The sequence below is a fragment of the Diadema antillarum genome, unplaced genomic scaffold (genome assembly GCF_040938485.1).
Source record: "Diadema antillarum isolate AM-2024a unplaced genomic scaffold, OU_Dant_1.0 seq00000754_RagTag, whole genome shotgun sequence".
Taxonomy (NCBI): domain Eukaryota; kingdom Metazoa; phylum Echinodermata; class Echinoidea; order Diadematoida; family Diadematidae; genus Diadema; species Diadema antillarum.
Genome location: NW_027271647.1, coordinates 174,188 through 246,276, shown reverse-complemented (window position 1 = coordinate 246,276; position 72,089 = coordinate 174,188). Strand labels below are relative to the sequence as shown.

The following is a 72,089-nucleotide window of genomic DNA, read 5'->3' as shown; positions in this document are numbered from 1 at the left end:
GCCGGCGGGGGACTACAGTGTCTCGAGTATGACAGGTGAGGCGTGGCCACTCGCTGGCTCGGGCGGTACAGCGGCCTGCTGTACTAGTACCATAGAGATGTAGTGTGGTCGGCGCTGCGCTATAGGTAAGGTACACGTACGCGCACGCTCGCGTTGTGCAAATTATGCCCCGCGCCGGAAATGCCCTTGCTACCAAGTGCACTAAATCTTGACGAAAAAGCCACATCCGGGTACTTTGTACGTCATTGGCGATAGCGAGAATTGAATATGACATGTGTACAAAAGATCTATGCTGTGAATGGTGAAGGAACGCAAAGACTAGGCATGAAATCGTATGTTTTCTGTGAAGGGGAAACATGTACTTTAATAATTCCTCACGATTCTTATACACATTTTTCACCTTTGAAGGAATTGGTCATGGAATAGGACATGTGGAATGTGAGCTGTACATCAGTGTGAAATAATTGGAATGTTAAAAGTAAAAGGCAAAACGACTACACTACTATAATGACGCCAACTGTCACTGTGACATCGAAACACATCACCCTCGCGGCAAATCCATCAACTCGACACCCCCTGGTCAGCTGGTCAAAGTTGTCAGACATAAAGTGTGAACAAATGTACCTGCGACTCCTTACTTTTACAATTACTCTTAAAACATTTCATTACATGTATTTCCACGACATGATGTTTAGTGAAATATTATTTCTAAACGCATGCAGTAAGATCGTTTGAAAGTTTCCCACTAAAAATGGTTATCGTGCAATAGAGTGGATAATTGCGTACACGTGGACGCCCTCATTTCGCCATTTTAGGTGAGTATGGGAATGAGCGTACTACAGCTGCTCTGCTCGCCCTCCTTATGAAATAGTAGCTGCTGGGTGACAGATCGGCGATGTTATGTAAACGAAACCCTATCTTCCAAACTGAACGTCATTTCCTATCTCTGAGGCGTGGCTAATCACGTCCTTCAACGAGCAAACGTCACAAAATTCATCAACATATCTCTCGTGGGGAAGATTTGCGATCCAGCATCGCTCTAACGATATGATCCATTTCCTTGTATAAGAAATTATCATTTGATAGGTAATCGTGACTTTAATTGTTCATCGAATCAAACATGGAACAGGTTTTGGTGAATTTAGGTATGACATTATGTTTGAATAAAATGAAAATGCTGTGCGAGGTATATGGGTGTTTGGTGATTCACACAAAGCATTGTATTCGAGTTCTCAACAATAATCTCTCGACATCGATACTACCATAAATGAGCAATTTAATGTGCGATACCTACATATTACAAGCTCATAGATTCATCCGCGGTTCTACAATTTCACAATTTCATAAGCGAAACTAGTTCGCTCTTCCTGAGCGGTACATCAGAAGAGACAAATGCACTTTGTCGCAGGTAATTCTGCTTCACAGTATTACATGCATTTCTACCTTTGCGTTTCCATGAATAAGATTCATTGAACTCTTTGTGAACTTCGTACTTCTTTGCGAGATTGCAATAATGATGATGTATGATATGAGTAATGAACCGCTTCCTACAAGATGTGTACGTGATGGGCAACACAGACGTTCTTTAGAAGAGAATGAGATGGCACGTATGACATAGTGGGGATAGAAGTGAGAGAGAGGAAAGAAATTGGGAGGGACAAAAAGATAGGAAAAGAGAACAGGGGGCGGGAGCAGAAGAAGAAGAAGAAGAAGAAGAAGACGAAGAGAGAGGGGGACTCAGAGAAAGGCGGGGAGAATAAATGAGGGCAGAATCTTCACACCGATACGATCTCAAAGTCAGTGAACAATGTAAACAACATGAATGAATGGCATTCGCCAGTGACATTTGACACAGATGCCATTCAGCTTTATTTCGCATGACGTTCAAACCCTTACTTGAAAGAAAAGTAGCAAAATATACACCAACAAGAAAACGTACACTCGAAAGTGAGATTAATAATCATTATTTCGAAAATCAGGTATTTTGCAAAAACGAAAACTTCGTAAGATAGATTTATTTTTCCATAATCCGAAAACAAAATAAGACGCGTTAGTGCAGTAATGAAAAAAGCTTCGATATCCAACGGTGAATTAGACTCTTTATCCGAAAATGTAAATGAATGAATTGATAAAATATCGTTAATCTTAAATTGATACAAAAATGGTATAAGACTCGCTAATATAAAAGAAAGTTGAGTTACCTTTTGTTCCGAAATGGAAATGAGAAAAAAATCTGCTGTTTTAAATGTATTTAATTTTTTCGTATATCTATTTATTCATAGATCTGTTTTTGATTGTGCGACATTTTTGACCACTGACTGGGCTGATAAATTGTCACCCACAAGTCACCCACGGTCCAGGATTATGACGATGAAGAGGAGAAATAGGAACAGAGGGTAGTGATTGAGAAAGAGAAGGAGGAGGAGGAGGAGGAGGAGGAGGAAGAAGAAGAAGAAGAAGAAGAAGAAGAAGAAGAAGGGGGGTGCTTTGATGAAAACAAAATCAACACCCTTCTTGAGTCGAGAACCCAAGAAAGGCACAACCTCAAAATGTGATGTATAGCCCTGACAAACGAATCATCCCTCCCTGAAACTACATGCTCAACATCATTAAAGTCATACATGCATCTGTACATACTATTATACTATAATTTTGAATGAATGCTCAGCAATTTTCACCTGAAGTGCCTTTTCGGAGTAATGAACGCTACTTCATATTCGGGTTCACAAACTCTAGTATATTTCGGATTAAGGAACCTATTCAAATGTACAGAAAATGGAAGACTAGGTATAACAAACATTTGGAAAAACAAGGAGTATTGGCGGAAAAGGTTGCAATGTCCGATAGCAAAGGTATCATCGTTCATATTATATCCGTGAATTAAATTGTAACATCTTCTTAAAAATACAATGACAAGAGTCAGTCATCATTTTGTTATATTATGATGTAGGGCTTACCTTGTGTCTTGCATTTTTTTTAAGGCAACCTATGAGCTTGATAAACTTTGCATGATACAGTGTTTATGGGCATGATAAAGAATGCTGAATAAGAAAAGAAAACAAAGGCAACAACACACGTTACAAAACATATGAAACTCTTTTCCTTTCTATTGTAAAGTGTACAACTATATAGAACCTCAACGCAAAAGGAGGAAAAGAATGGGATTTTTCGGTTTTTTCACATTCATTTGTTATGAATAAACATTGAACATTGAAAATAAGTTTTGAATGGTCGCCATCTTTTCCTTCTCTCCTGATTTTAATTTTTATTTCTCTTTTATTTTTCTTGAGAATTCTTCAGTTGGATATCAGGACTACGCCATAAATGAGGATGCTACACCTTGTATATCATTACTAACATTGTAAGGCGACATTTCATTCACCACTGTATAGTGAGCCCAAGTACAGATTCTTACATAAATGCACGTGAAATAACCGTAGCGATATAAATTTCACCCTTATTTTGCGCATTACTATACATTTATTTTCCTAGACCTCTGTTAGATTTTCCTACCACACTCAGATTTGCAAACAAAAAGAGAAGATTTGCGTAAAATTACAAAAGTTATGTAACTATATCTTTGGAAAGCCTAAACAATTGATTCGTCGTCGTATTGTACTAGCAATGAGAACTACAGAAAAAAGGTTAGAGTTATTACATTTCGCATTGTATAATACCTAAATAGATCCTCGTCATTTGATTGGTTGTTTGATATTGTCCCATTTCACTACAACGTCATTATTCACGCAATAGTGGCTCCTTTTCTTGGATCCATGTAATGTGCTCTATTTGCACGCACGCCGAGAGCCCAGCACGCTACGTAGGTAAAACGCACACCAAAGGTAAAGGCCGTGTCACACCTTTCCGGGCAAGCCTTGCGTGCGACTTGCGAAGAACAATTTTTACTATCAGGAGGTCCCCGCAGATGACCCGCACATGATAGTACCTAGCACGTATCTCATCCGTAGTCGCCCGGACGTGCGCACGCAAATCTTTTTACCCGCAACCATGTTTAGGCCCTGTCACACCTTTCCGGGCAAGCTACGCGGGCTTGTTGCATGTGGGGATTTTCCAGCATACCGGACAATTTCCGAGGGCCGACAATAATTTAGGAGAGTCAGCGCATGTGTCTTACTTGCGGACGCGTTCTACTTTAGATCTGTACTTGCGGGCATTTTGTGTGACCTGCGTGCCAGGCGCATGGGGGCTGACAACTCGGTGAAGGAATTCCTCTGAAGGAATGGCAGAAGTCCCACAGAATGTCATTACCTTGGCCGCATCGCATATGGGGACTGCGAAGTACCTGCGTGGGAGTTGCTTGCGAGGTGCTGTCGCTAAGGGCCTCCTACTGGCGTTTTGCGTGGACCTCTGCGAGCAATCCCCGCGACTCACCCGCAAAAGTTTTGGTCATGCTCACAACTTGGCTGCGGGTAGATCGGACTTGCGTGCTAGGTACTGTCAGATGCGACCAACTGCGTAGAGCTCCGGGTAACAAATTTGTTTCCTTGCAAGTCAACCTGTAAAACTTCCCCAGATTCGGTACGACAAGGCTTTGAGAATGCTCAAAACTTGTTCCGAGTGAGTCGCTGGGGTTCACCCGCAAAGGTACACGAAGAACACCAGTAGGAGACCCTTACCGGCAGCACCTCGCATGGAACTCCAACGCAGTATTTCGCAGTATCCGTAAGTCTCTCGTAACAGAAAATGGATCGGTTTCAAAGCTCTCAAGCAGGTCATATACGGAATACACGCAAGTAGAAGGTAAGTAGCACGCGTCAAGCAGGTAAGACACAAGTGCGAAATTCGCAAACATTCTTTTCCGCCAGCAGAAAATTATCCTGTGTGCTGGAAAATCCCCATATGATATCGAAAAAAAGTATACATATTTCATAAAATTTGATGGGAAATTCTTAGACTCTCCTTTAAGAATTGTCCTACTATCAGTAATAATGGCCCATCACTCTTATAGATATACAGGTTTCAAGATAACAATTGCGTCAAGAAATGCTATGATAGCAACTTTCTATAAAATGCTGTCTTGAACACCAAACATACTATACCATCAACATGCTACTGACTCTGCCTAATAGTGTCATATGACCGTATCTTTTACAAGCTCAGGTCTTGAACAATTAGAGAGGTAAAACTCCATTCATTTTCTTGTTTCTCGTCAACGCTTTTGTCAGTCCTTCCCAGAAAAGCATTTGCTGGTATCTTTCTTCGCTCCATTGGAAGTAGGGTTTATTCTTGCTGAGAAACAGTCTTACCAGATAGGGCAACTGATTGTTTGGAATGTCCTCTCGAAAAACCATGACGACGTTTTCTAGTTGAACGTCGTTCATGTGCGCCACAGCCATTTGGAGCGTCATCAGGTAGTTGGAATCGTTGACGGAATCATTGCTGACGACCACAAGGTTCTTAAAGCTGTTCTCAATGACCCGATCAATGGTGTCAAAGCGCATACCTCCCAGGGGCAAATCATCGTCGCCGCACACGATTCTGTTTCGCTGGAAGTCTGGAAGATGCTCCTGGACAGCAAGCAGGAACTCTTCAAGTACCCAATCCTCGTCTTCATACGGGTAGATAATGTTTAGGTCGTATCGGTAATCCTGACGATCGCGTGCGTCCTGCAACTCGTAGTATCCAATGATTAGAAGCCTTAAAAGAAAACATTTGTAATTCAGCCACCAGCGGTTTCGCCAAGCCAGAACTGACCCAATAATGCATGATAAGGTCAGCACACTTACAGAAATATAAATGGTCAGGTTTGGTCCACAGACCATATCAGGGTTAAAATCTAAAATTGATTTCCCCACAAATTGTGAGATTGACTGCGGTGAGCAAACTGTAGTCTGGGGGTTTGTCAAAGTCAGATTGCCTTGACTTAGGAAACGTCTAAACCAAGATAGGTTGCAAGTGCAGGACAGGTGGTTCTGAGATATATCAAAACGCTTCATCGGAAGGAAAGTATTTTTTTCTACGCCAATGAAAGCATTTTGATAAAATGAGACCATGTACAATTGCCTGTTCTGTCTGAATAAGTTCTTATTAACGTTTCCACTCAATTTATTTGTACCTAAATGCAAGTAGCGTAAAGAAGTCAAATACTGGAAATGGTCAAAAGTAACAGAAGGATATTGTTCTTGTCGAGATACAGTTTCTCAAGAGACGATAAATTGGCGAATAATTGTTCGGGAAGTCTAGCAATTCCACATTTTGTAAGATATAATTCTCTCAGCTTGAAGAGGCCATCAAATGTTCTGGGATACAACGTGGTGAGCGGGTTACTCTCCAAATGAAGTACTTCAAGTTGAGACAGTGCTGTTAGTACAGGACCAGTATATATTACTAGCTTATCTCCAGTGAGGTCGGCATACTTCATGTTTAGTCTGCGAAGTGAAGTTAGCCCATCAAATGACGCACTTCCTATTCCAAAGTTGTTGTGGGATAAGTCAAGGAATGACAGCCGACGAAGGTTTTTGAAAGGTGCTCCTAACTCTTCTAGAAATCCCAGATTTTGTAAGTCCAATTTTTCTAGAGTGTCCAAGCCTGTAAATGTGCCGGAGGACATTGTACGAATTGGATTTGATTTGAGTACTAGGTATGTCAAGTTGGACAGAAAAGAAAATGGGCCGGATGTCAAAGAAAATATACGATTTCGGAACATATCTAATGTCACCAGCGACCTGATCCGAAAGAAAATCTTTGGAATCGCTATCATTTGATTCGACGATAAATTCAACAAGTTCAAATTTTGGAGATTGCCAGAGAGGTGAAATTCCAAGCGTGAAATGTTGTTGCGGGACAGTACCAGCTTCTGCAGATTTGGAACATGTTGTAGCACTGTTTCTGCGATAGATGTTAGGAAATTTCCAGTCAGGTCTAATATTTCCAGGGACCCTAGACCCTCAAAAGTGCGATTCTTTAAGCATATTATCCTGCATGATTGAAGACGTAATGACCTTAAAAGATCCAGACCTTGAAAAACACCCTCAGATAAAAATGATATTTGGTTCATAGAGAGATTCAAATTCCTAAGGGGAGGGATGTGTAACGAGGAATTTGTCTTATTAAACTGGAAGCCTTGTGTCCGAACAATCTTACAAAGTACAAGGCTGAGATATTCCAGCGAATCCATACCAAGAAATGAATTGAACGACACGTTTACTAGGTTATTTCGTCCAAGGTCCAGCCCTCTGACATGTTTCAAAAGCTGAAATGCACCATACGGAATATGTGTGATGTTGTTATTAGATAGTTTTAGCAGGATAATGTTTGCCATTGACAACGGTTCAAAATCATTCGCATTGATTCGCTTGATGTTATTCTTCGTGAGGTATAATTTGTAGATCTTTGAAAAGAGCTCTCCTTTAAAGCGAAATTGGTTCCCGGCATTGTCATCAAGGTTCACCTTCACCGAGGGGATGAGTTGGTTCAGAGCAGTAAGGGGAATCGCAGTGAAATCATTATGCCCAAAATCAAGGAAAAAGAGATTCTGATTCATTGAAAACATGTCTGCATCCAGGTTGATGAGATGATTGTAACCCAGGATCAGCTCTTCGAGGCGCCGAAGTGGATAAAAAGTTTCCTTCATTATATGCCTCAGCTGATTTCTCGACAGTTGTAGTTTCTTCACTGCAGGCACATCAACGAATGAATCATTTAAGAGGATTTCGAATTTGTTCAGAGTCAGATCGAGAATCGTTATGTCTGGCGGTAGATAAGATGGAACTTCCCGAAGGCCGCGATTGCCACACCTTGCCACAAACTGCTGACCTTCGTGCCAGAACGTGCAGGGATAACTGGATGGAAGCCTGATCAATTCTCTGGTAAATTTCTGGGATTCTTCTAGACGAGCAATCGCAGCGTTGCAAAGGAAAGGAAGAAGACTGACCACGACTACCAATAAACTTAAGGAAACCATGACGAATACCTGTCGACCAAGTCCTTTAGCGTGTCGTGACATCATTTCAGATTTTGGATTCGTGGCAAGTTAACAATGAATCATTGAAGTCTTCTATCACTCTTCCCTTCTCTGCTGTAGCTGAAATATACAAGAAATTGTTGTAGAGAAACAGAAGGATCTTATTAATGTTGGCCACAATAGTCCTCCTTATACAACATACAGATATTGCAAATGGAATCCTACTACTTCTAAAACAGGCTTGCAAGTGCCGACACGAAATCATTGGATTTCAGCAAAAACAACAACAAAAATCTCTTCAATTTATTCGTAATTTTGATACAATAGTCAGGAATGACCAGAACGTCAAGAGCAATTATCATAAAAATAGACAGCGATAGATCGAGGTGTGATATATTTTGGTAAGACACTTTTCTTTCTTCGTAGTAAAGCGAGATGATTAACTCGTATACGCCTCAATATGGGTATATCTTGTACCAAGATTCAAGAGTCATGTTCGTCCATTTTCAATGGTGTCATGTTAACGCAAAAGGTACCTTTATGTTAACAAAAGAAATATCTATAATGCTTTCTTATCAGATATATCATTGCATTCCACTCAGCATATACTTAAACATGTAGACCCTATATAAATTACACGTATTTTTTTTTGAAAAAAAAGACAGGCAAAAAGATTCAAGGTTGTAAAAATTGTAGATCTGAACATTCTTATATTCAGGTCTTTCTCTAATGAAACCGATCGTTTCTATATTTATGTTTTCTCATTGAAACAAATCCTCATATTGTTCAGAAATATACAAAATGGGTATTTTGATAAAAGAGAATATCATGTAAAATCGAGATTGGGGTATGTATTAAATAGACTAATAATATTATAAATTCAAATTTTCCTCGAATACTTTCAGCATTAACCCCTCCAGTACATTGCCAACATTATCACATTTTACCCGACTGGTATTGATTATTTTTCGGCTCTTATATAGGTTTTATTAGTGTTGAAATGAATGGTATTGAACTGAGTGACAGAGATTTGCCAAATGAAACAAGAGTGCCGTTTGTTGCTGCAAACTCTGTCTTGAAATGGATTTTCTTACACTTCACTGAGAACAACATGGAAAGTTAACAAAGATCCAAAGAGAAAATCCATCTTGAATCTTTATTGCTCAGTATCGAAAATCAGAAAACGGACAGAACTAGAACAATAACATTTTATGAAAAAATTGGAGACTTAAATTTTTTTTTTGAAAAAATGTTCAAAAAGTAAGACAATTTGGCAAATTTGGAAAGCTTCACTCAGTTCTGGTTTCTGCTTGCACAACACTTAAAGGACAAGTTCACCTTCATAAACATAAGGATTGAGAGAATGTAGCAATATTAGTAGAACACATCATTGAAAGTTTGAGGAAAATCAGACAATCCGTTCAAAAGTTATGAATTTTTGAAGTTTTTGTGCAGTACCCGCTGGATGAGAAGACTACTGCAGTGTATGAATAACTTAGATGTCACATGCGTACAACAATATAAGGAAAATATAAAGAGAATCTCACAAAATTCCATCTGTTGAAAAAAGTATACATTCCCCTGACTCGTTACCGACAAATGTTATGGGTAATATTATTCCCCCTGCCTTTAGAAAGAGGCAAGTCAAGTGCTCTTTTATTATGCGAAAAAAGTGAAAATATGTTGAATTTTCTTTTACATTTTCTTTATACTGTTGTACGCATATGACTCACAAGCTGTAGTAGTCTCCTCATCCAGCGGTTCCAAGACAAAAATTTTAAAAATTCATAATTTTTGCATCGATTGTCCAATTTTCCTCAAACTTTTACTGATGTGTTCTACTAACATTGTTGCATTTTCTCAATCCTTATGTTTATGAAGGTGAACTTGTCCTTTAAGCAACCACTCTGTATTTTCTCTGGAGTTATATTTTATTCACACCTTCTTTTTTCTGGGTATATTCAGTCATTGCAGTAATACTTTTTGCGTATCTCCCTATTAAAAGCCGAAAAGATCTGTCTGTGCCTAAATAGGTAAGAAACATAAAAATAAGTAATGATTTTGTGTACAAAATAAATGGAGAGCTACTCACAAAATCAACAAATGACTTCCCTGTTATTTTTCTGGTACCCGTACACCACTATGACGTGAATATCCCGGCACGGACCTGTTTCAAAAGCAACCCTGTGGTGAAGACATTTTTGTCTGTTTATCTATAGCGTATTTTTTTGTGTGCAAATTACATGATATTCCTACCTTCTGATGTCTCGCGGAATGAAGAATTTGGAAGGAGCAATTCCTCTTGCTGTTGGATTCTACAACACATGTGCTGTAACTACTGGACTCCGGTGACGGTGTTTTCACTTATATCAATCGTCCTTGTAAACCTAGGGCTATATAATGTCTAGTCCATTGTTAACTCTCTCAATACCAGCTCTTTCACCACGTCACTGTCATGGTTTACAATCACAATAACCATGTATCTAGTGGTGTCATTAGGGTTAACTTGCATGAGCTTCATTCTCTCTTTGGTCGCGGTTTTTGTCAACCGCGATCGTATCGAGAGTAATAACACTTGCTATTTTGAATTGTTGTAGAGTGTCATATAAAGCCAGGAAAATGTAAACTTGCAAGTTTTTATGTTCAGAGTATTGTTCAGAAATCTACAGTGAATTGTCGTAGAGTGTAATAAAAAGCCCCGCCTCCCAAAAAATAAATGTAAACTTGCAAGTTTTTATGTGCAGAGTATTGTTCTGAACTCTACAGTGAATGCATGCCTTTGTTCAGTGTCTGCTTTGTGTATCGGCGAATATGATTATGCGTTGAATCTTAAATTTCACGTCACTTACTTCCCTTTTGATATCACACTCTACTACTCTATCAATAGTTATGCGTGTAGGTGTATGTATGTATGTATGTATATAATTATGTCAGGGTAAGTATATTTTATTCCGCCAGGAAGGATGTAATGTTTTCATCGACGTTTGTTTGTTTGTTTGTTTGTCTTTGTGCAATATAACTAAAAAAAAGTTTTGGACGCATTTGGATGAAACTTCCATGAAAAGTTCATTAAGACACGAGAAAAAGATGGTTTAATTTGGTATCGATCCTGGATCTTTTAACGGATTTTCAATCTTTTGGGGGGTTCAAGCAGTGCGTATTATCATATTTGAGGTTTGCATACGCGCGTCAAACTGCTCGGGCGATGCGCAGCTCAGCTGGAAGCTGACGGCGTAAGCAAAAGGCTTCTATTTTGGGAAACTGGACGATTTTCAGCGTTTGTGCACGGGTGGAAAATTGCTGCTTGGCAAAGGTCTTCGCTCTTAAATTGTTTGTCTAGTTATATAATTATGTATGTAGGCCTGCTTTCACACACACGCACGCAGACTCACACACATTACATGTGCCTAATATTTGTCATGGCATTTAATATTATCTATACAGATTACGCGTGAACAACTGTTGTCTTGTATCCCACTCGATTTCACTTCTTATCTTATCAACCTTTCCATGTAAAATGACGCTAACTTCGGAAATTATTCGAGGTGAATGTGATGCACCCATCCCGAAAGTGATTCCCAGAAATACAAGCTTATTTCAGAAAAAACAACAACAATAAGAATCTTTCCCTATAGACTATTTAATATGTAAATATGTAATTCAACTGGTCAAAAAATTATGAAAACGAATTACACTTTCACGCCACAGACACTCAAAGGGACTGATACAATGTATAGAGACCAATGTGGTTTTAGTGAGAAACTTTATATCAGTCTATGCATGTTCCTTTCGACAGCAATTCTATACATTCACTACAGTGACAAAGCCTCAACGAACAGAGGCATAGCATTTAATACATACTAGGAAAGATGTGCACCACAAACAATCTGTCGGACATATCTGAACAGTTTGGCGGTATGGTGACATGAAATTTGCTCCGGTGACAATTGCGCCGGTCTTATTTTCTCCAAGGACTTGGTTAGGGTTGTGATAGGGTTTTAGGTTTATACAGTGGCGTATCTAGGGAAAACGGCGCCCGGGGCAAGCGCGAAAATTGCGCCCCTAATGTCTGAAAAAGACTAGTGTTCAACCCCAACCCGATCCCGGTAGGGACTTTAAGCAAAGTCCACATGATATGCTTTTCAAGCTGACAAAACATGGAATTCTTGTCATTTTTTGCTTATCAAATCTTACTATTCTTATCAAGATAGTGACGGCCTTATATATAACGATTTATCTATACCAAGAAACTGAGTACTTTAAAAATATTCAAAATCGGGGGGGGGGGGGGGCATTTCATGAAGCATTTTGTCCGACAACTTGTCGGACAAAATTTGCTCTCAGCCAATCAGAAGCAAGGATTTCAGTAGCTTTTAACAGTTTGTCAGACGAGATATCTGACAAATTGCTTCATGAAATGCCCCCATGAACATGTACGCGCGAGCGAGCCGAAATTTGTATATTTCCGCGTCATCATCACGGTTTGTTCATATCTCCTTTTTGTTTTGATAAATTTTGGCGAGCGAGCGCAGCGAGCGAGCCGAAAATTTTTGTATTTCAGCTTACAAAACATGGAACTCTTGTCATTTTTTGCTTATCAAATCTTACAATTCTAATCAAGATATAGTGACGGCCTTATAGATAACGATTTTTACCAACAAACTGAGGACTTGAAGAAATAATCTAAATCAGTACGAGCGATTGAGCCGAAATTTGTATATTTCCACGTCATCATTACGTTTTGTTCTCATCTTGTTTGATTTTTTTGGCGCCCCCTTCGTATTTTCGAAACCTTTGGCGCCTTCTTTTGATCCAATTGGCGATCGCTTCAGAACGAAAGAAATTGCAGCCGCTGCTCCGTGAAACATTTTGCCTGCTAAACATAAAATGACATGTGTGAACACAATAGACATTGTCATTTTGTCCGCGCCATCATCACATTTTGTTCTCACCTTCTTCTTAGCTATGTAAAATTTAGAGAGCGAGCGCAGCGAGCGAGCCGAAAATTGTTGTATTTCAGCTTACATAACATGGAATTCCTGTGTGAACACAATAAACATTGTCATTTTGTCCGAGTCATCATTATGTTTTGTTTTTATCTTTTTTTGGTTTAGTTTTCTGCCCCCCCCTCCCCACCATTCTTCCTCCCCCCCCCCTTCCGGTGAGTTGTTTCTTCTTCTTCTTCTTCTTCTTCTTTTTTCTTTTTTTTCCTTTTTTCTTCCTTTTTTCTTTTTTTTTCCTTTTTTTTTGCGCCCCCTTTGGAAGGAGCGGCGCCCGGGGCACGTGCCCCCCTTGCCCCCCCCCCCTAGATACGCCACTGGGTTTATAGTTTGGTGTGAGGATTAGGATTGGGATCAAAGTTTTTTTTTTATGTGAGTAGAATTAATGTTTGGCTTAGCGTGAAGTTGTTTTATGTGGGCAATCGTCGCGGGAGCAAATGCCATGGAACCTGGTGGCATACATGATTATACATACTGTAGAATCACAAGGAAACGTTAGTGCAGCAAAAATTCTATGTTGTACAGGATATTTCATAACGAGAGAAAAATATTTAACATTTTTTTGTTTTTCTTTGTTTTGTTTTTTCGAAATTGTACCGGCAGAAAGTGCATACATGATAACAATGAAATTAAAATTATTAATACGAGGTAAGTGTATTAATCTGTCTACATGTCGCCACATGTCACGTTTTGAAAAGAATGATGAAAGTTAAATCTACTTTCGCTCAATAATCAAATGTCACTAATCATATAGATAATACTTTCATATCGTGTTCGTTGTATATGTAGGCAACAGGACACAACCAGCACGGCGGGAGAAAGCAGCTATAGTGATGGGGATCTTTGAATAGTTCACCGTGCATTTCTCGCGTGGCTACAAAGCAGAAAAACATCCTGAATTATCGAGCTGCAGCCCTTTTTTTTGTGTGTGTGTCTGTGGATCTCGGGGAGATCTTTTTTTTTTTTTAACGGTAGGGAGCGCCACAGTCTCATAAACTAATAAATCATCATCCAATACTTATCATGGTAACTGAAGGCCATTTAGTTTACGTTTCCAGGTACTTACGATATCGTTTTAATGTTAAACTCTTTAATACAGAGTTATTAGAAATATCATGGAAAATAAATCATGATGATATACCCCTAAAAGCTTTGATTCAGAGTAAAAATCGCGTCAGGATTTTTAAGACAAGCTCGTTGGTGATATACTGAGGGACTGCTTGCTTGTTTGTAATTTTGTTTTGAAAAGGATCACTTCGTACATTTAAGACATCTAAGAACAAAAGACTGGGAAATTAACAGTTTAATATTGAGTGGGAGACGGTTACAACTGACATTAAGCAAACCAATATTTTTGAAGTTTCTTCATCTCATAACTGCAGGTCTAGTCAGTGATGATGATAAGTCTGATTAGTGATAATCATGACTACACAGATCACAATGTAACGGTAAAATGATGACATACTAGCAAAGTCATTATTCCTAAACATGGTGAGTTAATTTCTTAACACAGCGCGTATTATCTCTCCTTTTGAGTTTCAGATGAGGTTATTCATCGCACAAATGAGAACATGCATCAAAACTTGGCGGATAACCATCGCTCACAGGAAGGTCTGAATCCTATTATGAATCCATCCTATTATGCCAATTTTTTTTTTAGACATTACAACTCTTTAAGGGGATGTGGTACACTTGCGGTTGAGATGGGGTTTGAGGTTTCCAACATTTTTTGATGATGATTTTTTTCATTTTAGATAATGAGAAATATTTTATGAAAATATGAAAGAGCATACCATTCTATAAGAGGAATTCATTCAAAAATTTTCTGATGAAAATTTGTTTTGAAATGGATGAGATATCTAAAGCACAGCTTTCCTAATAAAAGGTAGGACTGCTTTGTTTTAATTAGTTTGTTAATATCTCCGATAAAACAGATTTTCAGCAAATAAACTTTGAATTCCTCACAACAGGTTAAAAGTTGAATTTTCACCTTAACCAATGCGATACCATCCCTTTAAAGCCATCGCTTATTAAACTCTGTAGAGCGAGAGCATTTTTACACATAATCATATTTCTAGGAAAGTATAGTCATTGTCCCCATACGTTCTAAAAACTTTCAATGTGATTCCAGTGTAAAACGTTTCAAGGGAGTCAATGAAAATACTCACAGTATATTTACATTCTTCTATCAAGACTATGTTACACATGTATAGTTTAACCCACTGGGTTTTTATTAAGGACTCCTGATCATTAGAATTGAAAATGTAGGATTAATTTTGGAAATTTAATAAGTATGTACCTTTGAAAATCTAAAACATTAACCAATGATTGCGGGACCCATAAAATGGTAAAGTTAATCACGCTTGTTGTGCCGACGAGAAGCAATATTTCATTGGCTCTGGCTGATTCTTCTATGTTCTTCTATATCGAATGTCATCATTAGGGCCGGCGCAGTGTTTTCAAAAGTGTGGGGGCCCACTTCCGGGTTTCATGAGCTAACAAGCAAACAAACAAACAAACAAACAAAAAAAGCCCTCAGCTCATCTCTCCCCGTCCCCGTCCACTTCCGGGTTTCTTCAGCTGACAAGCAAAAAAAAAAAAGTCCTCAGCTCATCTCTCCCCATCATCCACTTCCGGGTTTCTTCAGCTAACAAGCAAAAAAAGAAAAAAGAAAAAAAGGTCCTCAGCTCATTCTCTCCCCTCCCATTTTAGTGCCACTTACGTACTTCCGGTTTGAAAAAAGTTTGGGGCCCAAAGTGATGCCAACTTTCTATTCCTTTTTATGGTGCACAAAAAGTGTGGGGGCCCGAGCCCCCACGGAACCCACGGCTGCGCCGCCCCTGATCATTAGGACGTCTTTACAGTCAAGATGAACATCATTCTGATAAATTGTCAGGTTGCATGATCACATTCACTGTAAGGTCAAGCATACTGTAACATCAAGGAGACAATGATAACTAGGTTTCCTATAGTGGCATTTGATAGTATTTTTCTCTTGCTAATTATCGGTCAATCAGAGAGGCAAAAGGCCGTTCATTTTCTTGTTTCCCCTCAACGTTTTTGTCAGTCCTTCCCAGAAAAGCATTTGCTGGTATCTTTCTTCCGTCCATTGGAAGTAGGGTTTATTCTTGCTGAGAAACAGTCGTACCAGATAGGGCAGCTGGTTGTCTGGAATGTCCTCTCGAAAAACCATGACGACGTTTTCTAGTTGGACGTCGTTCATGTGCGCCAGAGCCAACTGGAGCGTCATCAAGTAGTTGGCATCGTTGACGGACTCCTTGCTGATGATCACAAGGTTCTTAAAGCTGTTCTCAATGACCCGATCGATGGCGTCATAGCGCGTCCCTCCCAGAGGCAAATCGTCGTCACCGCACACGATCCTGTTGCGAAGGAAGTCTGGAAGATGTTCCTGGACATCTACCAGAAACTCTCCAAGTACCCACGCTTCGTCTTCATCGGGGAAGATGATATTAAGGTCGTAACGGTAATCCTGATGTTCGCGCGCGTCCTCCAACTCATAGTATCCAATGATAAGAAGCCTTAAATGAAAGCACTTGTAATTCAGCCACGATCTCTTTCGCCAAGCCAGAACTGATCCAGTAATGAACAATAAGATCAGCGCACTTGCAAAAATGTACAGAGCTAGGTTTGGCCCACAAACCTCATCAGGGTCAAATTCTAATATTGCTTTCCCTACAAATTGTGGGATAGATTGCGGTGAGCAAACAGTTGTGTGGGGGTTTTCCAATGTCAGATTGCCACTTCTAAGGAAGCTTCTAAACCAGGAAAGGTTGCAAGTGCACAAAAGGTGATTCTGAGATATATCTAAATATTTCATTGGAAGAAACATGTTTTCATCTATGCCAGTAAAAACGTTTTTATTTAATGAGACCAAGTATAATTTTTTGTTTTGGCTAAATAAGTTTTTGTTAATGTTTCCACTTAACTTATTTGTACCCAAATGCAAATAACGCAATGAAGTTAAATGCTGAAAGTGATCAAGAGTGACAGAAAGGATATTGTTCTTATCAAGGAATAACCTCTCTAGAGACGATAAATTGGCGAATAACTGCTTCGGCAAACTAGAAATTTCACATTTTGTGAGATGTAATTCTCGCAAGTGGAAGAGGCCATCAAATGTATTGGGAAACAGATTGCCTAGTGGGTTTCTTTCTAAGAGAAGTATTTCAAGTTGAGACAATGTAGCAAGCACTGGAGCACTATTTACTACCAGCTTTTCTCCGACGATGTTGGCATAGCGCAACTCTAGTTTGCGTAGAGACGTCAGCCCGTCAAATGACCTGCTTCCTAACCCAAAGCTGTTATGGGATAAGTCGAGGTATGACAACCGATTAAGATATTTAAAGGGGACGGCTAATTCTTCGAGGAATTCCAGATTTTTTAAGTCCAAGATTTCTAGATTGTCCAAGCCGGTAAAACCGCTATAGGAGATCATGCGAATCGGGTTTAAATTGAGAATGAGATATGTCAAATTGGATAGACAAGAAAAGGGACCGGATGCCAGAGCAAATATACGATTGCCTGACATGTCTAATGTTTCCAGGGACTTAACCCGAAAAAAACTCGTTGGAATCTCTGTAATCTGATTTGCTGATAAATCTAGGAAGGTTAGATGTTGGAGTTTTGCTGAAAGATGAAAGTCTAAGCGTGAAATCTTGTTGTCAGACAATACCAGCTTCTGCAGATTTGGTACATATTGCAGCACTTGTTCCGCGATAGTCGTCAGAATATTTCTAGCCAGGTCTAGCATTTCCAGAGACCATAGACCCTCAAATGTGCGATTTTGCAGACTTCTTATCCTACATGACCGAAGGCGTAATGACCTTAACAGATCCAAACCTTGAAACACTGCTTCTGGTAAGGACGATATTTCGGTCATTGACAGATTCAAACTTTTCAGGGGTGGGACGTGTAAAGTGGAATTCGTCATGTTACATTGGAAGCCCAGGATTTGGACAACCTTACTATGCGCTAGGCTCAGATGTTCTAGAGAATCCATACCTAGAAATGAATTGAGTTTCAAGTGTACTAGCTTATTTCCATCAAGGTCCAGCCCTCTGACATGCTTCAAACGCCGAAATGCGCCATACGGAATACACGTGATGTTGTTTTTAGATAGTTTTAGTAGGGTAATGTTCGCCATTGCTAACGGTGTAAAATCACCTGAATTGATTCGTGTGATGTTATTCTGTGTGAAGTATAACTTGTTGATCCTTGTAAGAAGACATCCATTGAAGCGAAATTGGCTCCTACAGGTCCTATCAAAGTTCACGTTCGGCGACGAGAGAAGTTTGTTGAGTGATGTAAGGGGAATTGCCGGGAAATCATTATTCGCGAGATCAATGAAAAAGAGGTTATGATTCATTGAAAAGGTGTCTGCATCCAGGTCGATCAGATGATTGTAACCAAGGAATAGTTCTTCCAGGTATTGAAGTGGATAAAAGGCTCCCTTCGTGATATGCTTCAGCGGGTTTCTCGACAGTTGTAGTCTCCTAACTGCGGGCACATCAACGAATGACTTATTGGAGAGAATTTCAAATTTGTTCAGAGTGAGGTCTAGAAGCGTTATGTCGGGAGGTAGATAAGACGGAACTTCCTGAAGGCGGCGATTGCCACACCTGGCCACAAACTTTGGACCCTCGTGGAAGATCTTGCAGGGATAACTGGATAATTGACTTAAAGACTCTCCTATCAATTTGTGGGGTTCTTCTTGACGGGCAATCGCAGGGCTACAGAGCAAGGGGTGCAGACTGACCAGGACTCCCAACAAACTGAAGGAAATCATGACGAATGTTTGTCGACCGAGTCCTCTGCGGCTTTTTGATATCATTTTAAATTCTTTGATACGTGACAGCAAAGATGGTAATGAACCATTCAAGTCTTCTCTCATTCTTCCCTCCGTTGCTGTATATACCTGAAATATGCAAAACGGAAACTTAATGTGCAAAGTGATGTGCATCAGAAAAAACAGCACTCTGGCGTCGCTCATTATAGACCTCCTTATACAATATAGCAAACAAATTTGCAGTATGCCAATTAAAATCAATATGTAATTGAAAATCATTGTATTTGTTTAGAATTTCGATACCATAATCTGAAATGAACGGACCGTTAAATGAGAATGTCATAGCAGAATCTGTTGAATGACATTTTCCTTCGCTATTGTCAGCTGATATTTTGCTTTATAAATATACATAATTTAATTAAAGGGGAAATGCAGTCAATATATAGATCTGTCTGATAAAGGAGAGTAAAGTCTTACGAGTGGAGCGGTAAACATGAATTTGACTGAAGTCGGATGAAAAATAAGGAAGTTATGACATTTCAAAGTTTTGCAATTTTTTCCAAAATAGTTCTTGTACAGTGGATAGGAATATGCAAAACTTGCAAAAAATACCAGTGAGCTTACCATGTCATATAACCTCACAATTTTCCATTGATCGTGTACGAAAAAAAAAAATGAGAATTCAATGTTTCTTGAAGTCTGAACATGATGTTATTCCTGGTTGAATAAAATCAGAATAGTGATCAGTTGGATATATCAGGATTTAAGCCTAGGGCATGATGGCGTTTGAATGAAAAAAAAAAAAAAAAAATGACATTTTAAAATTTTATGTACAAACTATGTGCAAGATATGACTAAAATATTATGTGGAAATGTATGTCGCACTGAATTTTACAGACATTTCAAAAGATTGATTAGTGCTATTAGTTGAATGAAACACTTTCATAAACCTACTCGTGTAGATCTAAATCAGAGAATGTTTAGTCATACGTTTTCAGTAAAAAGTAATTATAGATGAATAATAATAGAAAAAAACAACAAATACAAATTAATGCGAGAGGAAAGAATTTGTATCAAAATTCAAAACAGCGTTTAGACTTTTATAACATCTAACTTCTTCAACCTTTACGTTTGTTGCTTAGTATCAAAACATCAAAAATGAGAGAAATAGAGCAGTAGACACACACACACACACACACACACACACATGAACAGGTATGAAAGTTAAAGAGTCCAAAGAATTAGCAACTTGTTGGAAAAAAAGTCGTGTGATCTAGGCGCTGAGCAGTACTCCATTCATGCCATTCGGTTTGTACAAAAATATACACCAGATTCAATTTTCCCCAAAGAATTACTTTCCTCAGACCGGTTCTTCGTATGATTAGAGTAATACGTAATTATATTTGCGTATTTTCCTCAGTGGATAATATCTGGCTGTAAACCATTATAGTATTTATCTATCCCGGCAAAAATCTGTGTCACAAGAAACCCATTGAGTAAGATATTTTTTCTCGGCATTTACTGTGGAATTAATTTACCAGCAACAAGAAATTCCTACCTTCTGGTCTCTCGCTGAATGCAGAATGTCGAAGGGGCCATTCTTTTTGCTGCTGGCTTCTAAGGTATGAGTGCTGTAAATGTTGGACTCTGGTGACATTGCTTTTAGTCATGTCGTTCATCTTTGTAAATCTATTCAGGATGGAATTAACGACAGCCCATTAACTCTGCCAGAACAAGCTCCTATCGACATGTCATTGATATGCTTTACTTTCACAATGGCTCGGGGGAAATTGAATCCTTCGTCATTGTTCGTGGGACTATAATCCCCAATTAGATCTGACAATCACTGTGGTTTAAATTATTGAAGGTAATATGTGGTACATACCATATTCGATTGCTGCAGTGTCATAAAAGCAAGAAAATGTAAGCTGAGACAAAAAGTCGCAAGTTTCTATGTGCATAGAAACACAACATTGAATACAGGTCTATGTGCAGTGTTTCCGCTATGTATAATGGATAATAAATGTGCTTATGCGTTCAATCAACTTTACATCAATTACCCCAGTCTTATCGATACACTCTATATTGTCCCATCTGTATATGTATATAGGCCCATGTATGCACGTTCACACACACACACACACACACACACACACACACACACACACACACACAAACACACAAACACGTACAGAAACACAGGCAAACACACGCATATATATATATATATTTCATTTTTTTTTCATTTCATTTCAATTTATTTTCATATTTCTCACATATATCACAATATAAAATAAATTGATACGAAATCTATACAGAACATAATTCAAAATAGAACTTCACCGGAATGTTCAAAAGTTTGTCTTGGTATACACAAGGTCTGTATACATGCGAGTTATAATATAATGCGAAAAAAATATGATGGGGCCTGCGTAAAAGCAAGCTTGTATAGAGCCGCAGGTCCCGTGGTAAAATCAGATTAGGGGAAGCATAAGTACAGATATTTTTAGACCATACTATAATTGGGGGATCCGATTAAAACGAACAAGATCAAATCAAATGTTGCTATATAAAATACAGAATAAAACACTGAAAGGTCACATGTTGCAACTATAACCTACTACAAGTAAGGACATTGAGAGAACAACGACTGAGATTGTAAGGATTTAAGTGGGTGTGGAGGTATAGATGATGACGTAACAATTGGCATAAATACATAAATGGAAGGTGGGCTAAAAGAATTTTGTCGTGAATATAAAATATACACACAAGGACAATGGAGCTCAGGTGTCAAATTCCAGCGGGGTCCTAAACCATGCAGGCCGTGTGACCATGGTAACAGACAGCTGCCACGCGCAAGAATTCCAACAATCGAGTGTAACAATAAAAACTTAGAGAGCGCAACAGGCAGACTGATCGAAGAATAATAATGTACATGGTTAGGATCCCGTCGGACTACTACTAGAAGATAAATGAGATAGACAAGGGAGGAAATACTGAGCAACAAGTACTATACAATATGCATGCCGTAGCTGCTCACAAGATATTGTTTTAATTTTCGTTTGAATGAGGTTAAAGTGGTGCAGCTTGTTAGTTCCGTAGGGAGTTCATTCCAGTACTTAGGTCCAGTGAACATGATAGTTTTTTTCGCAAAAATATATGTGTATATATATAATATATATGTATGATACATGTATAAATTATACGTACATATATATATATATATATATATATATATATATACATACATGTAACTCGATTGCATGCTCATGTGGTAATTTTCAATAGTAAGGACATCTTGTATAATTTCAGACTGCTAGTGAATTTGGCTGTGAAGACTGCCCAGATAACGCACTTGATCTTCTATTCTATTCTTCTGTTATTTTTTTTTCATGTTAAGTGACACTTCCTTGTTTGGAAATGTCGTCATTTGATGTCATGCACTCCTTAAGAAAATCGATTGGTAGAAATATACTCGTTAACTAAGAAACAAACAACAACAATACATAATAACCAATATTAGCGGATACTGCGCCAGGTATACATTATTTATTGTAACTGCATTATCTAAATGATCAAAAGCAAAAAAAAAAAAAAAAAAAAAACCAAAACAAACAAACAAACAAACATCCGCGATAGTATGCAGGAAATTCCCGCCCAGGTCCAATATTTGTCGGGACTGTGAACCTTCAAATACACGATTTTGTAAACTTCTTATTCTACATGATCTAAGATGTAGTGACGATAAAATTCTCAATCTATTAAACACTCCTGATGATAGAGACAGTATTCTGTTCCCTGACAGATATAGGTTTACTATTCAAAGGGAGGAACTTGGAGAGTGGTGTTGAATCGGAAACCGCGGATCCGAACAATCTTGCTGCTTTGAAGGTTCAGATGGTCCAGTGAATCCATGCCAAGAAATGAATCTAATGTCAAGTTTTCTATGTTGTTTCTGTCCAGTTCCAGTCCCACTACATGCTTCAAACGCTGAAACGCGCCATACGGAATATAAATATGTTATGTTGTTTTTATACATTTTAAGCCGGTAGATGTTTGCCGTTGTTAACGGTGTAAAGTATACGCTAATTCTTTTGATGTTATTCCCCGCGAGGTAAAATTTATAGATCCTGGTAAGAAGACGTTCTGTGAAGCGAAATTGGTTCCCTGAATTTTCGTTGAAGCTCACCTTTGAAGTGGAGGGAAGCTGGTTCAGTAATGTAAGGGGGATTGAGGTGAGATTGTTATGTGAAAAATCAACAAAAAAGAGGTTCGGATTCATTGAAAACATGTCTGCATCCAGGTTGATGAGGTTGTTGTAACCGAACATTATCTGTTCGAGGCTCCAAAGTGGATAAAAAGCTTCCTTCATGATATGCTTCAGCCGGTTTCTCAACAGTTGTAATTTCGTTACTGCATGTAAATCAAGGAATGACGTATTGGTAAGGGTTTTCTAGTTTGTTCAGAATCAAATCGAGGATCGTTATGTCTGGAGGTAAATAAGGCGGAACTTCCCGAAGGCCGCGTTTGCCACACCAACTTGCCACAAACTGCTGACCTTCGTGCCAGAACGTGCATTGATCATAAGATGAATGACTGACGGATTCTCTGGTCAACGCGCGGGATCCTCGACTAGCAAGCGCAGGGCTACAGCAACTGGCGCAGATGAGAAGACTGGCGAGGAGTCCCGCTAGAAAGAAGGAAGTTATGGCGAAGGCTCATTGGCCGAGTCCCTTTTCGCGTCGTGACACCTTTGCAGATCTTGTAGTACGCATTACTCGCAGACAACGAATTATTGACGTCTTTACGGAATCCCCCTTCGCTGGTCTGTTTAAAAGAACAAAGAAAACAATTACGTGGGGAGTAAGAGGAAACCACAGCAGCATACTTCAGTCCTCCCTAAAATAGATAAACACTGAACAGTATGGTTATAAACATTATGCTAAATGAAAATGAACAGCTTTCGGTATAATAATCCGTTGCAACGTATCTATTATTGCTAACATTTCATTTCTAACGTCAAAGAAAGCTGCAAGAGACGGAAAATCACACTCTCGGGTCAGATAATTTGTTGGCGTTAATCATTCATGTATTATACTTTATTAGGAATACCATGTTTTGGTCAATACTCGGCAAGAAGTTTATGGTGATTGGTAATATGTAAACAACAAATATAGATTGTTGCAAAAGATAACTGTCACCCCCCCCCCCCCCCCCCTTCGACACAGAAAACAGAAAATTCCATACTGGTCCTGTTTGAGTCGTGTGACTATTCCTAAAAAAAAGTGAAAGTACATTTGAAGTAAACTTGAGCACCACGTAGACTTGCACTACATCTGCCGACTGTATCTATATTCACTATTTAGAACTGTTAAACTTTTCAAATGTTATCTAAAACTATGATATTAGTAGTTACTACGTGAAACGTATGAGGTGGTAACTTTTCTGTCTCTCGGAAACTCCCAGTAAGGTAATTTCCAATCTCTTTGTGGGGAAAGTATTTCAGATAGTATAAAATCATTGTGTCATTTATTAGATTGTTTCCTTTAAAAACACACAAATCGTAAAACGCTTCGACTTTGAAAGAGTGCTTTGAGGGTTGCATGAGTTTTATACTTTTTTTTTGAGTACGACACAAGCATAAGGAAAAACGATATTATACTCCTTAATATCATAACTGGTGAGAAAAGAATTAATTTTCTGGAGAGTATCATTAATAGTGAAATGGTCATCGACACAGACTTGCAAAAATAATATAATTTACTTAATTTTCTGTGTAATCTTCTTTATATTGTAAAGAAGATTAGACATAGAATTAAGTAATATGTGGTTGAGTGGGACATGATTTACCGTGTTCCCACAACACTTTCCTAATAATTCTCTGATGCTTTTTTTTTTGATTTGTTAAGACATTCTGAATCCCAAGTCGGCAAACAATAAAAGTGGAAGCAAAGAAGATATTAAAGTCATATAATGATAATAGTAAAATCTACTCAGTAATTACCACTGGAGTTCATGAATTTCTTGCGTCGAGTTGCTTTAATTGCAACTGATTGACAAATTGCCCTACATGGACGTAAATAAGCACCGAATTACTGTGTTTAATTGTAGCCACGAGAAAGATCATGGGCATATACTCGGGCACGGTTATAAACCAATGACCTTCTGATCACTGGGCAGATGTCTTATTACATCGATGTAGATGATTTGTCCATCAGTACTGAAGTTTTTATACTCCTTTCCTAGATGTCATAAAAGCAATTATATTTTCGAGCATGAACCTGTATGGAATACGACATCGGATGAGAATGAGAAGGGCCTTAAGTTGTCTCGAACACTGGGTTTAGTGGCAACTCAACGCCCTTCTCATTCTCAACCGACGATTAGTTTCTTTGAGCGCGACATTATGTTTATGTTTATTTCCTCACCTCTATAAGTTAAGGAATTCTTACCTTCTGGTGTATCGCTGAATGTAGAATCTTTTTATAAAGGCGGCTACCTTTGCTGCTGCATTAAAAGCTCACAAGTGCTGCAAGCAATGACATCAGGTAAAGAAGATCTCTTCACTTTTTTTTTGTGCAATCACCTTTACAGGCCTGGTTTGGTAAAATATGGACTGCTACAACGTCAGGTTTTTTTTTTACTTTCCCGGGACCAGGTCTTTCAACGTGCCAGTGATATAATGTATTATAAAATGGGCTTTAGAATCTCTGCAATCTGATTGGTCAATAGTCATGCATTGATTTTTGCTGATCCACACTGAGCCATGCGTCCGGTAAAATCCGAACGCATGGCTCAAATTTTGTATAGTGTTGTAGGTGTACCGGACGCATGATGGGGAAAATAGTTGTATTTCATGAATTTACGGGCCCATTTTATAACACAAATGATGCACAGGCCTATTTCGTGGATCAGTGAGAATTGGATGCTCTCGTTTAACTTTGGAACAGTCTATAACCCACTCGCTGTACTCGTTGGTTTAAACAGTTCCAAAGTTTAACTCGCACATCCAATTCTCACCGATCCACTCTGTCCTCCGCATCATTAAATGATGTCTGCATGTGTTATACACTTAGTAGTATACAAATTTTGTATACTACTAAGTATCACACATGCAGACAATGGTGACGTAATAGTGAGAGTAATGTACCGGACGTCATTTTCTTATTGTTAGCCAACGATTGATTACCATTGGTTCTTTCAAGCAGGATCGCATCGAAAGTAATTACAGTAATGAGTTTTAATTGCTGTATTCTCATAAAGATATGAAAGTGTATGCCGAAAAAAAAAATCATGCGAGTTTTTATGCGCATGCTATTGTTTGAAACACAAACACGGAATTAATCACATGCCGATACCGAACAGTGTCCTTTGGTTATTGATCAAAGGTTTTGTTTACCATTTTTTCCTTCACCCCTCATCCCCGTCAGTACACTGTACTTTCTCATCCTTTTCCATATATATATATATATATATATATATATATATATATATGTATATGTATATATAATGTACGGATATATATACATACATAAATGTACATAAACACACACACACACACACACACATATATATACATATATATACGGAAATATATGCATATATAAGTATATACACATATACACATATACACAATATGACTGTGCATCAGAAAGCAAACCAAAAGTTGCACACTCTAATTTTACATCAGACTCAAATATGTGACACGGGTCAACCTAGTCAATTTTGAGTTTGTCACATTTTCTTAAAGAGCAATCCTACGTTTTCCTAAAAGAAGTTGAGATCGGTAAAACGAAGGTGAATTTTTTCTCTCACCCTTTTTTCTAGAACAGTCATGTTGAATATTATGATTAGGTATATCTCAGAGTCCCCACTTTTCTTTTCCTAAAAGCCCTGTACGCTTCACTTGAAATTCTAATAACTTTGGAAAGAATAATACTACTGCTTTGAACGTTGGAAGGATTCATGGATAAAATGTATTTATAGGCTACTCAATTCAGTTAATCTGATAATCCCTTCGTTGCTGTGACGATTGAGTTTTTACATCCTCTTCTTTTTTGTGCCATTCATAGCACAGAGCATGGCTTGTTAAGACTAAGCGCATATCCATAGACCCTATACCTCGGAACTTTTTTTGTTTTCTCAGTAGACGCTTTTCCAGGATGTGCGCTTTCTTCCAATATTTACAAAGGTTAGGGGAGCCATTCGAATTGAGTTGCACGTAATCATAAAGCTTAGTGCCTGCTCTCTTAGAATGTACCTTGAACTAAAAATCCATGTCTGTTGTTGATTTTGTGATGCAGGACCATCACACACAGACACAGACACCACACACACACATATATATATATATATATATATATATATATATATATATATACATATATATATATATATATACATATATATATAATATAGTATTGATAGTTATAATATATATACATATATATTTATATTCATATTTATATTCATATATATATATATATATATATATATATATATATAAACATATGTATGATTTAAAAAAAACCCAACCTCAAAAAGTATGAAATCTGATGACCTTCATCATTCACTGCTCTATCATCGGAGTTACGATTACCGCATGCTCGGTAACCACAGAAAATATTGTTATTCTTTTCATAAAATGATACCTTCCGTGTCATGATTATGGCTTACATGAAGGTGCAGTGCTTTGAAATAAGGGGTACGGTTAAAATTTGAAATGTCCAAAATGACCCATGTTTTGGTAATTAACTCATTTTTGTTTTTCAATTTTTGATGAGTGAGTTTTCCCCAATGTCTTTTTGGTTGTCATACATTCTAACATCAAAATAAACAGGAATTCAAACAAACGTGTGCACAAGGAAACAAACAAACAAGCTAACAAACATGTACGGGCATTAAAAAAAAGGACTCAAACCATTTAATATTGAAGAACCTTCACCGCATTAATAACACAAAGTCATTAACAAATGATGTGGCATGGGCTTGATTTGCACAGATTTTCATCTTTATCGTCAGAGGGATTTTTTATTTCATCAATGTTCATTGATTTAAATGACATGATCAGTGCTCCGTATTGAGTGCACGAACCAAGTGCCAAGTGTCTATTAAAGGTCCTGTTTACCTTTGGGAACAGTGATAAAAAAAGAATGTTCAAGATATCATTTTTGATGCATTTGTGTAGGTCAGTTGTATCACAAGACATCCTAACATATAAAATTTGAGATAGAATTAAAGATAAAAGGAGATATCACTACTTTTCTCATTAAACCATAACTGTAGACGGGTTAGTCTTGAAACATTTTTATCATAACTATTGTTCACATTTTATACATTTGACAACGCCTAACATCGATTATACTGATTCAATATTTTGCATTGGTTGTTTCTACCCCTAGCTCACATTTTAGAAATATTTTGAAGCACTAATGATGGGTTTTTGTTTCATCTGCAAATGGTGAATTACGCCTTTAAAATTGGCATTCATGGCAGACCATCTGACAACAAAACACAAAGACTCCATACAAAAGAACGTGTTCTTTATCCACTCTTTATGACAACAGGTAGGAAGTCATCTTAAATGAAATAAGATAATCTGATGGTACCAAGCATGCTTTAATTATTTCTAAGAGATGAAAGAGATAATCGATCAAACTTGGATTCCAAACTTTTTTTTGGAGGAAACTATTTAAGTTATCTTACTCATATGATGCTCACTGTGACGTTTAAATGTTCCTTTCATGCAATTCTTGCAGTTCATATACCATGCGCATTTCGGAACCTGACAAACCTGTATATTATTATGAAATCTGTGTAATCTTCAAAGCATCACCAAAAAATTTAGATATCATTTTAAACACTGATAGCAATGGAAACACTGAATGATACTACCACCACGCCATATCTGTCAACTTAGTACCCTGTCACTAATTAAGATTAATCAAACTTTAAATCTCTCCATAATCATTCAAGTATCAAATGGACTGGCAACCAATTGGCCAGTCAGAGAGGTAAAACGCCATTCATTTTCTTGTTTCTCGTTAACGTTTTTGCTAGTCCTTCCCAGAAGAGCATTTGCTGGTATCTTTCTTCCGTCCATTGGAAGTAGGGTTTATTCTTGCTGAGGAAGAGTTTTACCAGGTATGGCAGCTGGTTGTCTGGAATATCCTCTCGAAAAACCATAACAACATTTTCTATCTGGACGGCGTTCATGTGCGAAACGGCCATTTGAAGCGTCATCAAGAAGTTTGCATCGTTGATGGACGCGTTGCTGACAATCACCAGGTTCTTAAAGCTGTTCTCAATGACCCGATCGATGGCGTCAAGGCGCGTACTGCCCAAGGGCAAATCATCGTCGCCGCACACGATTCTGTTGCGAAGGAAGTCGGGAAGATGCTCTTGGACAGCTACCAGAAACTCTGCAAGTACCCAATCCTCGTCTTCATCGGGGAAGATGATATTCAGGTCGTATCGGTAATCCTGGCGCTCGCGTACGTCCTCCAACTCGTAGTATCCAACGACAAGAAGCCTCAAGTGAAAGCATTTGTAATTCAGCCACCATCGGTTTCGCCAGGCTAGAGCTGAGCCAATGATGCACGATAAGACCAACACACTTACAGAAATATAAGCAGTTAGGTTTGACCCACAGACCTTATTTGGAAGAAATTCTAAGATTGATTTCCCCACAAATTGCGAGATGGACTGGGGAGAGCAAAGAGTAGTCTCGGGGTTCGCCAATGTTAGATTGCCTTGACTAAGGAAACTTCTAAACCAAGAAAGGTTGCAAGTGCAGGAAAGATGGTTCTTAGATATATCAAAATATTTCATCGGAAGGAAAGTGTTGTCTTCTATGCCAGTGAAAGCATTTTGATATAAAGAAACCATGTACAGCTTCGTGTTTTGCTTGAAGATGTCCTGATTTAGATTTCCACTTAATTTATTTGTACCCAAATGTAAGTAGCGTAGAGATGTTAGATATTTGAAGTGGTCAAACGTAACGGAAAGGATATTGTTCTTATCAAGGTATAACTTCTCCAGAGACGATAAGTTGGCAAATACTTCAGTGGGAAGGCTCGCAATTCCACATTTTGTGAGATGTAACTCTCTCAGCTGGATTAGGCCATTGAATGTATTGGAAAATACACTACCGAGCGGGTTCCTTTCTAAGAGAAGTACCTCAAGATAAGACAATGCAGCGAGTACAGAACCAGTGTTTATTACTAATTTTTCTCGGGTAAGAGCGTCAGAGCTCAAATCTAGTTTGCGAAGTGAGGTCATTCCGTCAAAAGACGCGCTTCCAATTCCAAAGCTGTTATAGGATAAATCAAGGAATGACAACCTTGGAAGATATTTGAAGGGAGCTGTTAATTCTGTTAGGAACCCTAGATTTTTCAAGTCTAAGCTTTCTAGATTGTTCAAGCCTACAAAACCGCTTGAAAACATAGTGCGGATCGGATTTGACTTAAGTATGAGTTTTGTCAAGTTGGAAAGAGAGTAGAATGGACCGGACTCTAAAGAAAATATGCGATTTTTTGACATGTCTAATGTCATCAATGACTTAACCCTGAAAAAATTCTTTGGAATCTCTATAATTTGATTCGCTGATAAATTTAGCAAGGTCAGATGTTGGAGCTTCGCAGAAAACTTGAAGTCCAGCTGAGAAATCTTATTGTTGAACAATACCAACTTACGCAGATTTGGAACATGTTGCAGCACCGGTTCCGGGATAGAAGTCAGCAAATTTATACCAAGATCTAACATTTCCAGAGACCGTAGACCCTCAAATGTGCGATTCTGTAAGCTTCTTATCCTACATGATCGCAGGCGTAACACATGTAACACATCTAAACCTTGAAACACTCCTTCTGACAGGGACGATATTCTGTTCATTGAGAGATTCAAGCTTACTAAAGAGGGAATGTGTAGAGTGGCATTCGTCGTGTTCATTTGGAAGCCTTGAATTCGAACAATCTTGCTAAGTACTATGTTCAGACATTCAAGAGAATCCATACCCCGAAATGAATTGAACGACAAGTTCATAAGATTATTTTGGTCAATGTCCAGCCGTCTTACATGCTTTAAATGTTGAAAAGCGCCAGGTGGAATATATGTGACGTTGTTTTTAGATAGCTTTAGCAGGGAGATATTTGCTCTTGATAAAGGTGTAAAGTCATTTGCCTCGATCCTTGTGATGTTATTACTCATATGGTAGAATCTGTTGATACTTGAAAGAAGATTTCCTGTGAAGCGAAATTTGCCCTTACAATTTCCACCGAAGTTCACGTTTGGGACAGAACGTAGCTGGTTTAGTGGTGAGAGGGAAATCGCAGAGAAATCATTATGTGAGATATCCAGAAAATGCAGATTCGAATTCCTTGAAAATGAGTTTGCATTCAGTCCTCTGAGAAAATTGTACCCCAGAAAAAGCTCTTCTAGGCGCCGGAGTGGATAAAAAGCTTCCTTCATAATAAACTTCAGCTGGTTTTTCAACAATTTCAGTGTCTTCACAGCCCGTACATCAACGAACGAATCATTTGACAGGAATTTGATTTTGTTCAGGGTCAAGTCGAGGATCGTTATTTCTGCCGGTAGGTAAGACGGGACTTTTTGAAGGTTGCGATTGGCGCACGAAGCTACAAACTCCTGACGTTTGTGCCAAAAGTGACAAGCTGCTCGTGATGAATGCCTTGAGGATTCTTCGGTCAATGAACGGGATTCATGACGCGCAAACGCTGGGTTGCAGAAGCAAGGGAGAAGACTGAGAAGGAACGCTGCTAGAAACATGGTAGTGATAACAAAATCTTGTCGCCTTAGTCCTTTGTTGCGTCGTAGTTTTCTTCCAGATTTCTTAAACCGTGGCAACAAATTTTCGATATTGTCTTAGTCTTCGTTTATGCACTTTCTCTCCTTTTGCCGTACCTATATAGAACAAAGCGCAAAATTGACGAAGAGACGGATAGGAAAAATGCTTTCAGAGTTGTTCATTGTAGGTTTCCTTTTGATATACTGATGGTTTAAGTATGAAATTAGTTTTCTCAATACTTAATCGAATTCAACTGATGCCAGAATAAATTCTTGCTTTAATCTGTACTTCTGCTAACATATTATATAATCATATTACACCTTGGAAAATCAAAATATTTCGGATCAGGTTCAATAAGAGGACTTCGTTTTTTTTTTCGCCATGACGCAAGGTGATTAATCTATTGCACATAATCAACATAATGAATATACACGTTACTTTTTTTTAAATATAGATGATATGATCTTTGAGAAAAATTATCAAAAAGGAGTTGAAAGTAACAAAAAGTACCGTGACAAACTGTAAAACGTTTTTAACTATCTCCCAGCATTGTACAACCGAAAAGCCCTCCACAAAATTTAAATGACAAGGTGATCGCTGTTTGCATACATCGCGAAGACTTGAATATTATTATCTAACAGAGTCGAATGCATATTGATTCGTGAAGGACCCCTTACTCATGACGCACCATAGGCCCACAACATAATGTTGGAAAAATATCGCATTTATAGAACAGCATAAACGACACAATCCAATTAATTTTTCTATAAAGTACTGCATATTTCTCTTTCAGAATGCCACATACAATTTTACCGAAAAGGTGAAGTTCATTTACACAGTTAAGCTACAAATCAAAAAAGAAACCCTACCTTCTGGTGTATCGCTGAATATAAAATATTTGAGGAGGCTGTCCCCTTTGCTACTGGACTCTTTGATACACGTACTGCAAACCTGAAATTTGGTGACACTCTTATAACACCAATCTATTAACTATCCAACGGCCAGATCCGTCAACTTTACTTGGACATTGTGTACTATCACACTGACATTAGCAACGCACTAGAGTGAAGCATAGCGGCAAATGGGCTCATTTGGGATACAGGACGTCACTTTCGTTTCCTCATTGGCACTCTCAAGGAGGGTTGTATCGAGAGCAAAAACTGAAATCAATTTGAATGGCTTTATCGTCACAAAAAACAACAGAATATACACTGAGATATAACCTCGTAAATTTCTATGTGCACAATACTGTTCGAAATACGGTATTGATTACACGTCTAGGTATTTAATGTGTTTGTTGAGCGACGATGCATTGAATATATATATATATATATATATATATATATATATATATATATATAATATATATATATATTTGCATATGTTCTCTCTCATCATCAAACTTTACTGTATGATTTATTTCTTTGAATTGCACACGCACACACATATTGCATACATACATTTACATAATGATAAATTTAAAATTCATTTTATTCATATGATGCTTTCAGTGAAGTCTAAATGTTTACTGATTTATTAATGTGCAGTCCATGTAAGAACATTTCAAAACTTGTCTGGAAACGGCTTAATAAATGTGAAATGAACATCGTTGTAATGTCTGTGTAATCTTCAAAGCATGCAATTAAAAAGTGTGCCTTTATAACAATACTACTCATGGAATCACCGAACAATCTCACCACGCAGCACCACGTCGTATCTGTTAACTTGACACTCTGCCCGAAACCTGTAAGAATTGCGAAAAAAATATATTTCCAAACCATTTGAATTATTCTAATATTCTAACCATGTCAGAGTAAAACATTGAAAGTACATGTAGTAAGACAGTGTGTCGGTTTCTTTTTCCTTTTTTTTTTTTTTTTTTACAGGAGCGATTACATTAGCACCAACCAGAGGTACAAATTAGAAGAGGGGATGATTTCAAACTATTGAAGTTTCTTTGGAAACTTTCATGGCGATGACATCTTCGACTTTGACCTCAAATTTGTCATTCTTGGATGCCTATATTCTACACCAGTGCTGTATATATACGGAACTGGTCTACAGTGTGCAAACACCCTATCGTAACTATTAATTCTATTTACAAAACTAATGTAATAAGGAATATGATTCAAATAGATATTGACAGCTCTTTATTACTCCTTGTCAACTGTGTGCCCTTATCCAACCTATTTTTGCCAACGCTGTATCTTACTCATCAGCAGGTAGAAAAAGTCATATTGATTATAGTCCCTCTTTTATACCGAGTATGCCAATATACATACATGATAATTATATACATCGAAATATAGATAGGGTCCCCAGGAAGAACAGTACCTGGCTACCCCGTTGAAATAGCACTGATTGAATAATGGAAATAAAAATACATACACACATATACATACATACATACATACATACATAATGTGTACATAATAACTGTCTCAAAACTGTATCCACGAGTTTGCATAAATCACTTGTTTCCTTTTTAATTGAAAGTCAATTATTGAAAATTGGATTTACTTGTTTTGCAACTGAGTTGTCATGCATTATTCATCACCTGTTTCAAACCTGCACTTGTAAAGATAGTGTCAATTGTCCAAAAATGGGTAACTAAATAGGTAACTGAATAGGTAATTACATAAGTCAATGCATTAAGGTGGCTAGGGTTAGGGTTAGGGTTAGGGTTAGGGTTAGGGTTAGGGTTAGGGTTAGGGTTAGGGTTAGGGTTAGGGTTAACTGTTATCAAAATAAACGAAGGTATCCAACATTTCGTTGGCGTCAAACTAGGAAATTCTCGGTCATCTGCCGTAAGAAAATAATAATCATGGTAATGCTGAAAATAGTTCTGAAAGTATAAATCATGTCTACACTGATCACAACAGTATACTAATGATACAATGTTGATAAACTAATATTATCACTCTACATATGGATCGCAATATCACGTATTTACAAAGCGGCTTAACGACAATTAAATGACTCTCGTGTGTCTAGTGTCGAATGGTATTCAATTTATTTTCTAAATAGTGACAAAGAAAAAAGTAATAAACTTTGAATTTTCTTTGAGTTTATAAAAGTCCATGAATCTCAACACAACCACTACGAGTTTGTTGATCAAATCTTGGTGGATAACCATAACTCCCCTACAGGTTTGAATGATCTCCTGTTCCCATCATGTTGTGTTCGATATAGGTTGACACAGTGCAACTCTTTAAAGTTATGAATTAGTTAAGTTTAGATTGTAAGTGCATTTTTAAACATTTACAGATCTTGAGTTGAGAACCAGAAGACTGTCCTCGCGTTCTGAGATTTTGGGGTATTAAAATAAAACAAACTATCAATTTTCATGAAATAAAAAGTTTGTTTAATCAAAGTGGGTAAATTTATAAACATTGTTCCAAATATAGTGTAAAATAGCGCCCTTGTGGTTTTAATTTTTCACATTTTACTGAAAGTGAAAATGATTTAAGATTTACAACATAATCTACAGGAGATTGAGTTTTCTGATTCTCAACCGACCATAGGTTTTAGAAGTTATTCAGTGTTGCGATGTGGTCTTTAACACTCTGCTAGAACAAATGGGTCAAGTTTTACACCCATCTGCCCGTGGTTCCGTGAAAGGCTCTTGTTCAGCTTTAGCATGAACGGAAATGTTGAGTTTTATTCAGGCACATTTAATTAGTATTCAACCCCGTATCACAATAATTACAGCAAGAAGTCACCATATATATATATATATATATATATATATATATATATATATCGATTTTCAGTTAAGGGCAGATTTAAAAGACTAAACCCTAAGTTTAGAGCAAAATATAACTCAATATAAATTGCCTTTTCTAGCCATCTGAAAATTGAAATAAAAGTACACCCTCTGGAAAAAAAATTGACTGGCAAAAATATTAGTACTCTGTGTCCCAGTAACATCAAACGCAAGTCTCCAAGCTCTCGAAGCTAAAAGAACTTGACTTCGCACCCAAATATCAAACTCAACTCAATCAAACGGGAAGTAGCGTTTGGCCCGTAATTGTGAAAAAAAATACTGTCGACATTGTAGCAAAATAAAGTATAGCATATCAAGGTTTCACCATTATGCTAAGGAAGAATCTAGTGCATATGGATAAGCAACCATGCAGTACGCCGACGACTTGATGATGAAAGTGCCTCAGGGCACAGCCGCTGCAGTCAGGGGAATCGAATCAGGGACCTCATGATTGATAATACCTGGTCTTATCTACTGAACCACAAGAGCTCCTCATAAACTTGTGCGATATGATAAGTTAGGTAGGATTATGAAGTGTATCAAATGCCGAGACGCAATGTGTCTTTTGATATTGTAGATACTTCTTGTATTCTCTAATTCACCACTTTTAAAGAGTTCTATTCATGGCTCTACTAAATTTCCAGACTGATGTGAGATCAGATTGTAAGATTAAGCATAGGGGAAGACGGGGTAAGTTTAGAATAGGAATATTCTATAGTTGAGCCACCGCCCCTAGGCCAATTATAAATGAGTCAGACGTTGAACTGGTGCCATCTATTGATGGCCTCTATCATAACCCTTCACCCAGCCATTTTACTTTCTAGATTGAAACACAAGCCTGTGGGTCAGAGGGGAAAACGTGATTTTCAGCAATAAAAGTAAAAACGTGTAAACCATGTATAAAGTGCCCTCTTTTTCCTTATGCATCATAGAGATAATGTGGACATAAGAAGACAATTGGTAGTCCTTGTCCTTGTCTTTTTTCTTACCAAAGCTTTTACACAATTGATATAAATGATTTGTGTATTCATGCAAGATTTCTCATAAAAGTCAAACAGGGGAAAGGTCAGCCATGGCTGAATTTGCCCCATTGGGTCTGACCAAACTTGCCACATACATTATGAAGCAATTCACATGCCTTTGTGGTTAAAAGACCTATTTAAGAAAAGCAATTCTGAAATTAAGTTTAAATGAAGTTTAAGTTCCCCATAATTATGTTTGGCACACACAGCAGCTAGTAATATCAAGCTTACAAGGAGATATGCCTTTTCGTTTTCATTTTAATCCTGATGAAAAGCTTTGATATTTCAAGTTAAACCAAAGGGCCCCAATGCACTGGCATTCCCACCTTTTGATACTTTTCCCCCTTTTACCCTTCATTTTTTTTTACTTCTCGTGGATTCATTTCATCGAAGTTTTAATATTTCATAATTGATTTTTGTCTTTCAGAAGCACATGAAAAATGCGTAACTACAAGCAAAAGACAAAGCGAGGACATATTCCTCGTGATGTAATGGAGAGAGCAGCAAATGCTTTTGCTTGCGGACAGAGTGTGCGGAGTGCTGCCAATGAATTTGGTGTCAGTGATATCAGTAACTCTATTTGAAAAGAAATATATTGTGGCTTGAAAAGAAAGAAAGTTGAATTGAGGGGACTATGCTGCCTATACTATAGAGTTTAAGATCTCAGTGACCTGTAGGGTACTTAGTATAACTAAAACAGATTACTGTCGTTATAATAAACAAATCTCTCTCGTTTTGAAAAACATTGCGTAACAAAATCTGATATAACAAAATAATTTTCTTGGTCCAAACACTCATTCTTTTTGGGATTTTTCTGTCTTTTCTGCTTTTTTTCTGGATTATCAATTTGATACAACGAATGTAACTTTGTCATGCCTGAGGAGTTTTTCACAACAAGAGTCCATTGTATAACCGTTGTATAACAATATGAATATCAATCTGAATTTGTTCAGATATCATTCTTTTATGGTTACACACAATGATTATTTTGTCAAATTCATAGTTAAATGTTTTGCTTCAAACAAGACAATGGCTTGTAATAGGGCAATATGTCGAAATAATTTCTGGTATATTTTTTGCTTTACTGTTACCTAAAACCTTGCCAGCTTTATTGATAACCATGAACACATATTCCACAAGGATCTTATCTTTCATACGGCTGTAGCTGGAAAAGGACACAGGTTTTGCTGAGGTTTTTGATACCCCGGTTATTAAAGTGGCCCACAATTTGTTTAATAGGACCTGAAACTCTTACAAGTACGTGGATTTGATGACTTTTCTTCTATTTTACAAAGTTTATATATATATATATATATATATATATAGTGATGATGCTGATATTCCTACCGTACGCCTCTGTCATCTTAAATGAAATTATAGTTGAGACAATGTAGATAACAGAAGATGTCGCATGAAACCGGCAGAGTTGTGAAGCTTTCGACCGTGGTCTTCCTCAGCTTTAATATCTGTTTGTGAAACAAATTATATGTTTTTGAATATAACAAATCTGGAGTCATAAACACAATATATCAAATATAAATTGAGCATGAGTTAATAGTTACATGGCATACTTTGTGTGCGGTGGTGCATGTCAGGCAGGAGTGGGGTAGTATAAAGAATTAGGTTCAGTGTTACAAGTGTGTCAGTCGTGTCAGTGCAGATAAAGGATTGTTAACAATTAATTTCCCCCAACATCACATGATCACTCACATCCCGCCACAAGACAGCCGCAAGACATCCAGGCAACTCAAACGTCTGCTTAGCAGGTAATTATTTTATTTAGTTTATCTACGATATATGTTTGATAATTTTTATTGTATGATATGTTTGTATGCTACATATACTCACTATATACTCATTTACAGTTATACATTGTTGAATGTGTTGCAAAGTGCCAAAAAATATTGCCAAGTATGCCATGTAACTATTAACTCATGCTCAATTTATATTTGATATATTGTGTTTATGACTCCAGATTTGTTATACTCAAAAACATATAATTCGTTTCACAAACAGATATTAAAGCTGAGGAAGACCACGGTCGAAAGCTTCACAACTCTGCCGGTTTCATGCGACATCTTCTGTTATCAACATTGTCTCAACTATATATATATATATATATATATATATATATATATATATATATATATATAAAATATATATATATATATATATATATATATATATATATATATATATTGCTTTGAGAGGATGGCCGCAGTGACTTTGTTGTGCTCATAACTGACAATAAGTACGTGTATTAGCCTACTTACATGTAAAAATGTTTTGTTTGGTGTTGTTAAACTTTAAAACATTAAAAACTTGGAAGTAAAATAACGGGTTTGTACTTGAGTGATCTTTACCTGGGTCAGTGATCAACTTACCCCGTGTGACACAACTTACCCCAGAGGGTGGATCAACTTCCCCCTTAAATGGGGCAAGTTGAGGCATTTGACCTCTATTTTTTCAAAGGTCATACTGAATTTTTGAGTGAGAGTTAGTGAGAAATAACTATCTAAAAATGTGTACTAGTAAATAAGTAATTTAACAAGAAGCAAAATACTTTTTATTGCAAAATTATCAATACTTTCAGTCAAAACGTGCTAAAAGGAAAAAATGGCTCAACTTACCCCACATTTCCCTACTATAACATCAACAACTACTGATTCATCAGTATCGACACGTCATTTATTGATGGTTTTTTTTTTGATAACTCAGGCATTGGTACATCAGAGAGGTAAAAGGCCATTCATTTTCTTGTTTCTCGCTAATGTTTTTGCAAGTCCTTCCCAGAAGAGCATTTGCTGGTATCTTTCTTCCATCCATTGGAAGTAGGGCTTATTCTTACTAAGGAACAGTCGTACCAGATAGGGAAGCTGGTTGTCCGGAATGTCCTCGCGAAAGACCATGACGACGTTTTCTAGTTGGACGTCGTTCATGTGCGCCACGGCCATTTGGAGCGTCATTAGGTAGTTGGCATCGTTGACAGATGCATTGCTAACGATTACAAGGTTCTTGAAGCTATTCTCAATAACACTATTGATGGCGTCATAGCGCGTACCCCCCAGGGGCAAATCGTCGTCGCCGCACATGATCCTGTCGCGAAGGAAGTCTGGAAGATGCTCCTGGACAGCATCCAGAAACTCCTCAAGTACCCAGTCGTCATCTTCATCCGGGTAGATAATATTGAGGTCGTAACGGTAATCCTGGTGCTCGCGTGCGTCCTCCAACTCGTAGTATCCAATGATAAGAAGCCTCAAATGAAAACACTTGTAGTTCAGCCACCATCGGTTTCTCCAAGCCAAAACTGAGCCAGTAATGAAAAATATGATCAGCACACTTGCAGAAATGTAAACGGTCAGGTTTGGTCCACAGACGTCGTCAGGGTAAAATTCTAAAACTGATTTTCCCACAAATTTTGAGATAGACTGAGCTGAGCAAACAGTGGTCCGGGGATTTTCCAATGTCAGACTACCTTGACTAAGGAAACCTCTAAACCAAGCGAGGTTGCAAGTGCACGAAAGTTGATTCTGAGATATGTCAAAATATTTCATCGGAAGGAAGGTGTCATCTTCTACGCCATTGAAAGCGTTTTGATATAAAGAGACCATGAACAATTTCTCATTTTGCCTGAAGAGGTCCTTTGGAAGGATTCCACTGAGTTTATTTGTACTCAAATGCAAGAAACGCAGAGATTTTAAATACCGGAAGTGATCAAAAGTAACAGAAACGATATTGTTCTTATCAAGATATAACTTTTCTAGAGATGACAAATTGGCGAACAATTGCGTGGGAAGGCTTGTAATTCCACATTTTGTAAGATGTAGTTGCCTCAAACGGAAGAGACCGTCGAATGTATTTGGAAACAGAGTGCCGAGCGGGTTTCTTTTTAAGAAAAGTATCTCAAGGTAAGATAGTGAAGCCAGTACTGGACCAGTATTTATAACCAGTTTGTCTCGGGTCATGGCAGCAGAGCTCAAATCGAGTTTGCGAAGTGAGTTCAGTCCGTCAAATGATGTGCTTCCTATTGCAAAGTTGTTATAGGATAAATCAAGGAATGACAACCGTTGAAGATATTTGAAGGGGACTGCTAATTGTTCTAGGAGTCCTAGACTTCTTAGATATAAGCTTTCTAAATTTTCCAAGCCGGTGAAACCGCTATACAACATTGTGCGAATAGGATTTGACCTTAGGATGAGACATTTCAAGTTGGACAGAAATGAAAATTCACCGGAATTCAAAGAAAATATACGATTTTTGGATAGGTCTAATTTTGTCAGAGATGCAACTCGAAAGAAACTTTTAGGAATCTCCTCAATTCTATTCGCTGATAAATTCAACAAAGTCAGAACTTGGAGTTTCGCAGAAAGCTGAAAATCCAAGTACATGAAGTTATTTTCGGACAATACCAGGTTATGTAGATTTGGAACATGTTGCAGCACTGGTTCTGCGATAGTTGTCAAGAAATTCTGGCTTAGGTCCAGTGTTTGCAGCGATCCAAGGCCCTCAAATGAACGATTTTGTAAACTTCTTATCCTACATGATCTAAGGCTTAATGACAGTAATCCATTCAATCCATTAAACAATCCTTGTGAAAGAAACGATACTCTGTTCCCAGAGATAGATAGGTTTAAGAGAGGAGGAATTTGGAGAGTGCTGTTGATTTGGAAGCCGCGGATGCGGACAATCGTGCCGCAAAGTACATGCAGATATTCCAGTGAATCCATCCCAAGAAATGAATTGAACGTGAGATTTTTTATATTATTACTGTCAAGTTCCAGCCCCCTTACATTCTTCAAACGCCGAAATGCGCCGTACGGAACATGAGTGATGTTGTTTTTAGACATTTTAAGTAGGGAAATATTTGCCTTTGTAAGCGGCGTAAAGTCATTGACATTAATTCTTGTGATGTTATTCCTCGTTAGGTAAAATTTGTTGATCGTTGTAAGAAGACGTCCCGTGAAGCGAAATTGATTCCTGCAATTTGCATTAAAGCTCAAGTTTGGCTTAGAGCGGAGCTGGTTTAGTGCGCTGAGGGGAATTGTAGAGAAATTGTTATGGGAAAAATCAATAAAATGAATATTCGGATTCATCGAAAATATGTATGCATCCATGTGGATGAGATGATTGTAACCTAGGATTAGTTCTTCTAGGCGCCGAAGGGGATAAAAAGCTTCCTTCGCGATATGTTTTAGCTCGTTTCTTAAGAGTTTCAATGTTGTTACTGCAGTCACATCAACGAATGACTTATTGGAGAGGATTTCAAATTTGTTTAGAGTCAGATCAAGAATTGTTATGTCCGGCGGTAGATAAGATGGAACTTCCCGAAGGCCGCGATTACCGCACCTTGCCACTAACTTCTGGCCTTCGGACCGAACCGTGCAGGGATGCCTGGATGAATGCAAGGGATCCCTGACTCGCCGGGTTACAGAGGCAGGGGAGAAGAATTGCGATGAATCCCGCAAGAAATATGAAAACCATGACGACGACTTGTTGACCGAGGCCTGTGGCGTGTCGTTATGTTGTTGCGGATCGTGTAATACGAGACAACGAATCGTTGACGCCTTTTTTTTCGTAACGTTATTTTCGCTACTCCGCCTGAAACAACGCAATAAAGAATAAAAGATGACATTGGAAAGAAGAGAAAACAACATCTTTTCCGCAAACTTTAACCCTCCAGAATCATGATAGATTAAGGTACATTAGTGCACAGAAAAATGTTACTACTAGAATAACAAGATGGTTGTATGTCATACTGAATTCAAAATATTTCGGTACAAAAACATGGAAAATGTAAATGCTTTGCTCATATTATGTGGTATTCATTATGCGCATATTTAGTGATTATGTTGGAACGGTGAAAAATAAGCTTGAACTTGCAGTTGAACTTTGACTCTCTCCAAAAAGCGTGGAAAAACATGGAATTTATAATTACAAAAACTTCTTCTCAGTTTTTCGATCATGATGAAATTTCGGTAATTTTTCAACTTTATATTAACCTTAGTGATCACAGAAAAAACTTAAAGCGAGGTGGAATCGATTGCTTCGTACAGCTGATTTCTATGTTGACAGGCACTTTCAATGAACATGTGGTTGAAAAAAAAGAGGATGTATTATTCAGTATCTATGAAACTAAGATGACGGAATAAATGTCCTATTTTGATAAAGAACATTGTCTTGAATGTGTATCTGTCACACTATTTTTTACCTATGATTTTAGAATGTAAATTCTATAGTATACAATGTTGAGGTTGGCTTGAAATATGAGAAAAATTTACAAAGCAATTTGACACAAGTTGCACAGGAAATAAGTTCTGTCAATCATGACACTACAGTACGGAATATTTAGATACTTGTATTATGCGTGGCTGTATTTTTATTCCTTTTTTACGTGAAATCCTGACAGCAGAGTGACCTAGTAAAAATTGTTAGAAACACACACACACACACACACACACACACACACACACACACACACTAATGTATAAAAATTGACATTCAAAAAGATCGACAAATGGACCCCTATATTCATCATATGAATATACTTGTTTGGAACAAATTTAGCGGGCCGGGGGAGGGGGGATCCTCACAACCAGACTGGTAAAATGCCAATTCGTCTTGTGTAGAACAAATATTTGCTTTTCCAAATTCAACAAATTCTTCCGTTGAGATGTTTTCATTGCAACTGATTGACAAATTGCCCTACATCGACGTAAATAAGCACTGACTTGATCAGTGTTTTAGTAGTAGCCATGATAAAATATCATGGGCGTACATACTCAAGCAGGATTCGAACCTACGACCTCCTGATCACCGGACAGGCGTCATCTCCACTAGACCACCGAGCTCTCGCTCGACGGAAGAATTTGTTGACTTTGAATAACAAAGCAGTACCCGCTGCATGCTATAAGGATTAGAACCAACACTTGCTGTCGGGCGAAAGCTCGGTGGTCTAGTGGAGATGACGCCTGTCCGGTGATCAGGAGGTCGTAGGTTCGAATCCTGCTCGAGTATGTACGCCCATGATATTTTATCATGGCTACTACTAAAACACTGATCAAGTCAGTGCTTATTTACGTCGATGTAGGGCAATTTGTCAATCAGTTGCAATGAAAACATCTCGACGGAAGAATTTGTTGAATTTGAATAACAAAGCAGTACCCGCTGCATGCTATAAGGATTAGAACCAACACTTGCTGTCGGGCGAAAGCTCGGTGGTCTAGTGGAGATGACGCCTGTCCGGTGATCAGGAGGTCGTAGGTTCGAATCCTGCTCGAGTATGTACGCCCATGATATTTTATCATGGCTACTACTAAAACACTGATCAAGTCAGTGCTTATTTACGTCGATGTAGCAAATAGTTGCAAATATTTGCTTTGCTTCCATATCATAGTTGAAGCACATGCTTGCATCTTCAAACACTTCTAACAAAACTGTTCTTCATTGACAAGCTATCAAGTTGAACTCTTGTAATAAATTAAATGGTTGACTTCAGATACAGTCACATAACCCATCAGTTCAAGCGAGTGGGTATACAGCTCGTATGCTTTCTCTATTAGAATCACTGAAAATGATCATAGAGCAATTCCGCGTCATGTTAAAAGTTTTTTTTTTTCAATTTTTGGTGTCGGAACCGCTGGATGAGGAGACTTCTAGAGGTTATGACGGATGAGTGGACAACAATATGAAGAAAATACATAGTATGAAGAGAATTCCACAAAAATTAATTTTTCATGAAAATTACACATTCCGTCAACTTGATACTGACATACGTTAAGTGTAGCAATAATCTCCCTGCTCTCTGAAAGCGATTAGTCAAGTGCTCTTTCATTATGCTAGAAAAGTGATTTTAGTGGAATTTTCTTTATTATTTTCTTTATATTGTTGTCCACTCATACGTTTTATGTAAAAACCTCTAGTAGTCTCCTCATCCAGCGGTTCCAACACCAAGCTTTAAGAATTCATAACTTTTGCATCGATAATGTCCGATTTTCCTCAAACTTTAACTGATGCTGTTCTTTTAATGTTGCCACTTTCACTCTATCCACATTGCTCTTTCGGGTTTGTGTTCCCTTTAAGGTTGTGTAACAAATAGACAAATGTCAAATCAAGAAACAGGTAATGGCCAAAGCATATCCACAGTTAATGAATTGTAACTTTACACATGTTTCAAAGAAACTCTTTTCATCTATATCATCCATGTACTGGAATTAGGTGTCATGACCTTGACAGCTCCCATTTGCCCAATCACGAATCTTAAGTCTTCAATCTTCACGAAACATTCGGCCAATAACGACGTTTAGTGTTGAAAGCATTTCAGTTTAAATAAAGTAAATGTATCATAAAAAGGATCACAAAGGATTTTTCAAATGCCGAAAATGTTACAACTGTGGACAAAAAATTAAAATCTTTTTTTCAAGAGTTTTATGATGGAGTACACATATATTCACATGGTAAGCAATAAGGAAATAATTAATCTAAAATATTGTATATAAGGTGGAAAAATATTTTTCTGGGGTGTATGTAGATTAAGTACTGTAGATTATGTAGATTTTTTGAAAATCTAGTTCTAAAGATTTATGAAATTTATGAATATGCAGGCATTATGTACGTAAATCTTACGTACACACACACACACACACGCACATGAAATAAAAAAAATAACATCAATTGAGCTGATACATTCCTGATACAAAGGCCACCTGAAGCAATAATCATACCCCAAACATGGAAAAAAGTGTTTAAATTATACCATGAGAAAAGTGCAATCTAGGTAATAACTTGGGTATTTCTATACTGTGTCTCTATAGGAAATCTACCCACAAATATTTATTTCCCATCATGATACTATGCCAAAACTGTTTTTTTTTTCTCCGAGAGACGTACATCCTGTCTTAAATTTATCAAATGGGGAGGACGACTTAACATTTACTACATTTTTGACAAGTCTCAAAGGGCAATTACCTTCTGGTTTCACGCTGAGTATTGAAGCTTTGAAGAGGTTGTTCCCATGATACCGGATTCCAAGATATAGGAGCTGATTTCAGTGAAATATGATATTCCTTTCACTTTTATCATACACCTCTGTAAACCTGGCTCGATGAAGCATGGTCAGCTATAACGCTAGTCTCTTCATAGCTCCCCAATGATCAGTTCTTTCGACATGCCGTTAATATTATGTCCCATCGCACCGACGATACGGTATGGTAATGTTAGAGTGAGCAAGGAGCATATAATCAACTCCTTTGTTGTACTGGACGTCAATTTCCTCTAGATGCTGTTGAAATTCATTATTTTTCACAACCAGGGCCGGAGCACATCGAAAGCGATAGCACAAATAATTTTCAATTGATGCAATGTCATAAAGACGATGGTGTGGACATTTAGAAAACAACTCACGAGTATCATATGCAGAATAATGTTTGAAATGCTATATCAACAACATACCCGTATGCACATTATGTCCGTTGTGTATCGGAAAGATGTGATTATGGGTTGAATCAGTTTAGTTGCAATTACATGTACTTCCCTTTCGTCTTTACACTGTACTTCATGTATATATATATATATATATATATATATATATATATATATATACAGCTTGTCCTACTCACCATATCGTTTGTGAATTTGAAGAGTTTATGAAATCATTTCCTTTAATTTCTATGCAAGCACATTACGAAACTTGTTATGAAAATACGGTCATGTTCACAGAGTAGTCGAAGAAAAACAGTGAAATGTATGTTATTGTAAACATTTGTGTAAACTTCAAAGCACGGATCAACTTTTGCATTCACACACACACACGCACACACACACACACACACACAAATCTGATGTCAACACTGAACAGTATACCAACACAACGTCACATCTGTCAATCTACCACTTTACTAGCCAATTATCATCACTGGAAAACAATGAACATTACAGCCCTTTTGCAATTACTTAAAACTCTCAAGTTTGTTTGTTTGCTTGTTTTATTTCCGTCATGAACATACATACAGATATAAAAGACAACATAAGGTACAAGGAAAATGATACATCATGCATAAAATGAAACATACATACAGGTATAGCAAATGAATAGTGTGACACATCATCGATATACAAAAAGAATAGAATGTAGGATCATAGAAAGATAACGGCTGGATAGCCCATAATCAGCCACACTTTTCAATAATTCCCAAGTGTAAGATAAAGCATACAATCTTTATATTTTCTGATTATATTAGTGAGTGTGTATTTCATATGACATCATCTATTACCATACGTACCTTATTTTTGCTGGGAAACGAATACAAAGACGAGTCAGCAACTCATAATGATGTATAAACTTTTAATCAGTTCATTTCATACACTTCAAGTGTAATAGGCATATCTAATAACTTAATAGGGAATGGTTATAGAGTAAAGAGGTGGACTGTACAGTATCGCAATTTTGTATGAAATATTCAAAGAACAGCAAGACTTTTTTATCTCATTCTAACAATGACAGTGATAGCAACATCATATACGTCAACTTGACGTAAACACGAAAGTCATTATCACCAAATGAAAATGAACATTCATTTTTGTTTTCTAACATTGATTTACTAAAAAAAATATATAAAAATCATGCTAGTGAAACATTCGAAATGCACGTAAAAGATGTTTTGACATTTTTTTGAATGATTTCGAACATCCTCATTTGGGCATTTAAAGTGGAATCATGTAACAGGTTTCGTTAAAAAGCAACGGAGCAAGATAAGAAACATATAGATTGGTATAGGACCACTATCGGAACATTTTTATCACAGTTGGGTATGGGAATCTATAACTGGATTTTTTTTTGTATTTTTGTTTTTATTGAAAACTATAACATATGCCATGAAACAAAGTACATACCATACCTGTGAAAGTATGATGCTCGATGGAGCATAAATGAACACACAACCAAGACAACATAATACAATACAATACAATACAATACAATACAATACAATACAACACAACACAACGAAAATATCTCCCTGCATATACAGTGGAGTCCCGCCATAACAAGAGCCATGGAAATAAATATTATTACGTTCTATAAAATAATAATTACATGTATTGAAATTACACAATAACAGGGAGAAGCATTCGCAATAATTTGAGATAACGGCCCGGTGCCACTTTTGAAAGAAAAAAGAATCAAATACAGATTTGTCGACTATTAAAAGGTAAGCTCCCCACCAATTCTCTCTAAAGGGCTTTTTACACTTGTGTTTCTTAACCCCGGACTTTCTCTGACCCAGGACTATCGTTAGTCCCGTACCAATTTTTTCAGCTTTTTACACTCGCCAATTAGTCCCGTACTATCTCTTGTCCGGGGCTAAGGAGAAAACTGACCTTTTTACACTCGTATTTCTTAGCCCCGGACTTTCCAAATCACATGAATATTCATAATTACGCTGTGTACTGTACACGTACACGCACGCACCGGCAGCACTTGATTACCTCGTTTCTGATTGGTCAGTGAGGGTCGGACTTCGTCTCCGTCGCTTAGCCCAGGATTATTTTTTCGTTCTGTTTACACTCACTTGCTTGGCACCGCAATTGCGGTGCTAGCACCGCAATTGTGGTGCTAACCCCTGCTATTTTGCAGGGCCAGATAGTACCGTACTATCGGTGGGGCTAGCCCACTTTGGCAAAAACGAGTGTAAACAGAAAGTGGGCTAAGGATAGTCCCGTACAAACGGTGGGGCTAAGGTCCCCCCCCCCCCCTTAGCCCCACCGTTGGTCCGGGGCTAAGCAAACATTTACAAGTGTAAAAAGCCCTTTACATAATAACAAGGGCAAATGCCCCATCCTTCACTCCAAAAGCACTAAAACGACTCTGCCTAGGTGGAGCTCCACTGCATATTACCCATGTCTGCACAAAATTAGAATTAAAATAACTTTCCTTTACTGATTAATCACTGTGGTACATGTACGTAGGGGAAGAGGAATCAAACAATTATATAAATGAAAGTGTCCATTTTTTAGATTGAGAGCCCAATTTACCCCTTTTCTCAGCTATGTTTTCTCAGCTATTTATTTTCATTCTTTTTTGTTTCATTCGAACAAAAGACATAAAGGATAGAACATCTAAATCTACCTGCTAAAATTTGCAGCGAATTATATAATATTTCATACATAAGAATAATCTATAACTTGAAAATTGTTTAACGTTTTCAGCTTATTGGTGGTATCACTAGCAACGACACATGCGCATTGGAAGAGGTGGTTATGTTATCATCTTACAACTCTCCTATTGATATGTACACAACATGGCTTTAAAATTGGGTCTGTTTGTTTTGTTTTGTTTTTTCACTGTCGATGATGCAGCATACGAAACACCTCTGTCCCCTAAAAATCACCACATTATTTCAGAACAGTTTTCATATTCTTATGGATTTCGCTTGAAGTAACTTCATTTTGTTTAAATCTAGTTTCATTTTGTTCATAGCTCAATAGGAACCATTTGAAGTAATACCCTCTTCCACTATTCCTATATAAATGGCCCTAAAAACGTAGACCTCTCTGAGCCCTTCTTGGAAACAAAGATCATACATATCCAAACGTTTCATTAAGCCATCTTTTCTGAATGAACGCACCGAAATTAACGGGCCTTAATCGCATGATGGAGGCATTTGGGGTCTCCTTAATAATTGCTAACTTATAATGCCCTATCCTCAATCGCATTAATTGACGAAGAGGCCAATCTACCTTTCCTCTGGTATGCTTGCTTAAAAAAAAAAACGGAAAAGAAAATTAGAGATTAACATTTTTAATATATGTTTATGTGTGAATATTTTCACTTTATTTGTTGGTACATTCGGTGCTCTTTGCATTTCCACCCTATGAAATATGAGGCATGTATCTTCAAGATGAGACTGCAAATGATTGTGCTTTCTTACATTAGTGGCTTTTATTAATTCTCATACATTCTTAAGTTTGCTCTGTTCCCCTCATTACCATTTAAGCTTTTGCTTAAAACACCATGGACTGTCAGATTGTACAATTAGGTAGTATGAATTATTCTCTTATGACACATTTTCTTACTTCTTTTGCATCTCCGTCATTCCGTCATTTTGTTAAAATTTGAGATTTCACGTATTTACACAGTGCGTACTAGAAAAAAGATGATTATCATGCGCCTATTTACGTTATGTGTGCCGTTATTTTGAAATCAACGATTTCTATTTTCCTTTCCTTTCCTTTAAGTTTTGGATGAGACTATTCATCTGACCATCAACGACTATGAGGTTGTTTATCAAATGTCGATGGAAACCATCATTGACAGACAGGTCTGAAAAGTATTTCCTTTCCCATATTATTGTGTCAAATGTATTTTCAGACAGACATTACAACTCTTTAAAGCCATAAATAAGTTATCAAGTTTATAGAGTTCAGCCGAATGCCCACAGTGCGACCTGCACTTGCGATCTCTTAATAGCCATCTCGAGATCGCACCAGATCGCCGCGAGTTAATCGCTACCTTATTCCGCACGCGATCTCTTCACTGCCCACTCTGCAACCACTTTGGTTGTCACAGCAATTTGCCTTTCGACCAATTTCCGCGCATGCGCGCATGGTCGAGGAATATGCAACTTGCGTATTCTTTCGCACCCAGAACTTGTCACGTGTCCAAGGAGATGCCTGTCTGCCTTTTCCTCCAGGAATTGGTCAGGCTAGCTTTATTTTACTTTTTGTTTGTTCATGAGCTTTTAAAGGTTTGTTATTCTTATTCTTTCTAGGGTTTCTGCTCTGCAGATCAACCATGATAGCAGTCCTACCAGATTAATCCAGCTTGGAGGCCCCTCCGACCCACAGATTTTCCTTTCTGGACCTATTGTGGTACCCGACTGCCTGCACAGTAGAGCAAGTCGTGGTCCCTTTTCCATTACAGGATTAGCTCTTCTTGCTCATGTTATAATGGGGCTCTCAATGGAACAGACATTGTCTTCTAACATTGCTGTTTTATAACATGTGGCTGAAAGGGGAATTCAGTCTTTCAGTGTGTTTCTAGTGCTTGACGTTTCGAAGACCTACATAAAACCGTTATACCGCAATATTTACATACTCGTTAACATATGAAAAAGTTCTACATCAGTGGTTTTCTTGAAGACTTATGTTCCATGTAGCGTTCATTTAGGAATTAAGTGATCATGATTTATTTACACTATTTTTAAATCCACAATGTGACATGTATAAAAATATAAACGCGGGAACTTAGAGTTATGTACATTTATTACGCTACGGTAAGATCAAGCATTCCTAGACACTACCGAGCCACTAATTAATATGTGTCTTCCGGTCATTTGACTGTGTTTCTCTCAGTCTAATCATAGGTCAATCAGAGAGGTAAAAGGCCATTCATTTTCTTGTTTCTCGACAGCGTTTTTGCGAGTCCTTCCCAGAAAAGCATTTGCTGATATCTTTCTTCGCTCCACTGAAAGTAAGGCTTATTCTTGCTAAGGAACAGTCTTACCAGATAGGGAAGCTGGTTGTCCGGAATGTCCTCCCGAAAAACCATGACTATGTTTTCTAGTTGGACGTCGTTCATGTGCGCCACAGCCATTTGGAGCGTCATCAGGAAGATGGCATCGTTGACAGACGCGTTGCTGACGATCACGAGGTTTTTGAAGCTATTCTCAATGACCCGATCGATGGCGTCATAGCGCGTACTGCCCAAGGGCAAATCGTCGTCGCCGCACACGATCCTGTTGCGAAGGAAGTCTGGAAGATGCTCCTGGACAGCTACCAGAAACTCCTCAATTGCCCAACCCTCGTCTTCATCAGGGAAAATAATGTTGAGGTCGTATCGGTAATCCTGATGCTCGCGTGCGTCCTCCAACTCGTAGTATCCAACGACAAGGAGCTTTAAGTGGAAACACTTGTAATTAAGCCACCATCTGTTTCGCCAGGCCAGACTTGACCCAAGAATGCAAAAGACAATCAGTGCACTTGTAGCTATGTAAAGAGTTAGGTTTGGCCCACAAACATAATTAGGTTGAAATTCTAAGATTGATTTTCTAACATATTGCGAAATAGATTGCGGGGAGCAAATTGTCTTTTCCGGCTTTAACAGGGTCATATTACCATGGTCAAGGAAGCTTCTAAACCAAGAAAGGTTGCAAGTGCACGAAAGGTGATTCTGAGATATATCAAGATATTTCATTGGAAGGAAAGTGTTTTCTTCTATTCCAGTGAGAGCATTTTCGTCTAAGGAAACCCTATACAATTTGCTATTTTGTCTGAATAGATCCTTTTTAAGGTTTCCACTCAATTTGTTTGTACTCAAGCTCAAGAAGCGCAGGGACGTTAAATACTGAAGGTGATCTGAAGTAACAGAAAAGATATTGTTTTTGTCAAGGAGCAACTTCTCTAGGGACGTCAAATTAGCAAACAATTGTTTTGGAATGGTCACAATTTCACAATTTGAAAGAAACAATTGTCTTAACTTGAAGAGACCATCGAAGGTATTAGGGTTCAGAGAGCCGAGCGGGTTTCTTTCTAAGAAAAGTGACTCAAGAGAAGACAGAGCAACAAATACTGAAACATCATTTATCACTAGCTTGTCCGCGACAATGTTGCCGGAGCGCAAATTTAGCGTGCGGAGTATAGTCAGCCCATTGAATAGCGAGCTTCCCATTCCAAGGCTGTTATGCGATAAATCGAGCCATAACAACTTGTTCAGATATTTAAACGGGGCTAATGAACCTGTTCGGTATCCGAGGTAATTCAAATCTAAGCTTTCTAGATTACTCAAGCCTTTAAAAGCGGTAGAGGTCATTTCACGAATCGGGTTTGATGTTAATATGAGATATGTCAAGTCAGACAGAAAAGAGAACGGACCGTTTTTTAAAGAAAATATATGATTGTTTGACATGTCCAAGGTCCGCAGGTGGCTATCTTGAAAAAAACTTCGTGGAATATGCTCAATTCGATTAATTGATAAATCTAGGAAGGTCAAATGTTGGAGCCTTGTAAACAGCTGAAAGTCCAAGCGAAAGAGCTTATTGTCGGACAATAGCAGCTTTTGAAGATTTGGAACATGTTGCAGCACCGGTTCCGCGATAGTTGTCAGGAAATTCTTGGATAGGTCCAGTATTTGTAGAGATGGTAGACCCTCAAATGTGCGATTTTTTAAACTTCTTATCCTGCATGATCTAAGACGCAATAATGATAAAATATTCAGTCCAACAAAAGCTCCTTCTGACAGAGACGATATTAAGTTCGTTGAGAGAGAGAGGTTAACTAAGGGGGGAATGTGGAGAGTGGTGTTGATTCGGAAACCGCGGATTCTGACAATCTTGCTGCCTTCTAGGGTCAGATACTGCAGTGAATCCATCCCAAGAAATGAATCAAGAGTCAAGTTTTTCAGGTTATTTTTGTTCAGTTCTAGACCACTTACATGCTTCAAACGCTGAAACACGCCAAATGGAATGTATGCGATGTTGTTTTTATACATTTTAAGTCGGTTGATGGTTGCCGTTGCTAACGGTGCAAAGTCATTTACGCTAATTTTTCTGATGTTATTCTTTGTGAGGTAAAACGTATTGATCTTCGTAAGAAGGCGTCCTGTGAAGCGAAATTGCCTCCCGGAATTTGCATCAAAACTGACTTTCGATGAGGAGCGTAGATGATTTAATGCTTGAAGGGGGATCGACGTGAAATTACTATGTGAAAAATCAATAAAATATAGATTTGGATTCATGAAAAACATGTCTGCATCCAGGTTGATGAGATGATTGTAACCAAGGATCAGCTGCTCGAGACTTCGAAGTGGGTAAAAAGCTTCCTTCATGATATGCTTTAACGGGTTTCTCAACAGTTTTAATATGGTGAGTGCAGGCACATCAACGAATGATTTATTGGAGAGGATTTCTATTTCATTCAGACTCAGGTCGAGATTCGTTATATCTGGTGGTAGATAAGATGGTACTTCCCGAAAGCCGCGTTTGCCACACCTTGCTACAAACTGTTGCCCTTCATGCCAAAACGTGCAAGGATAATCTGATGAAAGATCGACGGATTCGCTGGACTCTCGTCTCCTGAAGTCAGGGCTACAGTTACAGGGGAGAATGATTGCGAAGAATCCTATCAGAAATATAGAAGCCATTGTGAAAGCTTGTCGACCGAATTCGTGACGTTGTTGCAAAACGTCCAATACGAGACAGAGGCAACAAATTGTTGACGCCATTCAGCAACCTCCCCTTCGCTGCTTTGCCTGAACAATACGAAAAACAAAAAAAAAAAAGTGACGAGGGGAGGAAGAGAAGCATTATCACTATTCCATACTTCAGCCCTCATTATGATAAACGAAGACATGTAATAGTATTACAATGGAAAACAGGATGGTATTATGCTGAATTGAAATCAATACATGTCATTATTAGTACCGCAAAAGATGACCGAAGCACAACCACCGTCCCCTTTCCCCTCCTAAACACAAAATATTAAAGAGCTCTTTGTCGGTAGTGATGGAATGATATGACTACTTTAAATGTGTAAACGAATGAATCTCCAAATTTGGTCCTCTTTTCGTGCAATTTTGACAATATCAATTGTATAATTTAACTCTAGTTGATTCTGTCCCCATTGATGAAAGTACTCTTGAACACGAGGTAGAATGGCATTTGATGTACATGTGACTTATGTACGCTTTGCTAATAGAGGCACTTTCAAAGATCAGGTTGTTTTTGAAATACCTGTATCTTCAAACATTCATTACAAGATGGTGTTCAGGGATATTATCAAGCTTTCAAGTTTAAAATCGCTATGGGCATCTTTTTTTTTTTTTTTTTGTTCAGATGCAACCAGCTTCAAACATTGCTTAAACCAGTGCTGGACCGCGAAGCTCTCTCAGGTGTGCCGCAACGTCTCCCAAAAATGAAATAAAAGGGAGTCGGATACGATCTCACTGGGCCTGGAAAAAACAGACAAACTGCAGGAGCCAAAGTAGGCCTGGGACTAGTAAAGGTTAAAAGTGCATGTACTAGCTTAACCCAGTAGAGCGAGTTTACTCTGTACGTAGCGTTTTTGGATCATGTCCATTTGCAGAATCAACTAAAGTGATCTTATACTGAGCAATACCACATCATGTTCAAGTTTGCCGAAAAAAATAGACAAATGTAAACTAAGAAGGGAAAGATGATCAAGGAAAATCAATGTAATAGATGTAAATTTTCACGCTTTTTTTTTCAAAGCTGCTGAATTAGCAGCAACGACATACTGTATATCAATAAAACGAGTTGTTTGCGCAACGGACCTTCCATCGTAAAGGTGATCACGAATCTACTGAAAGTACGTGAACGATTATCCTGACAATTATGGCATTACTGGGTACTGGGGTAAGTATTTTAGCTGATATAAGGTAATTTCAAATTATCAAACGAGATAACATCAGTTTCTTGATTACTTTAAAAACAGATATTGAAAGTGTTTCACCTTTTGAAAAATAAAACACCTGCAATTTTAACGAGTTCTCATGTCTACACCTTCACACAACGACTACAACAAAACGAACCAAACAAAAAACAACAACAAACTGAGCATTACATTTTGTTGAAAATAAAGGAACATAATTTCCTGTAGTGGACACATTAAGAGCGTTTTCAAATAGACTTGTGAAATTGAAATCATCTTGTAAATATATATATATATATATATATATATATATATATATATATATATGTATATATATATATATATATATGTATATATATATATATATATATATATATATATATATATATATATATATGTGTGTGTGTATATATCCGTATGCATAAAATAACATAATATGTTGTTAACAGGGCATTAGATAGACCTACGCTGTGGTTTTCTGATTTCTGATTTACAGACTTATGATTTAGCATGCTACAAAAACGAGACAAAAAGGTTGTTGATAATGAACGAATGACAAGAAAATATCCTCAACTTCTCTGGTGTTTTTAAAATGCTTTTTTTTTTCAGTACCTATAAATCAATATATTCCAAGCAATTAACCAGGGTGAAAAAAAAAAGATTCTAACCCCCCCCCCAAAAAAAATCCTTTCACTAGACTTATCCACCAGTATGTGGAGTCTATTTAAGACACCTTAAAGGACAAGTTCACCTTCATAAACATAAGGATTGAGAGAATGTAGCAATATTAGTAGAACACATCATTGAAAGTTTGAGGAAAATCAGACAATCCGTTCAAAAGTTATGAATTTTTGAAGTTTTTGTGCAGTACCCGCTGGATGAGAAGACTACTGCAGTGTATGAATAACTTAGATGTCACATGCGTACAACAATATAAGGAAAATATAAAGAGAATTTCACAAAATTCCATCTTTTGAAAAAAGTACACATTCCCCTGACTCGTTACCGACAAATGTTATGCGTAATATTATTCCCCCTGCCTTTAGAAAGAGGCAAGTCAAGTGCTCTTTTATTATGCGAAAAAAGTGAAAATATGTTGAATTTTCTTTTACATTTTCTTTATACTGTTGTACGCATATGACTCACAAGCTGTAGTAGTCTCCTCATCCAGCGGTTCCAACACAAAAATTTAAAAAATTCATAACTTTTGCATTGATTGTCCAATTTTCCTCAAACTTTCACTGATGTGTTCTACTAATATTGTTGCATTTTCTCAATCCTTATGTTTATGAAGGTGAACTTGTCCTTTAACATCTCTCAATGCATTCCTACCGTTAATCCTGGTGTATCGCTGAATATACAATTTTTGAAGAGACAGTTCCCTTTGCTACTGGATTCAAAGCTACATCTTTTGGCAGAAATGAAATCTAGTGACAATCTTTTCATATCGTTTACCTCTGTGAACGTCGTTAGATAAAGTATGACTACTCAAATAATGCCAACGCCAGTCTCTGTCAACGATCATCTCTTTCAACTTGACGTAGACATTTGGGTTTTTTTTTAATCACACTGACGATTGTCAGTTAAACTTGTGACCTATACTAGCGGCAAATCAATTCCTGTGGGGTACCGGACGTCACAATCTTATCGGTTGTGCTTGAATTTCAATTGGTTCTCCCGAGCACGTTAGCATCGAATATAAAATAACACATCAATCACTCGGAGTTACTCTCAGTGGCGTATCTAGGGAAAACGGCGCCCGGGGCAAGCGCGAAAATTGCGCCCCTAATTTCTGAAAAAGACTATTGTTCAACCCCAACCCCATCCCGGTAGGGACTTTAAGCAAAGTCCACATGATATCCTTTTCAAGCCCTTAAAAGGGGTCTTTTGAGGGTGATTTAAATGTAATGAATTTTGATAAATTTTGGCGAGCGAGCGCAGCGAGCGAGCCGAAAATTTGTGTATTTCAGCTGACAAAAGATGGAATTCTTGTCATTTTTTGCTTATCAAATCTTACAATTCTAATCAAGATAGTGACGGCCTTATAGATAACGATTTATCTATACCAACAAACTGAGTACTTTAAAAAATATTCTAAATCAGAGGGGCATTTCATGCCAAGAAGAAGCAAGGATTTCAGTAGCTTTTAACAGTTTGTCAGACGAAATATATGACAAATTGCTTCATGAAATGCCCCCCCCCCATGTACGCGCGAGTGAGCCGAAATTTGTATATTTCCGCGTCATCATCACGTTTTGTTCTTATCTCCTTTTTAATTTTGATAAATTTTGGCGAGCGAGCGCAGCGAGCGAGCCGAAAATTTTTGTATTTCAGCTTACAAAACATGGAACTCTTGTCATTTGTTGCTTATCAAATCTTACAATTCTAATCAAGATACAATGTATAGTGACGGCCTTATAGATAACGATTTTTACCAACAATTTGAAGACTTGAAAAAATATTCTGAATTAGTACGAGCGAGTGAGCCGAAATTTGTATATTTACGCGTCATCATCACGTTTTGTTCTTATCTCCTTTTTGTTTTGATAAATTTTGGCGAGCGAGCGCAGCGAGCGAGCCGAAAATGTTTGTACTTCAGCTTACAAAACATGGAACTCTTGTCATTTTTTGCTTATCAAATCTTACAATTCTAATCAAGATATAGTGAAGGCCTTATAGATAACGATTTTTACCAACAAGCTAAGGAATTGAAGAAATACTCTAAATTAGTACGAGCGAGTTAGCCGAAATTTGTATATTTCCGCGTCATCATCATCACGTTTTGTTCTTATCTCCTTTTTGTTTTGATAAATTTTGGCGAGCGAGCGCAGCGAGCGAGCCGAAAATTTTTGTATTTCAGCTTACAAAACATGGAACTCTTGTCATTTTTTGCTTATCAAATCTTACAATTCTAATCAAGATATAGTGACGGCCTTATAGATAACGATTTTTACCAACAAACTGAGGGCTTGAAGAAATACTCTAAATTAGTACAAGCGAGTGAGCCGAAATTTGTATATTTCCACGTCATCATTACGTTTTGTTCTTATCTTGTTTGATTTTTTTTGGCGCCCCCCCCCCCCCCGTATGTTCGAAACCGTTGGCGCCTTCTTTTGATCCAATTGGCGATCGCTTCAGAACGAAAGAAATTGCAGCCGCTGCTCAGTGAAACATTTTGCCTGCTAAATATAAAATGACATGTGTGAACACAATAGACATTGTCATTTTGTCCGCTTCATCATCACATTTTGTTCTTACCTTCTTCTTCTATATAAAATTTAGAGAGCGAGCGCAGCGAGCGAGCCGAAAATTATATTTCAGCTTACATAACATGGAATTCTTGTGTGAACACAATAAACATTGTCATTTTGTCCGAGTCATCGTTATGTTTTGTTTTTATCTTTTTTTGATTTGGTTTTCTGCCCCCCCCCCCCAATTCTTCCTTTCCCCCCTTCCGGTGACTTTCTTCTTCTTCTTCTTCTTCTTTTCTTTTTTCTTTTTTTCTTTTTTTTCTTCGTTTTTTCTTTTTTTTCTTCCTCTTCGTTGTTTTTTTTTTTGCGCCCCCAAGGAGTGGCGCCCGGGGCACGTGCCCCCCTTGCCCCCCCCTAGATACGCCACTGGTTACTCTAATGTCATAAAGCTGTCATGGGCATTTAGTATTGTTTTATATACATCATTTACCAAACTCCCTTAGTTTCGGTTAATAGGTTTGGTTGGGGTCATCCAACTAGACCGACACTCACGAGTCATACAGCCCACGACTTCGACACGAAAAAACAGGTCTATGAGTAATACAGCTCACGAGTCATACAGCCCATGGGTTCGACACTAAGCAACAAAGCCCATGAGTTCGACAGATACAACACGGGGCTTGATGTGTCGGTCTCGTGGGCCTTGTTAGCTATAATAAAGAATCTGAAGCAGATATACATGGGTGGATCTATGATCCATTACACAAAGTTGGGTGGAAAAAACAAGCAAAAAGGTGAAAACAAACGAAGGCAAAAATATTGATTTTTTTTCTATTCTAATGCGTAGGGTAAGAAATATGACTGGAAAAAAAATACATACTTATAGCTTCTTTCATGAAGCTTCGCATTATTCTATCAATTAAAATGTAACAGCACTCCCATGTTCAACTTTGCTTCTATGGGTTAAATCTAGATTGATAAAATTCGGAATCAATTATGACATCACAGCGCGGAATTTTATATGCAGCCATCTGAAAATATTGCCTTAGTTTCTAATTCATGAAGAGCTGACTAATAACTTAGCATATTATAAAAACAAAAGAAATGTTTTGAAATAGTAACATGATAGGCATGCAATCTAATTAGATTCTGAGATAGATTTATATTGAGCTCCCAGAGGACCTATAGACCAATGTGATTATGCCTCCTAGCATTAATCCTGTGTTAAAAAGCGATTCTGTGGGCGAATCCTCCTGTCTCGGGATTTAAACACCAGGTAGGTTGCGATTATTCAGTACATTTTTTACAAGTCCCAAGCAATTCTCACCTTATTCTTCTGGCAAATCGGTGAATGGAGATTTCTTGTTTTGAAGAAAGAATTTTTATTCCCGCTGGATTAAGGGCCACACGTGGGGTAAGCAATCACTCTCTTCTATAAACCTTGGTATGTAAAAGGATGGGCTACCATAAAGCACAAGTCTATCAAGTCTTTGAATGAGACAAGCTCATCCAGCTTGCCATTTGCATTCTTTAACTATCACATTGGCAATGGTATCACAAGCGTTAACCATGCCAATTCGACTCTTTTCCGGTACTGGGCATTACTTCCTTATTGTTGCGGTTAATCCCAAATGGTTGTCTAATTTTAGGATGTCATAAAAAATAATAACACTGGCAAATACAGTTTTGGAGTGCTTTACTGTGATCAAAGCCAAGAAAAATGTAATTAGTGATGGCAACTCGCTGGTATCTTTTGGCATAGTATTGAGCAAATGCCTGTGATGTTTCCGTTGTGTATCGGCTCATGTGATAAAGTACGCGTTAAAGCAATTTTATATCAAATACTTCCTTCTCGGTGTTACACTGTATTGTCCCATCCTTAAAGCGGAATTCACCGCAGACATACGTGTACATTAAGATAATGCAACAATATGCATATAAAATGTCAGTGAAGTTTGAGGAATATCAGACAATTTGTTCCAAAAATATGTTTTTTTTTCAACTTTCCATGCCGCCATCGGTGGATGAGAAGCCTACAAAAGCTTGTGACACCAATGCAGAATAATGATATAAAGAAATTATAAAGACACTCCAACATATTTTATCTTTCTAGTACATTGAAAGGGTAATTGACTTATTTGTTTCAGAAATCAGTGGAAATGATATAACTGTTATAATCATGTCATTAACAAATCGAAGGAAATTGTCTGCTTCATTCGAAATTAAAATTGTGGAGATCCACAAACTGGTCTCCCTTAAGCACGAAGAAAAGTCTGTAAAGCAAAATTTTTGTATCATACAGAATATTCATGAGACAAAAATTGTGAATGTTTTGATACTTTTTCTTCTTATATTGCAAGGCTCTACTGGAATTTTGCAGTGAATGATGACAACGATTTTTAAGATCGATGCACATGTCATGTTAAAAAGAAGACGCAGAGTATTCGTCTCCCATTATCTGATGATGATGAAAATTAAACGACCTTTTCCTCTGTAAAATCAAATATCATTAATTGCATTCATATGGCGTTCCCTCCATAATGACACAACAGAGACGAAGAAAGTCAGTCTCCATAAGAACAAGGAAAGAGTTTAATAAAACAAGATATCTACATTGTGGTTTAATTGAGATATTTGGGGTTAAAGCTGCTAAAAGCAAAGAAGATTAATAAGAAAATAAAGATAGGTCTTATTTGAAAGCGCTTCTTCAAGAATATTCCTTGTAATATTTAAATACTATTGAGATACCACTGGGAAGCTTTTATTTTGCTCCCTCTGTAGTTGCACTACGTTGATATTCTTAAAAATAGCGCTTTGCACATTTTGTAAGCAAACTCTTCAAATAGAAAAATACATGACTTCGATATCGTAATGATACGGTGTAATCCATGGGTAGATTATATTGAATATTCACGATTCACAAACATTATCAGTAAAAGACAAGGTAATAAGTATAACATTATGTGAGATATCATTCATAATTGCTGTACAATCGCATCTGATATGAGCACACATATCTAGTATATAATTGAACTTGTTGTTAAAATGTATCATAGTCTAGATTACATTTCATATTGTGATTCATAGCAAGAGCAGCGTTCCCTTTCCAGGATGGGGGGGGGGGGGGGTGGCTCTTCCAGTAGGGACTTTTTAAAAATATACATTGCAAAATAAATGGTACATATCTGCTTGAAAATGGTAATTTGATAAAATAATTAGGGATTGCAGTTGAATGTCATTGCTCCTTGAATTAGTCAGAGTACATTTTTTTATATTTCTCCGATTTTTAAAATAAGATACCATTTTTTTTTGAATTACCTAACTTTGATGTACACAATAGATATAAAATCGTAATCTATTGGCCACACCGTTTGTTTGTTTGTAATTCATTCATTCATTCATTTATTTCCATATCAAAACATAACATCTACAAATATCAAAACACAATTGCCTTAGTACATTTACACTTTGAATGGAGGGACCATAGAAAGCACACACGAGGCTTGTTGGAAATGATCCCCTACAAACAATTATCAATACATTTCAACTAAGCAATTATCATACAAATTCAATTGATAAAACACTGCTATGCAACAATGCAACACTACTATAGTGAGCTAACTCGTTACACTATCCCATCGAACTACTTCTACATCATGTTTGGTGGTTAACACCGAAAATTTTGTATTGAATTTTCTTCCGTTTGAATATTCATTTTTGGTCAGATTCACATCATTTTGTGACTTCCATAACGTTGAGAACTCTATTTCCTTAAGAACCTTCATTTCTTACAGGCTTTAGCTTTTTGTTGGTTTCGTTTATGTTTCTTCTCTTTCTCTCTCTCTCTCTCTCTCTCTGCCCATTTGGATTTTACACTTCTCAGCATAATGGTCATGTGCAAATTGAACTGTATATTGTTCATGAGGTGTATTTTGTGTTACCAAAAAGTACATGCATATGAACATGAACATGCATATACCATAGAAGTGAACCACTGTTGTCATTATGGTGTGTATTCTTGTGGTGTGGTTCAAGTGCAACACGTTTTCCTGCCTCTTTGAAAAACTTGGCAACATTACCTATACAATCTTCTACTTTGCGTAGGACCAGCTGTGCACGCGGGCTTTCGGTGTCAGTCATATAATTGAGGCCAAAAAAAAAAAGTCCAGCATGGATTCACAAAAATAATGTTATGATCATGATGACAATATCAGTTTTATACTCCACTCAATGATTGGTTGTCGTAAATGTATTTCTTCGATAAAACACACACACACACACACACACACACACACACACAGTAACGAGATACTGATCATGGTCTGCGCGTTTGAAATGTTACTTCAAGTCAAGATTGCGATCACTTTACGAAAGATCTGGCTGCCAAGAAGATTTTGAAATCAATAATGGTATTTGCTCTGACTCTTCTTTTTATCTGATTAAATTCGTATCTGACTGAGCTATATATTGGCAAATTTAAAGAGGTAAAATGCCATTCATTTTCTTGTTTCTCGTCATTGCTTTTGCCAATCCTTCCCAGACGAGCATTTGCTGGTATCTTTCTTCCGTCCATTGGAAGTAGGGTTTATTCTTACTGAGGAACAGTCGTACCAGATAAGGCAGCTGGTTGTCAGGAATGTCCTCGCGAAAGACCATGACGACGTTTTCTAGTTGGACGTCATTCATGTGCGCCACGGCCATTTGGAGCGTCATCAGGTAGTTGGCATCGTTGACGGATGCATTGCTGACGATCACCAGGTTCTTAAAGCTATTCTCAATGACCCGATCGATGGCATCATAGCGCGTACCTCCCAGAGGCAAATCGTCGTCACCGCACACGATCCTGTTGCGCTGAAACTCCGGAAGATGCCCTTGGAGAGCTACCAGAAATTCTTCAAGAACCCAACCTTCGTCTTCATCGGGGAAAATAATGTTGAGGTCGTAACGGTAATCCTGATGGTCGCGTGCGTCCTCCATCTCATAGTATCCAACGACAACAAGCCTCAAATGAAAGCACTTGTAATTTAGCCACCATCGGTTTCGCCAAGCCAGAATTGAGCCAACTATGCAAGTTAAGATCAGCGCACTTGCAGAAATATAAACAGTCAGGTTTGGTCCACAGACCTTACCAGGAAAAAATTCTAAAATTGGTTTTCCTACAAATTGTGAGATAGATTGAGGGGAGCAAAGAGTAGTTTGGGGATTGCTCAGTGTCAGATTACCTTGGTTAAGGAAAGTTCTAAACCAAGATAGGTTGCAAGTGCACGAAAGATGATTCTGAGATATATCAAAATGCCTCATTGGAAGGAAAGTGTTTTCTTCTATGCCACTTAAAGCATTTTGATATAAGGAGACCATGTACAATTTTTTGTTTTGCCTGAATAAGCTTTTATTAACGTTCCCACTCAATTTATTTGTTCCCAAGTGCAAGTAGCGCAGTGACGTCAAATACTGGAAGTGATCAAAAGTAACAGAAAGGATATTGTTCTTGTCGAGATACAGCTTTTCTAGAGACGATAAATTGGCGAATAATTGCGTGGGAATGGTTGCAATGCTACATTTTGTAAGATGCAGTTCTCTCAACCGGAAGAGGCCATCGAATGTATTGGGAATCAAAGTGCCGAGCGCGTTTCCTTCTAAGAGTAATACCTCAAGATAAGAAAGTGCAGCCAGTACAGGACCAGTATTTAGAACGAGTTTGTCCCCGGTAATGGCGGCTGAGCTCAAATCTAGTTTTTGCAGTGAGATAAGTCCATCAAATGACGTGCTGCCTATTCCAAAGTTGTTAAATGATAAATCAAGGAATGTCAACCGCTTGAGATATCTGAAGGGGACTGTTAATTGTTCTAGAAATCCTAGACTTCTTAAATCTAAGCTTTCTAGATTGCCCAAACCGGTAAAACCACTGTAGGACATTTTGCGAATCGGGTTTGATTTGAGTATGAGATACGTCAAGTTGGACAGAAAAGAAAATGGCCCGGATGTCAAAGAAAATATACGATTTTTTGACATGTCTAAGGTTGTTATTGAAACATCCTGGAAAAAACTTTGAGGAATTTCGACGATTTGATTCGCTGATAAATCTAAAGAGGCCAGATGTTGGAGCTTCGCTGAAAGCTGAAAGTCCAAGAGAGAAATCTTATTGTCGGACAATACAAGCTTCTGTAGATTTGGAACTCGTTCCAGCACTGGTTCCGCGATAGTAGTCAAGAAATTCCTTCCCAAGTCCAGTATTTGCAGTGACCATAAACCCTCAAATGTGCGATTTTCTAAACTTCTGATCCTGCATGACCTAAGATGTAATGATAATAAAACATTCAACCCATTAAAGACTCCTTCGGATAAAGACGATACTCTGTTCATTGAGAGATATAGGTTTAGTAACGGGGGAAAGTTGAGGGTGGTGTTATATCGGAATCCGCGGATTCGAACAATCTTGCAATCCTGCAGGTTGAGATGCTGCAGTGAATCCATCCCAAGAAATGAGCTGAATGTGAAGTTTTCTATATTATTTTTGTCAATTTCTAGCCCCTCTACATGTTTCAAACGCTGAAACGCGCCAAATGGAATGTATGTGATATTGTTTTTATACATTTTAAGTCGATAGATATTTGCCGTTGTTAACGATATAAAGTCATTTACGCTAATCCTTGTGATGTTATTCATTGTGATGTAGAATTTGTATATCCTTGTATGAAGCTCTCCTGTGAAGCGAAATTGGTTCCCGGCATTGGCATCAAAGTTCACCTTCAAAGAGGGATTAAGCTGGTTCAGCACTGTAAGAGGAATCGCAGTGAAATTATTATGTCCAAAATCAAGGAAAAAGAGATTCGGATTCATTAAAAACATGTCGGCATCCAGGTTGATGAGATGATTGTAACCCATGATTAGCTGTTCGAGGCTTCGAAGTGGATAAAAAGTTTCCTTCATGATATGCTTCAGCTGGTTTCTCGACAGCTGCAGTTTCGTTACTGTAGGTAAATCAAGAAATGACGTATTGGTAAGGGTTTCTAGTTTGTTCAGAGTCAGGTCGAGAATCGTTAAGTCTGGCGGTAGATAGGGCGGAACTTCCCGAAGGCCGCGATTGCCACACCTTGCCACAAACTGCTGACCTTCGTGCCAGAACGTGCAGGGATGATTGGATGAATGACTGGCGGATTCTCTGGTCAATCCGCGGGATTCTCGACTAGGAAGCGCAGGGCTACAGCAACTGGCGCAGATGAGAAGACTGGCGAGGTGCCCCGCTAAAAAGATGGAAGTTATGGCGAACGCTCGTTGGCCGGTTCCTTTTTCGCGTCGTGACATCTTTGCATATCTTGTGGTACGAACGACTCGCAGACAACGAATTAGTGTCATACGAAATCTCCCTTTCGCTGGTCTGTTTAAACAAGGGAAGAAAAAAAAAACTATTTGAGGAGTGAGAGGAAACAGCATACTTCAGTCCTCACTAAAATAAACAAAAACTAATCAGGATGGTTATATGCTAGATGGAATAGAATAGTTGTCAGTACAATGATCCGTTGCAACGTGTGTACTATTGGCACATTTCATTTGTAACGTCAAAGATAGCTGGAAGAGAAAATCAAACTCTCGGGTCAGATAATTTGTTGGCGTTAATCATTCATGCAATATACTTTATTATGAAAATGTTTTCGTCAATACTCGGCAAAATGTTCATAGTACTTGGTATGTAAACAAGAAATATAATTTGTCGCAAAAGATAACGGTCATTTCCACCCCCCTTCTGAAGAGAAAGCATGAGAAAAATGCCATTCTGGTCCTGTTTGAGTCATATGGCTGTTTCCTATATAGATCCCCTTAACTTTTTTTTTGTTGCGATGTTGATGAAATTCCTGTTGTTGTGTCTGTTTGAGTTTGCCCCTCCCCCTCATTTGAAATAAACTAGAGCGCCATATAGAATTGCACTGGCATCTGCAGACTGTATCTGAATTTACTACTCTCAGCAAAAACAGCAGAAAGTAAACATTTTTCAGGTCAAGAGGGAAGAAATTTGAAATTTTACTTCAAATTAACAAAGTGTAAAGTAATAGTCGGTTCTTGCATATGTCTCATGAATTCTTAAATTCCTAAATTGAAAGACTGAAAAAAAAAGGAATTCTGTCAATTTTATCACCATAGCGGCTTACTCCATATGGCAATCAAAGTTTGAGTTGACCGAAAATTCTTATTTTCCCCTTCAACTTCCGACCTTTGCTTTTGTTTGAGGATATAAAGAGATAAAGGGAACGAAAACTTATTTCTGCTATTTCATTCATGCATCTCATTGTGTTAAATTGGTCTTTTGTAATCATTGCTATTTTGAAGCTCGTTTTTAAATAAATGGCAAAATGTTACAATTTTTACTTCTGTTCCTTGGAGGGAAACAAAAAAACTAAACCCAAATGTGTTCACTAATGTGTAAAGTTTATCTTTATATTTACCTAACAGGTTGACAGCCAAATAGAAACTTAATATGATATATGACAAAACAATTCTTTTCAAAATCTCTTATGAAAATATGAACTGGAAAAAAATGTTTCCTTTTTTTTAAATCTTTGCTGAGTATAGGTGACCCTGCTCCACAAAACAAATAAAAAGTCGCCAGATATGGAATTCTAGTTAAGAGCATATTCTGAAAGAGCAGACTTTAAGCTTTGTAATGATGTATAACTCAAATCAAATGGACTCTCCTAACCTAATAATCAAAACATTGGAAAGAAAAAGTGTGAACTGAGAAAAGAGGCTATGAAGTACAGTGTCTATTCAAGCGCTTAATCTTTACCAAGCCGTGCTGGCTGTGCGATGAATGGGACAAAAACAGGATGTAAACCACAGAGTAACAACAATGAAGTGATTATCAGATTAAACTGAAATTATACATGCCTTATCAACACATTCTTTCCTTAATTAGTGCCAACTTTCAAAGTAGTAGCATCATCCTTTCAAAAGTTATAGGAGGTGAAAGTGAAGAGTGTGTACAAGGTTTTTAAGAAATGTAAAGGGACTCCAAAGACACAATTAGTCACACAATTCTGTCGAAAAATGTAGAGATAAACTGCTAAAAACACACTTTCCTGCCCGTTTTATGATCCCAAATTTTAGCATAATGTAGAAGAAGACTTGTTCTTTCAGAAAATATGAAAAAGTCAAAATTGGCTCGGTCGACCAATTTCACCTATTTTCAGTCCTCATACAAAATCAGTGCGTACGACTTTTTGTTCGTTTTGTGGTGCACGGTCACATATTATAGAACTGTTAAACTTTTAACATGCTCTCTAAAACTTTGATATTAGAAGTTACTACATATTTGAAAAATATATATGAGATGGTAACTCTTTTCGTCTCACAGAGACTCCCAGTTAATTACGAATCTCCTTGTGGAGAGAGTATTTCAGTCCATATAAACTCATTGTGTCATGAATAGCATTAGCCTTATTTTTTTCCTATAAAACCCCACAAATTTATATAAAAATGCTTCGACTTTGAAAAATTGCTTTGAGGGTTGCATGATATACGTATTGACACCTTTTTGAGTACAACACAAGTATAGGGATAAATGATACACTGCAAAAAGTCCGGTGCTAAATAGTGAACACCGAGCTGGTGTTAAATTTTCGGTGCTCATTTATGATGTTAAATTAACACCTCCGGGTGTCATTTCCAACTTTTAAAATGTTTTTTGAAGAGTTTCTTAGTAACTGCATTTCTTGTTGATTTTTAATTTACACAAGACGATCAAGAATTTTCCATTAAAATACTAGATTTTTGAAAAAATGTGAAAATAAATTTACACCAAAGTAACACCAGCTGGTGTGGTCTCTTATTGAAGCTGGACGGGTGTTAAACCATTGATATTAACACCAACAAATATCAAATCAACACCATGTGGTGTCATTTTTGAATTAACACCAGTACAGTGTCAAAATAACACCAGGTACAGTGTCAAATTAACACCACGAAGTGTCAGGTGAACTCTTTTCAACACCATCACAGTGCATTTTTAACACCTGTGGGTGTGGTCCTCTATTGAAGTTTGATCGGTGTAAGATTTAACACCCATGGTGTTAAATCTAACACCGATGTTTTTACAGTGTACTATACTCCCTAATATCATAACTGGTGAGAAAAGAATATAAAAAAAGTATAAACAGGGTTATCGACACAGACTTGCAAAAAAAAAAATATGCAACGAACATTAGACATAGAACTAAATGGTATGTGGTTCAGTGAGAGCATAATAATTCTCCAATGCATTTCTGATTTATTAAGACATTCTGAATCAAAACTCGTCAAACAATGAAAATGGAAGCAGAGAAGAATTTAAAGTCATAGAATGATAACGGTACAATCAAATTAATTAAGAGTACTGGGGTTGATGGATTTCTTGAGTCGAGTTGTTTTAATTTCAACTGATTTACAAATTGCCCTCCATGGACGTATATGACCACCGAATTAATGTGTTTAATTGTAGCCACGAAAAAGATCAAGGGGATATATACTTTGGGACACGGATATACTAGTAAACCAATGACATTCTGATCCCTGGACAGATGTCTCATTACATTGATGTAGATGATTTGTCTATCTGTACTGAAGTTTTTATACTAGTACTCTTTTCCCAGACGACATCAAGTCAATTATATTTCCGAGCATGAACCTGTATGGAATAACAAGTCTTTGAGCACGACATTATGTTTATTTTTCATCTACTACACCTCAAAAAGTCAAGGAATTCTTACCTTCTGGTGTGTCGCTAAATGCAGATTTTTTTTTTTTTTTTTTTTTTTTTGAATAGAGACGGCTCTCTTTTGCTGCTGGATTAAGAGGTCACAAGCGCTGCAAGCAAGGACATCTGGTGAGGATTCTTTCACATTTTTTTTTCAATCACCTCTACAGGCCTGGTTTGGTAAAGCACGGGCTGCTACAACGTCAGTTTATTTTAACTTTCCCAGAACCAGGTCTTTCAACATGCCAGTGATATTATGGACTATCACACATGTAGACAATGGTGACGTATAGAGAGTGATGTATCATACGTCCTTTTCTTATTTGTTAGCCTACGACTGATTATCATTGGTTCTTTCAAGCAGGATCGCATCGAAAGCAATTATGCTAATGAATTTGAATTGTTGTATTCTCATAAAGACATGATAATGTATGCCGAGAACACGTCTTGTGGGTTTTTATGTGCACAGTATTGTTTGAAATACAAATACAGAATAATCATATGCCGATAACGTCCAGCGTGTCCTGTTTTCTCAATAAACCGAAACTATTTATAGAGGGCTTATTCTGGAAACAATTTTACCATAAAATTATAACTACTGTTTACATGTTGGGTTTATAACAATTTTTAACGTTGATTCTACTGATAAACATTGTAACATTGGTTGTTTTTATCTCTAACTCACATTTCAGAAGTATTTGAAGTACTAAAGCTAGGGCTTTTTTTTTCATCTGCAGTTGGGAAATTATGCGTTCAATGTCATTATATGTTGAATCATAGTCTTTTCCTTCACCTTTCATCCCCTTCAGTACACTGTATTATTGTATGTTTCCATCCTTTTCTGTATACCTATATATATATACGATACGTACGGGAATATAAACATATAGGAATATAAAGTAAACGGGAATATATCCACATGCGAATATAAAGTATAATTATATATAATATATATATATATATATATATATATATATATATATATATATATATATATCTTTTTTAAACAAGCTCCATACACACGAGCAAAGAGAATTAAGGGTTTGGGACGAACACCGATCTAGGGCTTTCAATAGCTCAGTCGGTAGAGCACCGGTCTAGTAATCCGGAGGTCTCGGGTTCGAATCCCGATGAAAACCCATTTTCTTTGCTCAAAGTTCTCACTATATATATATATATATATATATATATATATACACATAAAACCTTGCATGCTTCGAAAAGGTACATTACGAGGTCTTTTACATTAGTGGGACATATACATGTCCATCGAATGTTTAGACCAATGTTTTTTCAACACAGAGCAATTTAGATTGGGGCTGAATTTGATATATAAGACAACTTAAAAATAGAGTCTAAGTAATGTACTTCAATTTTTAAAGTAAATCCATCTAAGGAAGGATTTAGGATTATAGAGATATGTACAATATGACTGTGCATCACAAGGCAAACCATAAAGTTACACACTCTGATTTAACTTAAATACTCAAAATATGTGAAACGGGTCAATCTAGTCAATTTTTAGTTTTTCACATTTTCTAAACGAGCTCTTCTACGCTATTCAGCTATTTTTGTATGAGATATTCTTTATTCTAAGTTTGAGATGATAGAATGAATGCGATTTTTTGTAACATTTTCAATCTATATTCTCTTAATTGTTGTTTTTGCATCCTGTTGCTTTTTTTGTACCCTTCATAGCACAGAGCACGGCTTGTTAAAGACTAAGCGCAGATTGATAGACGTACTTGTGAACCTCTTTTCTCAGTAGACGCTTTTCCAGGATGGGTGCTTTCTATCCAATATTTAGAAAAGTTTAGTGGAGACCATTTAAATGAGTAGTACGTAATTTCAAAGCTTAGAGTCTGCTCTTCCAGAATCTAAAAATCCATGTCTGGCGACTTTTTGTTGATTTTTTTATGCAGGTCCACACACACACACACACACACACACACATACACATATATATATATATATATATATATATATATGACCCGCTGCAACAAAAGGATCCTAAAGTCGCTGGCGGCTCAGCCGAGAAAATCGAATTTGAAGTCACATAATCAAAATCGGTCATAACAATCGGATTTCTGTTTTTGGCATAATTCCATACTCTAATGCTATGTCTATCATCGGCCGAAATTTCGAAGCTAAATGATCAAAGAAAAGGCAAGAAATTAGCGTTTTTCTGGGCCATGATTTTTCCGACTTCCAACGTAACAGAAACGTGTCCGAAGATTTGGATTTAGCGCCGCAGCTAGACTCCGCCCCTAGCAACGAGGGAGTGGGGATCTTATTGGCCAGTGCGTGGCACCCTGATTACTGATTGGTAGTGCGTAACCGCTGGCACTAAGCTTGAATGAACATCATGGAGATTGGTAGGAGCATATTCTATTGTCAAGCGGTGAAAACTGTCTCGCCTCCCCTTGATCATGATAGTGTCGGAAGGATAACTTTGAAGGCGTTTTTCTCGAAAATCTGATATCCTCAAGCATTTGGCATGCGCTAATAAAATCATAGATATCTCCGCAACCGAGTACTTTTATGACTTGTGCTATATATGAAATTAAAGTAGAAATGTAAGGGAATAATGTCATGCAATTTTCAGAAAACTGTCCTCCCACGACTTTCGGATCCTTTTGTTGTAGCGGGTCACACACACACACACACACACACACACACACACACATATATATATATATATATATATATATATATATATATATATGTATAAATAAAGCTATTTGCAGCCATAAGCGGAAATGCGGAATAAATGATACTTTGGGGGAATTTTGATAATAAGCATGAACATATTCAGAAAAATGCAAATATTACCTTTTTCGAAAAAGTATACACTAATATAGGCTCAATGCAGAATTGAACTGAAAAGAGCACAAAATGCATTATACATCACTAAATTCTTTATGTTAATGAGAAAATACATCTAGCAGATAATTTATACCTACATTCCACCAATGACACACATCTATGCACACCCTATATATACACCCATTTTCTTTTGCATCCCTGACAAACTCCCCTACAGTGTATTGATGGTATACTGCTGCCGCAGTCCTCAAACTGTACACGCTATGCCATCTGTACCCACTGTGGAGTAGTCCTGAGGCCCCAGATCAGTGATAAGACTTTGAAAAACATTGTCAAAACCTTAACCACTTGGCTGCGGACCACGTTATAATGTATATCATATATATAATATATATATGTGTGTGTGTGTGTGTGTGTGTGTGTGTGTGTAAACATACATGATACAAAAAATCTCCTAAAAAAAAAAGAAATCTGACTTTCTTCAACCATTGCTTTATCATCGGAGTTATGATTACCGCATGCTCGGTAACCACAAAAATGAATGTTGTTTTTTTTTTTTCAAATGATGTACTTCGTGTTACGATTATGGCTTACATGAAGATGCAGTGCTTTGAAATCAGGGATACAACTAAAAACTGAAATGTC

The 72,089-nt window shown here is 37.5% G+C and overlaps 5 protein-coding genes across 5 annotated transcripts; all 5 read right to left on the bottom strand.

Moving 5' to 3' along the window:
• Positions 1-4,131: 4,131 nt before the first annotated feature.
• On the bottom strand, positions 4,132-6,382 carry LOC139738547 (uncharacterized). The gene is made up of 3 exons (XM_071649168.1): positions 6,378-6,382; positions 5,268-5,658; positions 4,132-4,185 (listed from the first exon to the last, which is right to left on the bottom strand). Exons 1-3 carry the CDS (start codon positions 6,380-6,382, stop codon positions 4,132-4,134), a joined length of 450 nt encoding a protein of 149 aa, XP_071505269.1.
• Positions 6,383-15,937: 9,555 nt separating this feature from the next.
• LOC139738545 (toll-like receptor 13) lies at positions 15,938-20,329 on the bottom strand. The gene is made up of 2 exons (XM_071649167.1): positions 20,289-20,329; positions 15,938-16,700 (listed from the first exon to the last, which is right to left on the bottom strand). Exons 1-2 carry the CDS (start codon positions 20,327-20,329, stop codon positions 15,938-15,940), a joined length of 804 nt encoding a protein of 267 aa, XP_071505268.1.
• Positions 20,330-28,735: 8,406 nt separating this feature from the next.
• Positions 28,736-30,516, bottom strand: LOC139738544 (toll-like receptor 12). Its single transcript, XM_071649166.1, has 3 exons — positions 30,378-30,516; positions 29,941-30,041; positions 28,736-29,313 (listed from the first exon to the last, which is right to left on the bottom strand). Exons 1-3 carry the CDS (start codon positions 30,491-30,493, stop codon positions 28,736-28,738), a joined length of 795 nt encoding a protein of 264 aa, XP_071505267.1. The 5' UTR covers positions 30,494-30,516.
• Positions 30,517-39,052: 8,536 nt separating this feature from the next.
• LOC139738543 (toll-like receptor 13) lies at positions 39,053-41,804 on the bottom strand. Its single transcript, XM_071649165.1, has 2 exons — positions 41,702-41,804; positions 39,053-39,630 (listed from the first exon to the last, which is right to left on the bottom strand). Exons 1-2 carry the CDS (start codon positions 41,802-41,804, stop codon positions 39,053-39,055), a joined length of 681 nt encoding a protein of 226 aa, XP_071505266.1.
• Positions 41,805-62,368: 20,564 nt separating this feature from the next.
• Positions 62,369-63,193, bottom strand: LOC139738542 (toll-like receptor 13). The gene has a single exon (XM_071649164.1). It carries the CDS (start codon positions 63,191-63,193, stop codon positions 62,369-62,371), a length of 825 nt encoding a protein of 274 aa, XP_071505265.1.
• Between the last annotated feature and the right edge of the window lie 8,896 nt (positions 63,194-72,089).

Coding starts and splice junctions, on each gene's coding strand:
- LOC139738544 (XM_071649166.1), bottom strand. CDS start 30,493: ATGTTAGATCTTGGTATAAATTTGCTGACTTCTATCCCGGAACCGGTG. Junction 30,042..30,377: donor ATTTCTCAGCTGGACTTCAA/GTTTTCTGCGAA, acceptor ATCCTATAACAG/CTTTGGAATTGGAAGCGCGT. Junction 29,314..29,940: donor AAAATTAGTAATAAACACTG/GTTCTGTACTCG, acceptor TCATTGGCTCAG/CTCTAGCCTGGCGAAACCGA.
- LOC139738543 (XM_071649165.1), bottom strand. CDS start 41,804: ATGGTTTTCATATTTCTTGCGGGATTCATCGCAATTCTTCTCCCCTGC. Junction 39,631..41,701: donor CATCCAGGCATCCCTGCACG/GTTCGGTCCGAA, acceptor TTACTGGCTCAG/TTTTGGCTTGGAGAAACCGA.
- LOC139738542 (XM_071649164.1), bottom strand. CDS start 63,193: ATGAGGCATTTTGATATATCTCAGAATCATCTTTCGTGCACTTGCAAC.
- LOC139738547 (XM_071649168.1), bottom strand. Junction 4,186..5,267: donor ACAATCAGTTGCCCTATCTG/GTAAGACTGTTT, acceptor CCTGGCACGCAG/GTCACACAAAATGCCCGCAA.
- LOC139738545 (XM_071649167.1), bottom strand. CDS start 20,329: ATGGCCCCTTCGACATTCTGCATTCAGCGAGAGACCAGAAG. Junction 16,701..20,288: donor ATTCAGCGAGAGACCAGAAG/GTAGGAATTTCT, acceptor TTCCTGGTTTAG/AAGCTTCCTTAGAAGTGGCA.